Genomic DNA, 72,089 nt, shown 5'->3' on the forward strand with positions numbered 1-72,089 from the left:
ACATGGAGCTGAGAAAGGTTGAAGCAATTAGAACTTGGGGAATGGTGATTTCTGGTAGCAGACTGAGGAAGTGTGGGGCGCAGATGTGACAAGTAGCTATGCACAATATGGTAGATTACGGTATTTACATAAAACCTGAAGTAAAACCATCTTTAATTAAATGGGCAACTAAATTACTAAAAACCCTAGCCAAAATCCAACACAAGAAAAATGAAAAGGGAATTAGTAAAATATTATAAAACCCAATATTTCCCCATATTGTAATTTGCAAAAACACAAAAAATACTGTTTTATTTGGTGTAGTATTTTACATTTCATAAATAAAAACAATTCAATTTTTTAATACTTATGATTAAAATCTTTAAAAATCAATTCTTAAAATCACTTAAAATTTTTAAAATCTTTGTGATTTTAACAAAAAACAAAACAATTAACTTCAAAATAAACGTGCCCAAAACAACAAAACAAATGTGATTAAAGCAAAAACTGCTCACCAACATAAAAGTCAAATACATTGAAAATAACTGAAAATGCATTGGACAAAATAAAGAAACAATTAAAAAGGTAAAAATAAAAAACAAACAAAAAAGGTCCAATGCATTTAAAATTAAATCCAAAACGGTCAATGTATTTGACAAAAGAATATAACAAAACTAAACCAAAAAACCCCTAAACAATTAGTGATTTAAAAACAACTAAATCTTTAAAAACAATTAAGATTCATTTTTAAAATCTTTTTAAAAACAATCATCCATAAAATATTTAAAATATTTAAAAGATCTTGGACTCGGGCTCCAGCAGTAACCAGTTTCCTCTCCTTTCCAGGTACAGTGAACACAGTTTGCTCCCTCTCGAAGTACCTTGTTTTGTTTTGTCCTTTTCTAGGCAAACCAGACTAGCACTCCATGGGCCGAACAGGACACCAGCAGGCTGCAGGCAAGAACAATAATTATGAAAATGCTCTGGTTGTAAATTTGAACAATCCCTCCTTCATTACAATCCTTTATCGGATCTCTTCAGCCCAATGAGGGTTCCAACGGAACTGCAGGTAATAGGAAGACAATTAACTTTCATAGGATAGACTGCTATCCTTGTTAGATGCTTGTATGTATCTGAAATAATCCCTTTCTTTCTTTACAGGTGCAGCTCTGGCAGGGGGATACCAGAGGGGAGGCAGAACAGCAGCAGTAGCTCCAAACACAGTGGAGTGAAACACAATGTCCCACAAACCTAAACAAGCCAGTTCTATAAAGGGCCAGTGCCAATGGCTAGAAATGCCCTAATTAAGTCCCTTTAAATATACTGAGTGTGTCTCTTTTCCTACACCAGTATCACAGTATACAGGTTTTAGATTTTGTTTTAATTTAGCTGCTTTAAAGTCTGTGCTGTCAATTCTAAGCTGCTAACTCCAGTTACTGTTAGTTTCTGGTTTCAGGTTCTCTCTGTATTATTTGTAATCATCAATGTGGTAGAGTTTGCGTATCTTCGCAGCTGTGTCCACACTTCCCCTCTCTAGCCCTTTGTCAGGTGTGTGCTGTCAGGGGCATCGCAAGGAAAGATATGATGTCTGTCTGGGCCCCCTTACTTAATGTCGACATTGGTATTATAACAAGTTCAAAACAACCCCTACAATCCTCATTTGCTGCAATCATTTGCTATTATTGTATATACTTCGAAACCCACTCAAGGTTATTTCATAAGCTAAGCTAACCCAAACTAGTACTGCTAGCTCGTGTTGCTCACCTCTCAAATCCTCGGCTTGCCTATAACTAGTAGGTATGTGACAACATTTTTAAATGTCACTAATTAATTGAAACCAATTAATACTCAGATAATTATACTATTTTCTTCCATTGATTTACCATTGAACTTGAAAAAAAAAACTGTGATCAAATACATTAAAAAACGCTCATATCTCCATTACAATTCCGCAAAACCAGTAACCCTTTTGGTAGACAGTGGAATTAATTTGATTAATTAATTGAAACCATGTAAAAATGCTCTAAATTCTAAAATAATGAAGAACATGTCATATAAATGACAAAAGGATGATATTACTAGTATATTGTTCTTAATATCGGTTGGTAATGGACTTCATTAAGGTTAATTTGATGACACTAATAATAATACATTTAATTAAGTAGTAGGAAGGCATTACTAATAGTACGTATTGGAAAAATACAAAAACACAAAGACAAAAATAAATCCAAGCCATAAATGTCAAAAAGAAGAGTAAAAACATGCATTATATGACTTTCAGCAACAGTGAGCACAAGATATTTATTTAGACACAACACAGCTTCTTACTAGTCAATCAGATCACAACATTTATTGACATTTATTAAGGCAAAAGATGAAGTAAAATAATAATAATATAATTACTGACAAAATCAAATGAATATCACAACGAAAATGCAATTTAAATGTATATAAACATAAAAAAATTATCAGAGGTGAAAGAACTGAACTTCAATGTACTGGGATAGTTTAAGCGAGACAGAATGAACGGCCATTTTCACAGATTTGTCGGCTCGCTGGTTTGACCGGGCGATTCCAGGCATTAAATTAAAGTACTTTTGAACCATTTAATCATCATGAAGCTTTGTCAGTATTTAGATAAAACATAATATTAAACATCTATTTACCACTTTTTAGTGTCCAAAACCTCAATTTGTCACAGAGGAAGGTGGAAATTGACCGATGTTTTGAAACTAAGCACAAACTATTAAAGAGTGACAGAATACAAATAAATAAAATGAGAGGCGGTAGGGGAACACCAAGAAATACCACCAGAAAAGGCAACAGAAAACATATTTTCTAGGACAGCCCTCTGCGTGATGCCCAAGTAACAAACTAACTGCTGGAGAATCGCATTAATTTTGTCATACCTACTGTATATCTTGTGTTAAATTGTGTCAACAATTGTTTCCCATCATTCTGCCTACTTTCTTTCTTTCTTTCTTTCTTTATTGGACACCAGCCACCAGTTTCAGGGCAGTTTGCGACTTCACCTTTCAGCACTACAATTTAGTTTTCCCTTTGGCCTTAAAGTGCAATTGTGCAGGACCGCCGATTCGACTTGGGACGGGATGGGGTGGGTGGAGGTATGCACCAATTTATTTAGAGAAAGTGGGGAGAGTGCAGGTAAGTCCAGGTGTGCGCTTGGCAAACAATAATGAACCCAATCAGCAATAAATAAATAGTTTAAAGAAAATCATGTTAAAACCACACAAAAGGAAGTGAAAGAAACAACCACTTCGTATAATATAAATACAATCACTGATAATAAAATAATATGATTATTTATCTAAAATAAAAAGTGAAAAGAACCCATAATAGGTATATTAAATAATTAAGTGAAATAAATGCCCATCAGCTTTTTTATATTTCAAAATGGTATTTCACAAAGTCTTCCAGGACATGCAAATGCTGTCACGCCCGTATGCAAAAAACATATATCTACCCTACAGGCTTATCACTTCCTAATAACTGTTACATGTAGACAAGAACCAACTTGCAAAGTGCTTTTCACAGGAAGAATGCAACAGAAAGAACCTCTGAATTATGAGAAGACAGACTCAAATTGAGAGACAGGTTACTTCTTTTAAATTATATGCTATGTTAAACAATAGGTACATTGATATAATTCAATTAAATGTATGAACTGTTTCGAGATAAAATACTAAAATCAATGCAGCATTTCACAGATATGGAAACAATATTTGGTATGATCTTCTATCTCAAAGTATTTTACTGGTGAATGGGATTAAAACCTTGTTTTTTAAAAAAACTGTATATTTATGAAGCAGGCACAATAATGATTTCAGGATGTTTCTTAAAGCTTTTTCAAATGTTCTGTAATTAAACCAGGAAATCTTTCGAGTTCAATTCAAAGGTCAATGCAGAACAGAACCTTGTTCTGGAAGTCAACCCATCCACCATGCATATGTATACCCAAGTTGATTAAAGTGTATTTAGGCACTGATCACAAAAGTACGGAAGCCGAGGAGTGCAAAAGCAAAACAAACTCGTTAACAGGACGTTGCAGCGACCACAGAAGAGAAAGGGGTGCTAACATTTGAAACACGTCAGCAGCGTCAGAAAAAGGCGTTGCTGCAACCAGGAGAGAGAGAGGGTGTAGGCTCAAATTAGCGCCATAAGTATCGCATTCAAAAAAAAAGCTTGAGAAAAAACTGATGTTCAGATCAAAGATTTTTTTTTTCCGTTTACGAGTTTTGGCACTGTTTTGTCGTGAGGGCGGGATTTACAGGGAGGCGCACACAGCCGAGCGCTTCACTACAGACCGAGACCCTTGTCGTGGATCTGCGTCACAGCCTGCACCCCCACATCCCGCACAAACACGCAGATCCGCACAGAGAGAAGGGCAGCACCCACGGACGTGCACATTTACAGGACACGTTCGTAAAGTGCAGATGTCCGCAGTCATGCGCAGATCTGCGATGCTCCACCAATGGGATCAGTGGATTTCTGCAGATCTGTGCAAAACTGCGGAAATCTTTGCAACAAGAGCACGAGCACAAACTGCTGCTGCTGTCCGTGTTCATGTCGGACAAACACACAAAGCGCAGAGAGAAGAGGATGAGTGTGAAGACATGGCTGAGAGCTGCAGCTGAGCCCCAGTCACAGCTCATCCATCGCAGAGAGTGAGCAGCGCAGTGTAGGGTCGATATTTAGCGCAGAGCTGGTCAATTACAGATACTAATTGGTATTTGAAAATATTATTTTCCCTGTATTAGAGTATTTTAAATAACCTGCGCCGAAAAACCATTGGTAGTTGAAGTATTTAATAAATACCAGCTTAACATCGGATCGGAGGAGCGACGCATCAGCCCGTCTCTCACCCCGACCAGCTCCTTGTGACGATCAGGGCCGATTTGTCGTGAGGGCCAAATCGGGCTCAAATCGGGCTTAAAATCGTGTAGCATTAACCCAGCATTAATCGGAGGACGTGAGACCGAACGGGATTGGGCATAAATTGAACTACATTAATGTGTAAATTAACAATTTAAATAAATAAATAAATACATACATACTTATTTAAGAGTATTATTAAGCTAATAGCCCATTACCAGGATACAGCTCTGCAATTCAATACATCAGTAACTAGGGCTACCATATGGCTCCAGATAATTGTATAGAGATGCTTTGAGACAGAACAGGATTTCCAAATTCCACCTAAACTGAAAAGTATATTTACCTATAACTTGCATTAGCTAAACCTTTGCTTAGATTAATCCTGTGGTAGAATTGCTACAGAACACAGGGATGTTGCTTTGATCGTATTTACATACTGGCTAATTAAATATGAACAAAATAGAAAGTAAATACCAAACGGTTGCATTTAATTCTTAGTATAATACAATTAATTGCTGTTGGTGGTAATAGCACCATTATTCATTTTAGTTAAATGGTTAATTTACACATTATTGTAGTTCAATTTAGTCCCAATCCCGTTCGTCCTCCGATTTTTGGAGCCATGGTGACCCTAAACTTAGCAGAGATTGTCCACAAACACAGAGAGCGATGTGTCACAATGGCAGAAATGGAAACTAGGCGAGCTCTTGGAATGTGTCTTTGCCGCCACCGGAACCAGTTTCCGCCACGCGTTTTCTAAATGTGGCTGCTGTTTCTCTGGGATGTCGCTGTTGTTTTCAATGCCGCTGTCATGTTTCAGATGTTTCCACCCCTTTCTCTCCACTGGTTCAGTAAGAAGACAGAATAAGCGTTTATCTGAATATATATACACTCACCTAAAGGATTATTAGGAACACCATACTAATACGTGGCATTGATTCAACAAGGTGCTGAAAGCATTCTTTAGAAATGTTGGCCCATATTGATAGGATAGCATCTTGCAGTTGATGGAGATTTGTGGGATGCACATCCAGGTGTAGCGTAAGGTACACTTATAAATTTCAATTAAAGAAGTGAATTTATAGTATCACCTTATCACGAATCCTGGAATCTTGTAGAACTTAATTTCTGTAATAATTGGACACAGACACCAATTCCAAAGATATAAATTGTCAAATGTATTCACAACAAAGACTAAATGTAGCACTACACTAATTATACAAAAGGGAAAAACTAATTAAAATTAAACTCTAGATCAACAAATCAAAGACAAATCACTTCCGTGACCAAATCAAAGACCATGGGATCGCATAGGATAACACACAAATCGTTAAACAAAAAAGGTTATAAACACATTGACTACAATACCGGTTAGTAAGACGAAGGTGAGTCTCTCGTTAGTATAGTTAGTCAGACATTAAATAACTACGCAGGTTAGTATTTATGTCAGGTAACTTCTCGTTATATATATATATCATTTCTCTCATTTACGTTTAGGTGCCGAGAAAGATCCTATCATTACTTGTTACCACAATTTCCCTTAACTGATTATTATTGAATGATTAAGGATAGGCAGGGCCACAAATAATCTATTAACTTGTGTTAATTTCAGACTAAACAGTTAAACAGGAATGAGAAGATATTTCTCGGCGTTGACAGATTTGATTTCTAAAATTATCAACAAAACAGTTTAATGCAACACACATTTATATTTAAGAAAACTAAATGATATTACACATTCTAGAGTTATGAATCACAGATTAACATTTCTAATTGATTTCTCAAATGTCATGAATCATGAACTCCAAACTGTTAAACTTATGTGAACTTCGTCGCAGAGAGGCCTCTCTGGCTTCGGGCTCAGATAACAGCACATGGCACGAGGTCCGTGTGGTTTGGAACAAAGGCAGTCCGGTTCGGCTTTGTCCAAGAACTTCCACTCAGTCGATGCACCTGGAAGTTGGGGTTTCGCGAAACAGAGTCTTTTCCAAACAGATTTTCCACTGGTTTGAAGGCTCCATGGTTGTGCACAAAATCTTCTTTGCAAGCAGGGTTTTCCACCGTAGTTACTTGAAGACAAAGTCTTTGAGGAAAGCAGGGCCCTGTTTGTTCCAAGGGTCAAGTTTCTTAAGACTCAATAGCTATTTAAATGACTGACACTTTCGTATACAGTCGACTTAGTCAATTGTCCAGCTGTAAAACTCCACTGATCAGGTGGGCACAGGCGGGCAGCGCAGTCTGTAAAGTTCTTTATTTAATAAAGTCCTTTAAAAGAATTCTTCGTACGGCTCAATCTCCTTCTCCCAGTTTAACTCTTCTGTTGCCGGCAAAGACTTGGTTGGTTTCTGGTTCCGGTTCTGGCAACAGAGCTACAGGTTGAGCTGTGGCAGCGAGTTACTGGTTCAGGTGAGAGAGAGAGAGAAAGAAAGACCGTCCGCTGTTCCTTATAGTCTGTCAGATCAATAGGTGATTGGTTATATATCTATATATTTTGATTTAAGTTTACATACCCCAGTGTATGTTCCATACAGTATGCCATGTAAACGTTTTACTGCCACTTTTGTGCTACAATTGAGTTATTTTTGCCAGAGATAATCCTTCTGTAAATACTATTTTATTTTACTTCAGAATAATTCTGAGTTTCAAAAAGTGATTTAATGTAAATAAAGAATTTACTGTATCCAATTAGGTCTCTTTCTATTATTTGTATTATACACATTTAGCAGATGCCTTTATCCAAGGTTACTTTCATGGTTTAACAACATTAGAGGGAATAAGAATAAATGCACATTTCTGTGATGTCACCATTTGATCTTTGAATTGAGTTGAGCATCTCCACCATGCTGTTTTTTGATTTAATTACTTAACTGACATAAATGTATTAATTCAATTAAGGAATCAGCCAATTAAGCAATTTAGCGCTCAATTGGAATAAAAATCAGCAGGGCAGGGGGGGTCTCCAGGATGTTCAAAGGTTTGAGAACCACTGCCCTACATCAAGATAACAAGAGTCTAAAAAAAGGATATCAATGGATAAAATAACAATTGGGACAGCAAATCAGGGAGACATAAGTATCATTGAAATGGCCTCTATTGATGCACATCAAATGTTTTATATGTATTACTTTACATTGTATAGTTAAAGCTGCTTGTCTCTAGCTCCTGCTCCTGCTCTCTCAAACAAACACAACTGCTGCTTTAAAAAATAAAAAAAGTAGCAGAGTTAAAAGTTTTTAATAAAACTGTTGTAATGTTATGTGTAGCCTATTGATCAATTTACTAACCTCAACATAAAGTGTACTATAACAACATCACTAGAGCATAGTGATATGACATCATCATATCATGAAATAAAATATAATACAATTCAAGCATATGCAATATTTAACATTTAATAAGTACAGTTGGGGGTCCTGACTACTGTGTGGCATAATGCTGTGGTCCCCAATCCTGGTTCTGGATGTTCAGGTTCCTGCATGATTTCTTTGAATGGGAGTTCAGGGCAGCACACATTTCGCCAAGCCAGGATTCCTTCTTAGGACCACACCATTTTCTGTCCTTGTGGCCTTTCAATGTGTCAATCAGCAGAGATGTGCAACTATTGAAATTGATCTAATTAAACAAATGAATGTAATTATAATTCAGAGTTCAGCTGTAAAAAAGCAGTGAAGGCGCCAGGGTTGCCAAGCCCTGTTATTGTGTTAAAGTGTATTCCCCCATGTAGTGACCACCCACAACAACTTAACTTCTTTGGTAGGTTCATAATTATCCAATTATTCTAATTAAACAGTCACCTCTTAAATGCAATCATGCCTTTAATGTATTACTCCTTCTTGAATTGTTGTTGCCTGAAACAGTATAATATGTATATGAAGAAACCAAGCCTAACCATTCAGCTACATTGTTATTTTCTTAAATATATGTCTTACAGATGTATATACGTGTGTGTATATCTAGATAGTATAGTTCACATTTATAGAAATTAAGGAATTCAACTGAATATGCTGTTTTTTCTAAACAAAAATAAACATTTTAATAAACTAATGATGACTTTTTAAATTATCTAATTGTGTTATAACTGATATAGACTTAATGGAGATTTCACCAGGTCTGCTCCAGGCTTTTACTGATTTCCTAAGTATCTTTAGACATAAGACCGGACAAAAATGTAATGTTAGGAAAGTGCAAGTGTTTTTAGTGAAGGAAAAATACACGCCATATTTTAAATATTTTAATCTTTAAAAAATCTTTGTAATATTCTCAGTTATTTTATGATTTTCTATCAAATCCATTAGTTATGCCCTTAGCCAGTAGTGGCTTACAGATTGTTATCCAGTGCATTTCTCAGATGCATGTACAAATTTAAAGCTTCCAGTGGTTCATGATGGGGAAAACTAAGACTGAGTTCATCCATGATTATTGTGCAAATTTCAAAAACATCCTCATCACATGGAATGGGACTGCGAAACACACATTCATCCTTACATGTAACCAGCTCCTGTAAATTCAATGGATCAGTGTAGTCTTCTGAACCCCATAACTGTGGGACCAAGTACATAGCATTTGGTATTCCACTGGGTACATTCACATTTCTCGAGGGACGGATTTGGTGGGCATTCCAGATCTTCTTAATCTCATTTAATTCTTCCTAGAAAAGAGGACAGCAATTTTGATTTTTTAATTTTAATTCAACATTGAAAGATATGTCTAAGTAGGTTATGGAGTTAAAGTAATACAACATACACAGACTGCTACATTAATGCATTAAATAAACAAATAAAATATCCAATCCTTTCATCTAATTTAACTGAAAATGTATCCATATCCTGTTATTCAAGTATGATACAATTACACTCACAAGATCAAACTGCTTAAAAGTACAATGACATACAATATAGTTTAATTATTATTATTATTATTATTATTATTATTATTATTATTATTATTATTATTATTATTATTATTATTACACATACTTAGCACATAATAACATAAGAAAGTTTACAAACGAGAGGAGGCCATTCGACCTATCGTTCTCATTTGGTGTCCATTAATTCATAAATATACTTAAAGGGGTAATCATTTCACAGATTCTGATTAGACTATTTGTGTTTGCCTAAATTAAAATGGGGTAGTCCAACCATAGGAAAGGGTTATCATGCAATATAGACATCGACTATACATAGGTAAGAACTTCAGCATCACTATAAGAAATTCAGCTAGAAACAATGATTATCAAAGAAAAGTACAGTAAGAGTTAGGTTACAGTTAGGTCCATAAATATTTGGACAGTGACACAACTGCCATCATCTTGGCTCTGTACGCCACCACAATGGATTTGAAAGGAAACTATCAAGATGTGCTTTAAATGTAGACTTTCATCTTTAATGTGAGGGTAGTTACATCCATATTGGGTGAACGGTGTAGGAATTACGCCCATTTGTATATAACTGTATATGGAACATCAAATAAATAAATACAGTAAATAAATCTATACAACATACTTGAATATGCAATAAGTTAGCATACTGTTGTAGGAACAGTACTATTTATTATAACAACATCAAGGCAGAAAGTTAAGATACAAATCATAATACAAATTTTTTATGTAGCGCAATATGTCAAATACATACCTGAATCGTTCCCATGAAGCACAGCTGGACCAATGACTTTTCTAAGAAGCCTCCATCAAATTGTCCTTCATCCTTCAATTCTCCAAGCAGCTGGATCCAATATTACATGCCCTCTTTACGGAGAACACCGCACCAACTTTCTATGCGCCGGTTTGCTGTGCTCGCACCGGCAATGTAACTTCTGTCGCCAGATCGTTCATCTTGAGCATTACGTCTTAGGAATCGCTGTATATCTCGAACAAGTACATTTTCCGTGCCGAAATCAGATCGTACAATTCGTGGACAGCCAACAATCTGTTCTAACGTTTTCACAAAATAACCACCAATTATTTTAGGATTGCTACTGGCATTATAGGCATTTAACCACATTATTCTTCGCGAAAATCCATCAATGCACCCGTTAATGCAGATTCCATAATGTAATTTGGACCTTTTGAAAAATAGCCTCTCCTGTGAAGTCGCCTTCTTTGTCGAATTTCAACGCCAGCTGGATCTAGTTCTGCAAGTATCATCCTTACATCTTCTTTTCGTACGTTAAATCTATTCTCCTTACATTTACTAAACATCCATCTATAGCCATTCAATTTACCGGAGCCCTGCAGCTGATCCCATATGAAATCAATAACTTGATCTACATCGGTGCATCTCTTTCGACGATTTAGCCCATTTGATTTCAGAATTCGTTTGAGATGTCTGACACTTAAAATAATCCCATGTCTTGCAGCAAGTGCCGACGAAATATCATTATATGTCATTCCTAAATTAAAATACAATGCAATTAGATATGACCTGTCCATTGCTTCCTTCTCAATGCAATCCTCACATGTAAGGAAGACAGCTTGGGGCATCTGTGCAGTGGTGATGTAAACAGGAATTAAAAGAGAAAACTAAAAAAGTATGTAGTTCCACAAATTGTTCCCACGATATACTTAAATCATTCCAACATTATAATAAATCGTTCCCACGATATACTTAAATCGTTCCCAAATTATAATAAATCGTTCCAACATTATAATAAATCGTTCCCACGATTTATATATTTTATTTTTTCATGTCCCTTCCAGGGCTACGTACGTTTAAAATGTTACCAGCCCTTTCTTTTCTGTTGTTGCTGCAACGTCCTGTTAACGAGCTTGATTTGCTTTTGCACTCCCCGGTTCCGTACTAAAGGACGTACAATGCAGAAATTACACTGGATATGGCATTTAGAGATATCTCAAAATGATTTAAAGATATCTTCAAATGTACTTGAAGATATATATCTGCAATTAGTTTTATGATAACAAAATAGAAAGAGCAGTCAAACATATTCATATCACATGCAATTATTTTACTAGATGTAGCATCACATGGTTAGCTGAAGTGACAAGTGACATAGTAAGTGACAATCCCCAGCATGCACCAGCTTTTTGTACTGTATAACAGGGAGAGGCTGGTACATCCCCCCAGCATGTCATGCCTCTCATCACACAACGTCATTGACAAGTTACTTTTAGGGCAAATTAACCTCAACGGCTAAAGCCAAAGTAGTGGAAGAACAATACAGATTGTGCTGGGTGAAAGTACAGGAAAACAAAATGAAACCTAACTGCTTTTTGAGCCTTCTGGGGTCCTCTCTAATCTCTCAAATACAAACAAACAGAGTATTCACATAGTCTAAATCACCAATCTTAAATCAAAGTCCAAACGGTTGTCTTCTCTTTCTGGCTCTCTTTTGTGATATATTACTGTTTAGTACTTTTAGCATCAGCCACACTACTAGACAGGTACTGTTAGCTGTTGCATCCAAGACAGGAGCCTCACAATTTGTTATATAATTACTTAGCAATTTATGTACTCTATATCTGTGTGCCTGTTTGATTGCACAATTAGAAAAACTTGTTAAATGTTTCCAGTAATCAAGTGGTTTACATACTTCAACTTAATCAATTGAAATAGTGTTCGGGAAGGACATTCGGGAATGGAAGGACATTTTACTTTTCATTTCCAAGTGGAGTTTCCAAAGAGATTTCACAATTTCAATAGACGTTTATTAGATTATTGGTCCCCCAGTGAACTTTTCTTTCCATTTAGCATGTATGTGATTTTATCAGTATTAGTTCACACCTTAGGAAGTTAAAGTTAAAAATTCTAAGGTACCATTGCAAATTATAACTCAAATGTATTTTTGTACAAACAGTTGTTTTCCAAAAGGATAGAACAGTGAAGGACACTAAGGAATAAAGATCAAGTCACAAAGTCACAAATTAAGTTCCACACTTTAATTTATTTTCAATTGTATTAATTGTTTTGTATGTGTGAAAGTAAATTGAACTGACATTTTTTTTTTGTACTAAGCCAGTGTAATATTCAATATTCAGAAAGAAGCTGGAAACTAAGGTTTGGAACTAAGACGTCTGCTATCATTTGTTATATCTTTACCTCATAATAATACACTAATAAAGAAGTCAGAATAAGTTATGGTTTTAAGTTTTATCCATTTGCATGTATTTAAAATAGCCTCAATAATTATCGCTTGAGTTCATGCTTATTAGCAGATCAAATTAATCTGACATTATTATTTTTTATTATTATTTCATTGTAATTGAAGAATCCCCTTTAATTACTTTCAGAAATCAGACTGTCGAGTAGATTGAATCAAACAGAGTCTTTTTTCAGCAAGCGGCTTGTGTAAGGAAGTGACAGTCAGACGTGTAGGTCTTTGTCTCAACTTCCTTAAAGATGGTAGTGAGCATACATTTTTATACACAAAACAGTTTTCTGGTGACATCCAATTACAGGGGACTACACCCTAAAGCCGTTTCCTTATTTCTGTTAGTCTGAGATAAAACAACTCCATATATGGTTATGAACATAAGTATAGAGAATAACAGCAAATGTGATTGAAGTCACGTAGGCCACAGTCACTTTGCAGAACATGAACTGAGTTGCAACACAATTAGTGCAGATCACGCTGGGACATTATGTTCTAAAGCTAGTTTTGTTAAAATATATTTTTAACCCAGTAGAGAGACGAAAGGGGGGGGGCAGGAAAGGGGGAATTGGTGTTTCTCATTCGGACTGTAATAGAGAGGCCTCTACAGTAATGATAGTCCAATCAATAGATCGCAGACACTTGCTGCCCTTAGTTCCTGCTGCTCTGGAACAAATCAGAGGGGCTAGGTTTTTCACCAAACTAGACTTAAACAGTACTTATAACCTCATCTGCATTAGAGAAGGGGAAGAGTGGAAAACAGCTATTATCACCTCAAGTGGTCACTAATCTTCTAATGCCTTTTGGGTTAGTGAATTCTCCCTCTGTATTCCAGGCCTTTGTTAATGAAGTGCTGAGAGGCTTTCTGAATCATTGTGTCATCGTCAATATTAATGACATTGTCATCTACTCCTCAACCTTGTCTGAACATATATCCTATGTTCATCAGGTTCTCCAGTGTCTCCTGCAACACTCCTGGCCTATATTATTGAATCTACAACAAGCCAGCTGTCATCAGAAGACTCGGGCCGGTCGACCAACCCCCCAATACCAGCCCGGGCAAGTGTCTGGCTTTTTCCCAAGACATGCATCTCCAGCTTCCCTCCAGGAAACTCAGCCCCAGGTTTATTGAGCCTTTCAAGATCATCTGCCAGGTCACCCTGGACATTCCATTGCTCACCTACATGTGCAAATGTTCCAGCATCTCCCATTTCTCATTGGTCCAGCCCTACCATCCACTGACAACTGCCTTCCTCTGATCTACCTATATATATATCCCTTTTCTGCACTCACCCATTGTAATGTCTTGTTTGGCCTAGGGTGACTGGGTATCTCCCAGTGTTTTCCTCTTCATGTACCAGTCCCTTGTTTTCTTCTTTTACTACCGATTCTTGGATTCTCCTGAACAGCCTGTTCACCTAATCTCTTGACCACCCAAGAGATTAGGCGAACAGGTTCATATTTATCAGCTCTGGACTTCTCACCTGTTCTGATTCTTCCCTGCACCCTGCACTTGTGTCCACCACTCCTGGTGTCCCTTGCAGTAACAATTGTCTTTGATTTAATCATTTCATAATTGCATTTCTACAATTATTTTTCTTTAAGATTTTGTCAAGGCTTGAGAATGATACAAATTAATATGATTGAGGATAACATGGCTGGGCAAAATGGCTAAAAACATCAGGAGCATCTGTGTAGAGAGTCTTTGGAGACTTCAGGCAAAGAAAGGTCACAGAGTTTATTTTTGTTTAGATTAATAACCTGATTAATTACCTACACTAGGCCTTCCTTTTTAGTAGACTTGCATCAAATGCAATTAATTGATACTGTTTAAAAATGTAATACGTTTTCGACTATATTGATTATTGATTTTTCGTATCAAAATTATCCAGAGAAATTCATAGTTTACCACTACATCACTGGAAACCACCCACTAAAGTATTCAATAATACCTTGTCACGGAGACAGTAAATTGCTACATTTTTATTATTTCATAGATAAGTTCCCTTAATACATATAGAAAATTGTAATTGTAAGTGCAATTTAATGTTTCAATATTAATTGTTGTCTTCATGTGTCTTTTTTCACTGTATGCCAAGGGTAATTTTGGAAGAACTTGTAGGAGAGAAACACAGGTTTTGGACATTGTTCAGTAATAAGGTATACAATGGGTCTCAAAAGTATTCACCCACCCTTGGACTTTTCCACATTTCACTGTGTTACAAGATGAAATCAGGGTTTTTTGCCACTGATCAACACAGAAAAAGTGAAAAATATAATCTGCAAATTATTCTAAATTAATTAGAAATAAAAAACTGAAAATATTTGATAATCACCCCCTTTGCTATAACACATCTGCTTGAGGTGGTGAAACCAATGGTTTATGGAAGTCACATAATTAGTTGAATACAGTCCACCTCTGTGCAATGAAGATATTCTATGGTCTGATGAGACCAAATTAGAGCTTTTTGGCAACTCTAAGCATTACATTTGGCGCAAGTCTAACACTGCATATCATCCTGAGAACACCATCCCTACCATGAAGCATGGTGGTGCAGCATCATGCTATGGGGATGCTTCTCTGTGTCAGGACCTGGAAACCTTGTAAAGATAGAGGGCAAAATGGATGCAATAAAGCACAGAGAAATCCTGTAAGAAAACCTGCTGAAGTCTGCAAGAAACCTGGGACTTGGGAGAAGATTAATATTCAAGCAGAAAAATGACCCCAAGCATACCCAAATCTACACTGGAGTGACAGACAAAAAGGTCAATGTCCTGGAGTGTCTCAGTTAAATCCAATTGAGAATATGTGGAGTTGAAAATTACTGTTCACCAAAGGTCCCCATCCAAATTGTTGGAGCTTGAGCAATTTTGCAAATGAAGAATGGGCAAAAGTTACTGTGTCCAGATATGCAAAGCTGGTAGAGACTTACTTATCCACATAGATTCATGGCTGTAATTGCTGCCAAAGGTGCCTCCACCAAATATTGACTGAAAGGGGTGATTACTTATGCATTCAAGTATTTTCTGTTTTGTATTTGTAATTGATTTAGAACAATTTGCAGATTATATTGTTCACTGACATTATGGACATTTTCTGTGTTGATCAGTGGCAAAAACTCACTCCTGATTAAATCCTTCTTGATTTCATGTTGTAACAATGAAATGTGGAAAAGTCCAAGGGGGGTAAATGCCCAACCTTGGTTGTGTTAGTGCTTTTTTGTATTTATCTGAAAATGAAACATTGAGCTTCTGTTTTATGATTTTATGTATTTTAGCTGTACAAGCCCAGTTTGTTAAAACTATACATACAACCTTTAGCATTGTTTGACTAATAAATTCAAATGTAATGAGCTGTGTCCTTGTGTCATTTCTATTTTCTATTTTCTATCTTCAGTCAAACCTTTGCAGTGAAATAAATGTTAAATTAATTGTCTCTGGATTTTACTTTATTTTGAGTGGCAAAATCACTTGTATTGATTATCTATTGACCATAATTAAATATGTAATAACCTATTAGTTGAAGCTTTTAAATCTAACTTGTTGAATTTGTGGTAAGCTGTTGGACTGTATCCCACTAGGGTAAAATATAAATGGATCGATCATCCCCCTAGCACCTAAATGTGGTAAGTTTACCCATGAATTGAATGTTTGTGAGCCATTAATTAAGCATGAATAGTGTTCACTTTATTTAACATGGCAAATGCAAGGCCTTTCAATTTATATTAAAGTGTTATTACATCATCAACAAACTTGCAATTTTTCACTGTAGACTTTATAGGCAATACCCCTCAACAGAATATTAAAAAGTTTGGTATTAAAGATAGATTGTTATTTGACTTAAATGTCATGTCTGAGGGGTGACAACCTAGCCATGGAGGTGAAGACATGGGCTCCCTTCTGCTGGTGTGATGAAGATTTACAGAGGGATATCTGCAAGTGGATAATGGTCTTAAGAATGATAGGTGCTGGGGTAGGAGGGGGAAAAGACCAAGTATTTGTACCCTAGCTGTGACCTAAGTAAAGACTGACTTGAGGGCTGTCCTTCCAAAGTTATGCATTTGGTAAGGTGCAAATACAATAATTTAAATGAAGACCTTTCATATATGTAATAAGTGTAAGACTGCCCCTACCTTCATTAATAATGTGACACACTTCTTCATTCCTGGTTTTAAATAGATAACAATACTTGTGATATGTATTTTATTTGAAAGTCAATTGCTATTGCAGTTGCATACTAGTGCAGTGCCACAGTTTATATATGCTGGCTTTTAATTACAATTATATTGAAAGTAAATTCAAGTAGTTGAATGTTAATTGATTATCAATTAAATATCAATTCAATATTAAACTGGGCCACAAAATCAAAAGTGTTACAATTTTTTTTACTGTAAAGACATTTTTGTGTTGAATCCTTGTGTGTGTAATTTATAATAAGATGATAGGTTGTGTGAAGAGAGTCTCTTATTGTATAAGAAACCTCATGTCCTGCATTTTGTGCAGCCAGAACCACAAACCGACCAAACTGTGTGAGATTACATCTCTTATACAAGTGACATTCTTCACGTGATCTATTAACTTATTTCGGGGGTGATGATTTCCTACCCTATGTGCAGTCCACTTTCAGATACTGAACAAAAGTAATGACAGACAGTGTCTAATTCAGATTTAATCATTAGCCAAATGTCAAACAATATTGAGTCATTCACTTTCACAAAATATTTGTTGAGGACATCTAAAGGTTCTGATAAATACATATGTTGGGTCTTGTGGGTTGATTGGTTCAATTAATTCTTACACTTACAGAAAAGATCACTTGTGATCAAATTTCATGACTTAGGAATCAAACCAGCACTGTAATGCTCTTTTTGCTACACAGTCAATTAATTAATTAAATTAATCAACAAATTAAAACAACTATATGTTTTTCTGACTAGTTAATGTAAAACAATATGAACAGGTCTAAATCTATCAACTTTGCTGTAGTACACAATTAACATACAGACAATTCAAGAACAGAAAACTATTTATAATCTGGAATTCAGGCTAGAGGAAAACTACTAATGTATTCTTCACCTCCACACATAATTTCATTATTTTCAAAGATCTGACATTTTGTAGTCTCTATTCATGAGCAAATGTCCAATAAATTTGAATGTGATTTAACTGTTTTACAAAAAACATCCAGAAATGCTGTTGATGGCTGTAAACATGTTGTAAAGCCCAATGCACAAAATATGTTTTACAATGATACATGGAAATAAAATAGATACGACTATGATTTATTTTGATACAATTGTTTATTACAGTAGATAAGAAAATTATATCAGTGGACATCAGTATTTGTATTTTTTAAAACTCACAAATGATCATACAATTTGATTCACAAGGTACATCATTCCACTGTCCATTATGGTCTACTGTGGAACAGTCTTCTTTGTTTTTATAGTTGTTAGGTTCACCATTTTTCCAGTTGGTGAATCCAAGGGGTTTCTCTTCTAAATCTACAAATCGTCCTTCACTCTTCCTATCATTTGCTCCAATGTAAGCTGTCTGAGACTCTGCAAGGAACTTTGAAAGAACATCATTCTCCACTTTGTTTCTCGGTGTGGCAATCCTTGCACCAGCATCACCACAGATCTTTAAGCCTTTGTCAAAATTTCCAAGTTCTTTATTGGACACCAAGTATTTATTGCCAACTCTTTTCCAGTGTAGAAATTGTGAAGCTGAAACAAATAAAATAAAATAAATTACTGTACAATCTGTGTGTCAATGTAAACTTGAAATGTAATTGATCTCTTGTTTTCAAGTATGTATTGCAGCTTTTTATGTCTACTTTGCATGTGCATTTTTGAGATTTTTAAGTGATTATTTAAATATAAAGGTAAAAGATACATTTAAATCTGACTATATTCAGTTTCCAAATTTGGCCCATATTGAAAGTCATGTTTTTAATTTCTAACAACAGCCATATCATCATCTAATATTCATATTTCCTTACATAAAACAATAAGAGAAATTCATACCTTTTTCAAGTCTGGATAAACTGTTTTGAAGTGTCTGGACCTGTGACTGTAATTTAGCAATGAGGTTGGGATCAAATGCTGCACCTGAAATGAAATGTTGAAATGTTGAATTTATAAAGTTGACAAATGCATTCCTGTACACATATTTTCTGAAAAATGTCAAATAATAATATTAAATAATATAGTAGATGTAATTCTGAGGAGTGAGTGAGGGAAAAACTAGATCAAGAATTTGAACGTATGTGTATTATTTTGTTTGTTTGTCCATGCAGGTAAATCTGAGGTCTTCCCCCAACGCTTCCTCAGTTCCCCACCAGAGGTCATCATCCCCAGAATTGTAAACCCAGCTTCTGACATTCCACAGCAATTTGTGTAATCATCCAATTAGCATTCCTCATCACCATGTGCACTTGTTCCATCAATCCTCTTCCCCCATTGGTCCAAACTCCCTATCCTGTCTCCTGCCTCCCTTGGGTTCTCCTATATATATACCTTTGCAGCACTCAACCTGTATAAAGTCTTATTAATTCTTAATGTATTTTCTGAGCATCACTGGTTCGCTAGCCTTATTGACCAGTGCCTCTTTGTACCAACCATTGATTTCTGGATTGCCCTCTCTGAACTGTTTGCCCGATCGCTGACCCTTAGCCTGTCTCATTGACAACTCATTGACATGCCTTCTCTCCATTATACCCATTGCTGGCTCTTGATCCCTTCTTTGCTTGACCACTCTCTATAGCTCTGCGCCTGGATTCACCTCTCCTGTGCAACACGTCATCACAGAAGACTTTACTCTGAACCATAGATCCAGTGATGCTGCCAGGTTAAAAGCCACAGTGTCGACTCAAGGCATCCTCCTTGGAGCTTGATACCATCCTGAAACAAATCGCTGACACTGTAAATCAATTTGTGTTCTGACTTTCTATGGATGCCCCATGCTGCAGCTGCAGCTGTTGATGCCAATCTGTCTCCTGCAGTTGAAGCTAAACGCATCCGTCTTGCCATGCCTGACAAATTTGATGGCACTCCAGACTGGTGTGAGGGGTTCCTTGCTCCAGTGTTCTCTATACTTCACTCACCTGCCCATTGCTTTCCCCAACAATGCAACTAATCTCAAAGGATTGAAATCTGAAGACTGCGCAGGCCATTAAACTAAAGTGACTGTCATGTTCGTGGAACCAACTTGAGATGATGGGTGCTTTGTGACATGGCACATTATCCTGTTGGAAATATCCATCTGAAAATGGGTAGACTGGCCACAAAGGGTTGCACATGGTCAGCAACAATGGTTAGGTATGCTGTGGCATTCAAATGATGGTCAATTGGTATTAAGGGGCCTAATGTGTGCCAAGAAAACATTCCCCACACCATTACATCACCACCACCAGGCACTATGGATTCATACGGTTTATGCCAAATTCTGACCCTATCATCTGCATGTTGTGTACAGTTTTGGGGATGACGTGCCCACTATAGCCTCATCTTCCTGGTCTTTGCTAACAGGAGTGCAACCCAGTGTTGTCTTCCACTGCTGTAGCCCATCAACTTCAAGGTTTGACATGTTGTGCATTCAGGGATGTCCTTCTGCACACCACTGTTTGCAAAGAGTGGTCATTTCAGTATTTGTGTCATTTCTGTCCTCTCACATTTACAAGGTGTTTTTGTCCACAGAACTGCTGCTCACTAGATGTTTTTTGTTTACATAAGAAAGAATAGAAGAACTTACAAGTTTACAAATGGGAGGAGGCCATTCAACCGTGCTCGTTTGGTGTACATTAAAAAAAGTGATCCGAGGATCATGTCCAGTCTGTTTTTGAATGTTCCCATAGTGTAATAATAGTGGATATTTTTTACCCGCATGTAGTACCTTGCACTTGTCCATACTGAATTTCATCTGCCAAGTGTCAGTACACAACTGAATATTATCTAAGTCCCTTTGAATAACCTGTGCTGCTGAGATTGTATCTGCTGAGCCACCTATTTTAGTATCATCTGCAAATTTGACAAGTTTGCTAACTATCCCAGAGTCCAGATCATTTATATATTTCGAAACTGCAAAGGCCCTAGTACTGATCCATGTGGAACTCCACTAACAACCTCACTCCAGTTAGAAGCAACACCTCTTATCAAGACCCCCTGTTTCCTATACATCAACCAGTTCATAATCTATCTACTTACATTACCCTGAATGCCTACAGCTTCCAATTTGAGGGTCAGTCTTTTGCGTTGAACCTTATCAAAAGCTTTCTAAAAATCTAATTAGATCATATCATATGCTTTCACGTGATCTACAGCTGCAGTTGTATGATCAAAAAACTGTTGCAAATTAGTAAGACATGATTTGCCTCATCTGAACCCATGTTGACAATCACCAAGAATATGTTTTTCATTAAAATGCTCCTCTATTTTCTGTCTAATAATTGTTTCCAAAGTAATGCAGGTGAGACTGATTGGTCTGTAAGTTTTGTCCCCTTTCTTGTGGATAGCTATACAGTACTGTGCAAAAGTTTTAGGCAGGTGTGAAAAATGCTGTAAAGTAAGAATGCTTTCAAAAATAGACATGTTAATAGATTATATTTATCTAAATGCTAAATGCAAACTGAGTGAATGAAGGAAAAATCTAAATCAAATCCATATTTGCTGTGACCACCCTTTGCCTTCAAAACCACATCACTTGCCAAAAAATTTTGCACAGTACTGTATATACACTGATCAGCCATAATATTATGACCACTGAGTGGACCACTTCAGGTGAAGTGAATAACATTGATAATCTCGTTATCATGGCACCTGTCAGTGGGTGGGATATATTAGACAGAAAGTGAAAATTTTGACCTCAAATTTGATGTGTTATAAGCAGGAAAAATGGGCAAGCGTAAGGATCTGAGTGACTTTGACAAGAGCCAAATTGTGACGGCTAGACAACTGGGTCAGAGCATCTCCAAAACTGCAGCTCTTGTGGGGTGTTCCCAGTCTGCAGTGGTCAGTACCTATCAAAAGTGGTCCAAGGAAGGAAAAGCGGTGAACCGGCGACAGGGTCATGGGCGGCCAAGGCTCATTGATGCACGTGGGGAGCGAAGCCTGGCCCGTGTGGTCCGATCCAACAGACGAGCTACTGTAGCTCAAATTGCTGAAAAAGTGAATGCTGGTTCTGATAGAAAGGTGTCAGAACACACAGTGCATCGCAGTTTGTTGCGTATGGGGCTGCGTAGCCGCAGAGCAGTCAGGGTGCCCATGCTGACCCCTGTCCACTGCTGAAAGCACCTACTATGGTCACGTGAGCATCAGAACTGGACCACGGAGCAATGGAAGAAGGTGGCCTGGTCTGATGAATCACGAGCTCAAGGTGTTGACTTGGCCTCCGAATTTCCCAGATCTCAATCCAATCGAGCATCTGTGGGATGTGCTGGACAAACAAGTCCGATCCATTGAGACCCCACCTCGCACCTTACAGGACTTAAAGGATCTGCTGCTAATGTCTTGGTGCCAGATACCACAGCACACCTTCAGCACACCAGCACACCTTCAGAGGTCTAGTGGAGTCCATGCTCGACAGGTCAGGGCTGTTTTGGTGGCAAAAGGGGGACCTACACAATAGTAGGCAGTTCCACAGGTCAGGCAGGTCATAATGTTATGGCTGATCGGTGTATATATATAATTTAGTGAACATCAACTGTGGTATTTATCTTACCATTCTCTGTAAACTCTAGAGACTGAAGTGTGTGAAACTCCCAGGAGGTCAGTTGTTTCTGAGATGCTGGAACCACCACGTCTGGCACCAACCATGGTCAAAGTCACTCAGATCATGCATCTTCCCCATTCTAATGTTTGGTCGAAGAACAACTAAACATTTACTCTTCATGCTTTATATCATGCAGCCACATGATTCGCTGTTTGGCTATTTGCATTAATGAGCCTAAAAAAGTGGCCATTGTGTGTATATATATATAGATACAGGGTGTCCCATAAGTCTGTAATCTTAGAGGAAATTATGAATTCATATTTAACACCATTATTCCTGACATCATTCACCGTGTGCTTGCTGACTGGGTATCTCACCTGTATTTGTGTATCAGGAACAATGGTGGACACATTGAATACATTCTGTGAATAAAGGCATTTGTATTGCCATTTAAAAAACTATATATTTGATTCCAGATTTATGGGACACCCTTTATATGAAGTATATATATACACTCACCTAAAGGATTATTAGGAACACCTGTTCAATTTCTCATTAATGCAATTATCTAACCAACCAATCACATGGCAGTTGCTTCAATGCATTTAGGGGTGTGGTCCTGGTCAAGACAATCTCCTGAACTCCAAACTGAATGTCTGAATGGGAAAGAAAGGTGATTTAAGCAATTTTGAGCGTGGCATGGTTGTTGGTGTCTGAGTATTTCACAATCTGCTCAGTTACTGGGATTTTCACGCACAACCATTTCTAGGGTTTACAAAGAATGGTGTGAAAAGGGAAAAACATCCAGTATGCGGCAGTCCTGTGGGCGAAAATGCCTTGTTGATGCTAGAGGTCAGAGGAGAATGGGCCGACTGATTCAAGCTGATAGAAGAGCAACTTTGACTGAAATAACCAGTTCACTGTACTAAACTGGCCCCCACAATCACCAGATCTCAACCCAATAGAGCATCTTTGGGATGTGGTGGAACGGGAGCTTCGTGCCCTGGATGTGCATCCCACAAATCTCCATCAACTGCAAGATGCTATCCTATCAATATGGGCCAACATTTCTAAAGAATGCTTTCAGCACCTTGTTGAATCAATGCCACGTAGAATTAAGGCAGTTCTGAAGGCGAAAGGGGGTCAAACACAGTATTAGTATGGTGTTCCTAATAATCCTTTAGGTGAGTGTATATATATATATATATACATATACATATATATATATATATATATACACATATATATATAATGTATATATGTGTGTGTGTGTGTGTGTGTGTAATTTTAATATACTTCTAGTATTATTATTACTATACGGGTCTCACTGACCGCATCCAGGCGTTCCAGCTGCACCTCAGATGATGTTCATTAAATATACAGTATATATATATATATATATATATATATATATATATATATATATATATATATATACAGTGAGGGAAAAAAGTATTTGATCCCCTGCTGATTTTGTACGTTTGACCACTGACAATGAAATGATCAGTCTATAATTGTAATGGTAGGTGTATTTTAACAGTGAGAGACAGAATAACAACAAAAAAATCCAGAAAAACGCATATCAAAAAAGTTATAATTGATTTGCATGTTAATGAGTGAAATAAGTATTTGATCCCTTCGACTTAGTACTTGGTGGCAAAACCCTTGTTGGCAATCACAGAGGTCAGACGTTTCTTGTAGTTGGCCACCAGGTTTGCACACATCTTAGGAGGGATTTTGTCCCACTCCTCTTTGCAGATCCTCTCCAAGTCGTTAGGATTCCGAGGCTGACGTTTGGCAACTCAAACCTTCAGCTCCCTCCACAGATTTTCTATGGGATTAAGGTCTGGAGACTGGCTAGGCCACTCCAGGACCTTAATGTGCTTCTTGTTGAGCCACTCCTTTGTTGCCTTGGCTGTGTGTTTTGGGTCATTGTCATGCTGGAATACCCATCCACGACCCATTTTCAATGCCCTGGCTGAGGGAAGGAGGTTCTCACCCAAGATTTGACAGTACATGGCCACGTCCATCGTCCCTTTGATGCGGTGCAGTTGTCCTGTCCCCTTAGCAGAAAAACACCCCCAAAGCATAATGTTTCCACCTCCATGTTTGACGGTGGGGATGGTGTTCTTGGGATCATTCCTCCTCCTCCAAACACGGCGAGTTGAGTTGATGCCAAAGAGCTCGATTTTGGTCTCATCTGACCACAACACTTTCACCCAGTTCTCCTCTGAATCATTCAGATGTTCATTGGCAAACTTCAGACGGGCCTGTACATGTGCTTTCTTGAGCAGGGGGACCTTGCGGGCGCTGCAGGATTTCAGTCCTTCACGGCGTAGTGTGTTACCAATTGTTTTCTTGGTGACTATGGTCCCAGCTGCCTTGAGATCATTAACAAGATCCTCCCATGTAGTTCTGGGCTGATTCCTCACCGTTCTCATGATCATTGAAACTCCACGAGGTGAGATCTTGAATGGAGCCCCAGAGCGAGGGAGACTGACAGTCATTTTGTGTTTGTTCCATTTGCGAATAATCACACCAACTGTTGTCACCTGCTCACCAAGCTGCTTGGCGATGGTCTTGTAGCCCATTCCAGCCTTGCGTAGGTCTACAATCTTGTCCCTGACATCCTTGGACAGCTCTTTGGTCTTGGCCATGGTGGAGAGTTTGGAATCTGATTGATTGATTGCTTCTGTGGACAGGTGTGTTTTATACAGGTAACGAGCTGAGATTAGGAGCACTCCCTTTAAGAGAGTGCTCCTAATCTCAGCTCGTTACCTGTATAAAAGACACCTGGGAGCCAGAAATCTTGCTAATTGATAGGAGATCAAATACTTATTTCACTCATTAACATGGAAATCAATTTTTAACTTTTTTGAAATGCGTTTTTTTCTGAATTTTTTTGTTGTTCTTCTGTCTCTCACTGTTAAAATACACCTACCATTAAAATTATAGACTGAACATTTCTTTGTCAGTGAGCAAACGTACAAAATCAGCAGGGGATCAAATACTTTTTCCCTCACTGTATATTAAGATTATATATTCTATAATTATATATCTTGTTGTGTGCTGTGGTTTTTCCCTTTGTTGCAGTGTTTTCTTTCCACAGCATGGGGCAAATGTGGCGGTCAGAGCAGTCCATCTCCCCGGCCTGTCCAATGCAGCCCGGGCTTCAGAATGGCACCTCCATATGCATGGGCAGGGCAGAGGTAGACCTCTTCGCCACAAGACAGTCCACCTATTGTCCACTATGGTTCTGTGTCCGTGACAGCTCCAGAACCCTAGTGATCGACGCACTAGCCCCTACGTGTTCTCAACATTTCCCCTTCTCCCCATTGTCCTGCAGAAGATCAGGCGAGCATGCACCCAGGTGGTCCAGAAGACTGTGGTTTGTGGATCTCATCTCCCTCCTGGCACCGTCCCCTTCAAGTGGATCTGCTGTCTCAGGCTCAAGGAACACAGTTTTTGAAAGGAGCTTGCTTGCTTCGGCCTCCTTGTGCCCTTTCTTTGCCTGCATGGCGCCTTGATATACTGCTGGATGCACTTTCCAAGGCCCCATTTCAACCACTGCAATCAGCTGACCTCAAACTATTGTCACTGAATACCACGTTTCACCAGGCAATCACATCAGCCCTCAGGTGCTACATGGACTGAACTAAGAACTGTCAGCACTCTGACCAACTATTGGTGTCCTATGGAGCTCAGTCACAGGCACTCTCCAAACAGCGCATCTCACATTGGATTGTGCATACTATTGTCATGGCCTATGAGTCAGCTGGTGCCCTAGTGCCTGAGCACCTGGTGGCCCACTCAATTGAGGCATAGCCACATCGTGGGCCCTTTTTCAAGGTGCCCCCTTGGCACACATTTGTGCTCCTGTGAGTTCGGCTTCGCTGCACACATGCAAGTTGGATGTGACAGGACCAGCCCCCCTCTATTGGGAATCCAGTGTTGGCTTCAGTCGAGCCTTCCTGGCCTTGTGAGGCACCTGTATTACCTACCTGTCTGCCTTATGACAGCGCATCCTAGTATATTCAGCTTCGGATTCAGATGGATAGAACCCTTTTTTCCCTTCCACCGGAATATGCCCTCCAGTCAAGCACCCACGGGAGCTGCTCCTTGTTTTTGTGAATAGTGCCCTGTAAAGCATTGTCTCTGAGGGTTGTTCACACAGCCACACAGGTGATGTTGCCTTGCTGGGCTGTCCTGTTTATAGTTTGTTTATTGTTCAGCAGTGGCTGAACATACTTTCATTACAGTAGAGCACGCTGTGCCCCACTCCCAGCTGTGCTAGTGAGCAGTTGGCCCTTCCACTCCTATGTTAATGAGTTGAGCACAGGTTGATGTCCTGTTGCCCCACTTATATATGGTCTAAGAGCTGGCAGTAGAGTAGACTTGCTGTCTTATTCCTGCAGAGTTACTGGATGGGCTCCTATGTTGCTGTTCTCTATTGTTGTCAAGCAAGTGTTATTGATAGTCAAGAGCCAGTAGAGAACATATGTGCCGCTCCTGATGGAAGTCAGTAGAGCAGGCTATGGCAGCTCCTGTTGCTTCATGGATGTGCCTGGGTACTGTTGCCTCAGACATCCGGCTGTTGTGTTGTATACTCCTACCAGACAAGCTGGGCTCCTCATCTGGTAGTGTTGGACTTAAGTGTGCAGGAGCTGTGCTGTGCCCCAGTCATTGTTAGTTATTATTGTACCAGTTGAGAGTGACTGTTTGGCCCTGAGGGGACCTGGCTGGCTCTGTCCAAAGTTGGTTAAGTTGAGGCCCCCCTAGTTGGTTCAGCCTTGGAACAGGCTTCCTTACCAGTCTGCTGCCCTCCTCCACTTGCAACGGATTGGTTATTCAGTAACCCCTCCCCCTTTGGGCAGTGCTTTCGACTTGAAAGATAACGATAGGTTGTGTATGCAACCCTAGTTATCTGAAAAATAAAGCATTGCCCAACAGGGGAGGGGTTAAGCCTGTTTCCTCATATAAAACAATTTTATATCCAAGCTGCCTACAGGCCAATGTGAGTCAGACAAGCATTCCTTTCCTGTTTCCTGCTTGTATATGAGGTGAGGCACACACAGGCCTTCCTCATTGCCAGGAGACAATATATAAAATGTCATGTTTATATATTTGCATGGGAGTTGCAATATCACTAACTTGCACATATAACAATTTAAGAATTAACAAATTCAGTTTATTTGATCAGCATCAGGATGTTGAGCACTTTGTATTGCATATGTTTGGACTGCGTACCTTGAAGTCCTTGTTCACCTTTATCACCTTTCGGTCCTAATCGACCAATGGGACCAGCATTCCCTGGAGGACCCTGGACTCCCCTCTCACCTGAAGAGAAACCCATATATAGTGATAGATAATAAGTGAAAACGTTCAACTTCCACTAAGCATTTTATGAAAATGTATGTAGTAGCCAAAGTTCTTCTGGGTTGTAGGATACACACAGTTAAATGGACCCAACTTTCAACAACAATCTGGTCCAAAATGGCATAACAAATATACAACATGACAGTGCATATTAATGTTTCAAAATGTTAGGCAGTCTTAATTACACAAACATCAAACTGTATAACACAGCATGCCAGTGAATGCAGACAATATTTGTAACCATTTTTACATGTGATTTATTGTTTTGACATTTTTGTTTTTTTAAGTGATCTTATTTTGAGGTTTTAGTGTGGAGCTGATTTCAGAAAGCAGTTAATGAGGCCTTACTATTACCAGCATTATGCAGCCATTTGATTTACAAATAAGAGCTTGACTCTCTGGACTGTCTCTAACCTTTATCTAAGTTTAAAATATCCCTTCAAGGATGAATGTTATTAAGGCTTAAATATACCTCTCACTAGTCATTCATAAATGATAATTGCTGATAAATTTGCTTTTTGGACTGAAATCTGATAATTTACTCCTGCTTTTGTATATTTACAGGGATTAATACTTTATAAATACCAAGGAAATGTTAGAAGTGTTTATCATATTATGGTCTTTGCCCTTAGATATAGCAAAATGTTAACAGCATGTCAGATAGGTCAGACATGGGCTCCCACGGCCTCTATCCAGAGCTGGTTAAGGCAAGGCCCCCCTAGCAGGTTAAGCCTCAGGGTAGGCTTCTTTACTAGTCCACTGCCCTCCTCCCTGGTGACGGATTGGTTATACAGTAACTCCTCCCCTTTGGGTAATCGCCCCGTCTGTAATCAGAAGCGTTACACTGTAGGCTGTGATTATTTAGCATTTGTTTAACATTACTACGAGTTATTGTTCAGTGTAACTGCGTGTGTCTGGCACTGTCTTCACTCACTCTCACCGAGACATGGATCTCCCCGGACAACTCTACCACCCCTGCTGCCTTATCCTCCCTGTTTGTCCTGTCCCACTCTCCTCGTCTTACCGGGCGGGGAGGAGGAACAGGGCTCCTGCTCTCCCCTTCTCTCCTCTTCTCTGTCCCCCCCTCTCTGTCCTCTATCACGACCCACTGCTTTGAATTCCATGCAGTGGAACTCACCTCTCCCTCTCACCTCTTCCTTCTAGTTCTCTACCGTCCACCTAGTCACTCACCTCCTTCCTGGATGAAATTGACTTTCTTCTCTCCTCCCTCCCCTCGCTGTCCTCACCTACCATCCTCCTGGGAGACTTCAACATCCACCTCTCCAACCCATCCCACTGTGCCGGACTTCTTCCTCTCCTTCACTCCTTTAACTTCTCTCTCTCCCTGTCTCCCCCCACTCACAGGGCTGGCAGCCAGCTAGACCTCATCTTCTCTAAAGGCTGCTCCCCTTCAACACTCTCCGTGACACCCATGGACATCTCGGACCACCACTTCATCTCCTTCTCCCTTTCCCTCATCTCCCTCCCCTCTCCACCCACTCCCTCTGTCACCTTCCGCCGTAATCTCCACTCTGTCTCCCCCTCCACCCTTGCCTCCACTGCCCTCACTCTCTTACCTTCCATTGACTGTTTTTCCAATCTATCGGTCAACTGTGCTACCTCCTCTTTGTTCTCCTCCCTCACCTCCTCCCTTGACTCTCTCTGTCCTCTCACATCTCGTTCTGTCTGTCCCTCCCCTCCTCAGCCTTGGCTCTCTGCTCTTCTCCCCTCAACCCAAACTAGTCTGTGTGCCGCCGAAAAGGACCAAACTCCCAGCTGCTCTGGAAGTCTACCGCTCTCTAATGTCTACATTCTCCTCCTCACTCACCTCAGCCAAGAAGTCTTACTTCCAATCACTCTTCAAATTCACTGTCAACAACCCCCCCAAACTCTTCTCCACCTTCTCCTCCTTCCTTGCCCCCCCCTCCTCCTCCTTCATCTCTCACTGCTGATGATTTCACCTCCTTCTTCTCCTCCAAGATTGCAGACATCCGCAGGCTCTTCAATACCCCCCCTCCTCTCCCATCACACCCAAACCTCCCACCGATCAAGCTTCCTTTTCTTCATTCTCGCGTCTCTCAGATGCTGAAATTTCCGCTCTCCTCCTACGTCACAAACCTACAATGTGTGCCCTGGACCCTCTCCCTTCTCGCCTCCTCCAAGCGACCGCTCCTGATCCTCTCCCCTTCATCTCCTCCCTCGTCAACTCCTCACTCCTCTCTGGCTGTTTCCCCTCTGCATTTAAACAAGCTGCTGTCTTCCCACTCCTCAAGAAACCAACCCTTGACGCCACCTCTCCTCAGAACTACCGCCCTGTCTCCCTACTGCCCTTCCTCTAAAAGACTCTCAAGCGGGCGGTCCACCGTCAGCTCTCTGACTTTCTGTCCCAACACTCACTCCTTGATCCTCTGCAATCCGGCTCACTCCACTGAGACGGCTCTCCTGGTAGTCACTGACTCCCTCAGCTGTGCTCAAGCGGCTTCCCTCTCCTCAGTCCTCATCCTCCTTGACCTCTCCGCAGCATTTGACACCGTTGATCACTCCATCCTCCTCTCCTACTTCACTGACCTTGAAATCTCTGGGTCTGCTCTCATCTGGTTCTCCTCCTACCTCAGCAACCGGACCTACCAAGTGACATGGCGAGGCTCCTCATCCACCCCCCAACCTCTCCTCACAGACGTTCCCCAAGGCTCCGTCCTGGGCCCCCTCCTGTTCTCTCTCTACACTCGCTCCCTGGGCCCCCTCATCGCATCCCATGGTTTCTCTTACCACTTCTACACAGATGATGCCCAGATCTTCCTGTCTTTTCCCTCTTCAGACCGTCTCATCCCCTCTCGCATCTTTTCCTGCTTGTCTGCTATCTCCACCTGGATGCACTCGCACCACCTCAAACTCAACCTCTTCAAATCAGATCTCCTGTTTTTCCCCCACTCTTCCTCACCTTCTGCTGATCTCTCCATCTCAATCCCCTTGGAATCCACTACACTCTCTCCTTCCTCTTCCGCTAAAAATCTAGGCGTCACCCTCGATCTTGCGCTCTCCTACACCCAGCATATCACCACGCTCACACGCACCTGTAGATTCTTTCAGAGAAACATACGCCGCATCCATCCCTTCCTCACCGACTACTCGACTCAGCTGCTCGTCCAGTCCCTGGTCCTCTCCCGCCTGGACTACTGCAACTCCCTCCTGGCCGGCCTGCCTGCAACTACTACCCGCCACTCCAGCTCATCCAGAACTCTGCGGCTCGTCTAGTATTCTCTCTGCCCCAAGTCACACACGCTACTCCACAGCTCTGCTCCCTCCACTGGCTCCCGATACCGGCACGCATTCAGTTCAAGACATTGACCCTCACCTACCGCTGTCTCGACCACACTGCACCAAGCTACCTTCAGTCCCTCATCTCTCCATACATCCCCTCCAGACCACTGCGGTTTTCCAGTGCCCAAAGACTAACTCTGCCTCCTCTCCACTCTCCTTCCTCCAGATCCTGCTCCTTCTCATCCCTGGCCCCTAAATAGTGGAACGACCTTCCCACCAAAGTCAAAACAGTCCTTGACCTCATTCCAGCGCTTAATCAAGACACATCTTTTCCGACAGTACTTATAATATTAGTCCTTTTAACCCCCGTTAGATAGCACTTCACAGAGTTATATTATGCTTCTTGCGTTTTTGATTTTTTCCTCGGTTGTTAAACCCGGTTATCTGAAAAAGAAAGCATTGACCAAAGGGGGAAAGGGGGAGGGGTTAAGCCTGTTTCCATGGAACCTCATACAACACATTTTTATATCCAAGCTGCCTGTAGGCCCATCTGTGTGTCACTCAAACAGCCCCTTCCTGTTTCCTGCTTGTATACAGGGCCGGCCCATGGCATAGGCGAGATGCGAGGTGCTAGGGGCACCATCCGTCCATAGGGGCACCCAAATGAGTGAAGAATTTTATTTTTACGATTGCCGTCAACAACACCCCCTCCACCCCACGCTAGCGTGCATGGAAGAAAGACCAACCGCCACCCATCATGCTAGCGTGAAGGAAACACCGTAAGCACCCCCCATCCCCCCCGCCCGCTAGCACTGCGGACAAAACACTGCCAGCACCCGTTGGGGGGGTGGGGGGCGGCATTTTTTTTTTCTTGTCTAGGGCGGCAGAATGTCCAGGGCCGGCCCTGCTTGTATATGAGGTGATGCACACACACGCCTTCCTCTTCGCTGGGAGACTGGGCTCCCGAGCAAGCTTGCACCTTTGGGCAATTACAAAAGTACTACAATGTTAATATGATAGGTCATACTGTTGACAGCTATATATTCAATGTCATTTTTATATATTTGCCTGGGAGTTGCAAGATCACTAACTTGCACATTTAAAAACTTAAGGATGAATACATTCCGTTTATTTGATCAGCAACAGGATTTTGAGCACTTTGTATTGCATGTGTTTGGACTGCGTACCTTGAAATCCTCGTTCACCTTTTTCACCTTTTGGTCCTAATAGACCGTTGGGACCAGCTTTCCCTGGAGGACCCTGGACTCTCTCACCTGAAGAGAAACCAATAAATATTGAGAAATATTCACTGAAAACAGACGACTGCCACTAAGCATTTTATGAATATGTATATGGTTGCCACAGTTCTTCTGGGTTGTAAGACACACACCGTTAAATGGAAACAACTTTCAACAACAATCTGGTTCAAGATGGTGTAACAAAGATACAACATTACAGTGCATATTCATTTTTCAAAATGTTAGGCAGTCTTAATCACATACAGCATGCATAACACAGCATGCCAGTGAATGCAGACAATATTTGTAACCATTTTTTCATGTGGTTTATTTTTTTGAATACTTTTATCTAATTTTGAGTCTGTCTTTAGTTTGGAGCTGATTTCAGAAAGCAGTTAATGGGATTAATGCTTTATAAATACCAAGGGCACATTTGAAGTGTTTTTCATATTATGGTCTTTCTATGGTCTTTGGTCTTTGCAAACTGTTAACAGCATGCCAGATAGATGGAAGCTAGGCTCAGTAGAGTATTGGCTGGAAAACTTTGTCTATAGAAAAAGGTCTAACAGTATATTAATAGAGACCATGATTCCCTGACTGCTTATTATTGAATGGAAGACAATTTTCTTATGTATTGTGAATTCCAAGCATAATTTCTAATCAATCTGTAAAATATTTTAAGGTACAGTATATTTATCTAGCCTGCAGGATTTCTCTGTGGAGGCTGTATGTCATAACAGCCTGCAGTTTAGCCTAATCTAGTGCATTCTTGTGTTTACCTTTTTACCTTAAGCATCAGCAGAGGAGATGGGGCCATAGTATAGCATGGTTTCATCATGCATTGAGCTCATGGTTTGGAGCTGTTCCACTATGATTGGTTAAGAGGAACACTATACACTTGCAAAGTGAACAATGCTAGAGAAGAAGAACAAAGGAGAAGGAGGAAGAAGAGAGAGAGAGAGAGACCAGACTGACCACAATTGCTCTCTGTGAGGAGCAGTGAGAGAAATCAGGTACTCTCTGTTTCTTTCCTGTAATTCAGATTAAAATGATTTTAGTTTTACATGAACTCTGTCACAAATATATTATTATTGCACACCTGTGACTTGACTGCATCTTCCATCTGAAAAGAGTCTTATTGAGGTAATAATTGTTTCAGTTAATCTGAAAACTAAGCTTAAACAAATCATTTTACAAATCCATTTTCAATATCCACTTCATCCAGTACAGGGTCATGGTGCTCTGGAGCCTAACCTAGTGTGCACGGATCGCAAGACAGGGACACTGGACAGGACCATGGTCCATCACAGGGCAACAATTTCTAATTGAAATAATACAAAGAAAAGCAGAATGACAACGACACATAGCAGGATATATTCTTTATTTTACCCTCTGTTATTATTATTATTATTATTTTTATTTTTATTTTTATTTTTATTTTATTTTTCTTGGCAGACGGCCTTATCCAGGGCAAATGTTATGTCCCAATGTGTTCTTTAAGGAATGTATCAGTAGCCTTGTGTGAAAATGTGTCTATTTTAAAACAGGTCCTGCTCACATCTTAGACATGAACACTTCTTATTCTAATTGGAAATATATGAAATTCACTTTTCAAACCTTTCTCTCCTTTTTCTCCTTTCTGTCCAGGGCCTCCATCTCTGCCATCTTTCGCATCTCTCCCATCCCTCCCTGGTGCTCCAATGTTGCCAGGAGACCCTGGGATTCCTGGGTATCCAGAGCAGGTGTTTGTCTGGAGATCTGCACTCAGACCCACACCGAGCTCCACCGCCAGCAGAGCCACTGCAATGAGCAGCGCTGCACACTGCCTGGACACGGGCATGCTGGGACTGGCCAATAAAGTACTCTGAAACAATATCAGGGGTTTTAATATATTAATTAATATACTGGTTAAAATGACAGATTTAGATTGCATTAAAATGTTTTATTTTTCAACACATTGAAAGTCTGTGAGACCTTTTTGACCTTTTGAGACCTTCATTGATAATAAATTGAAATATCTTAGAGAACCAGCAAACAGTAAATAAATAGGGACACATGTTAATTGAAAACTGTCTGCAATCTTTTGATTCGGTCTATAATTACTATCATTTTAATTATAAAAACTAATAAGCCATTTTTCATATCAGATTAATTTGCTCTACTAATCTGCTTATTATTGAGACTATTTTAAATACATGCAAATTGATAAATCATTAAACCATCACCTATTCTGACTTCCTTCTAAGTATTATACTGTGAGTAAATTATATAAACAAATGATAGCAGATGCCAAGTTCCAAACCTGACAGGTAATGTTCAATGTCTTTCCAGCTTTGTTCTGAATATCAAAATTACACTAGCTTAAAACAAAAAAATATTGTTTGTCTTTTGCCAGTTTAGGTATACTATCACACATATAATACAATTAATACAATTTAAAGAAATTAAATTGTGGCACTTACTTTGTGAGTTGATCTTTATTCAGTCTTCTTCCCTATCCTTTTGGAAAACAACTGTATAAGAACAAATCGAGTTGTTTCTGTTTGGAGAGCAGCCTTGGAATTACTTTTCAGGGTTTGAACTGATACTGATAAAATCCCACATATGTGAAATGGAAAGGGAAGTTCACTGGGGGACCAATCTCTGATAAACGTCTAAGGAAATTGTGAAACCACCCCACTGGTATTCCTCCACCACTGTCCTCCCTCAGTCCTCCCCCGAGTCAGCACTGCTTGTATCCTCTGCAAGAACATAGGCACATATACACCTTCCGTCAGCACAGATCAATGTCCATGATCTGTTTGCAAAGTCCTTGTTTGTCAGGAGAGGTGAATGTCCAGTATTGATCCTGTGTTCCATCCAGTAGGTGGTTTCCCATCACGCAAACCATGCAAATTGTGTGGGGCCCAGAGGGGCTAGGGGGGCCCCTGATGCCTAGTAGCAGTGTTACATTACAAGCAGAATTATAACTTATTATTTATTTTTTCAGATTAAAAATAATGTATTGTTAATACCAGCTTTTATTTTTAATGTAGTGATTCTGATGCCTCTTTGTTTAGTGATGTGGTAAGGTCTCTGCACTGTGGCGCGAGAGACTTGGGTGCGAATCCCGATGTGGCCTTTCAGTGAGCAGTGTTGTAAGAATTAAGTTTCATTTTAAGTTAGAATCCTCATAGCCTATTCAACCAGAAAATCATTTTCTTTATCATTGTGGGCTATTTCAGTATTTAGTATTGTTAAGCTAAGAAGTGTGTGATTGTATACATAGCTCTGTCACATGAATCAGACGAAAGTCTGAGCATTGACTAAATGGTCAGATTTCTTGCAGAATGACAAAAGTCTGCACGACGTGAACCGCACCCCATAGAAACAAGCCAACAGAGTGATGCTCGTAGTTGTATAGTTTCTATTGGAAGCCTGCTTAGTTACCACCATGTAGCCGGAGTTATTGATAAAAAGGGCTGAGATTAAAGAGCCACTATCGTGGCTAACTGTAGGATTTAATTAAAGGCTGTTTTGGAATCGTAAGACATTAAGAAGTATTCGATCTAAATCAAACGAGACAATACGTGATCAGGTTTTATTTATGCAGCTACTGAATTGAGTACATACTGATTTATTATAGCGCTAGGTGTGTTTTTAGCACAGCTTAAGTAGTGATTTCCAAAAGAGAACTTGTTGATGACAGTCTTTTGTCAGTGACCTTATTGTTTGTGATTAAAAGCTCGTGATGTAAAGTGTGTGGCAATTTGACAAGTACCTTAGGCTCCATTTAAGAATAGATTTAAAAATGAATAATGTAAGGGAGACCGGGGATGATTCTAACACATTTTGTCTCAGCACCCATAACTCGCTGAGGTTTTGTGTTAGATCTCTACAATTTTGACATAAAGTACCCACATCTGTCTACTACAAATAGCAGTGATTCAAACTTCTGCATTAATATCACAGACTTCATGAATTGATGTGAAATACAAGGAGTTCCGTTGTTACAACCTTCCCCACTACTGGGGTCAGTTGTAACACATGCTGGGGTAAGTTGTAACAATAAGGGGGGAAAAGGAAAAGTTGAGACCACACCATACAATGTGCATTGGAAGAGGTTTATTAAACATATGAAATTAAAGAACAATGTCAGTGTGTGTGTGTGTGTGTGTGTATGTGTGTGTGTGTGTGTGTATTTGGGTAGGTTTTTAACATATTTTAATATATAGTGAATCCATATGTGGATTAATATAATGGGTAAAGTCTTAAACATAAATGTCATAACGTAACTGACTTTACACCATACAACATGCATTAGAAGAACTTTCTTGAAGAATATATGAAAGAACAGTTTAATTGTGTGTGTGTGTGTGTGTGTGTGTGTGTGTGTGTGTACAGGTTTTTGTGATATATTGAGACTTTTTTTTAGGTTACAAACTGGTAATTACTGGTAATTACAAGGTTATTATGCTATAACTGTTAAATGTGGGGACTTTGTCTAGAGTACCCATAAGTCAAATCGCTTAAAAATCATACTATGATGTTTTATTGAAAATGTAAAACATTTTGTGAGGGTTAGGTTTAGGATTAGGGTTAGGGGATAGAATCTATAGTTTGTACAGTATAAAAATCATTATGTCTATGGAAAGTCCCCACAAGGATAGCAAAAGAAACATGTTTGTGTGTGTGGGTGCACGTGTGTATGTGTGCATGCATGTGAATGTGTGTGTGTGCGTATGTGCGTGTGTATGTGTGTTTTTGTCTGTCCTTGACTATGTGTGCTGTTTCATCAGTTTAATTGGAGTCACAGTGGTGACAGGTGAACGTAGGTGTAATAGGGGTGCAGGCATAGTGGGCCCAGAACTTACAAGACACACATTTGACCAACACCTCTTTGGGTCTTGAATTTTCAAAGGGTTCCATGCACACAATGCAAAAATCTTCATCTTCTGAAGTTTCCCAATCCTCAGCCTCATTTGTCTTGGACCTTTTCTTGGCTGGCTTTCTCTCTGTATTGTTTTGCTTGCTTTGCCTCTTTCCAAAGATTTTCTTTTTCACATTTTTGCAAGCATTTCTCTTCTTCTTTCTCTAAGGCTTGCTTTACAGGTGTATCTGTAAGAATTTCTGACTCTCTTATTCCTTGTCCTAGCAGTAGTCTTCCTTGGTCCTGCTTTTGAAAATGGTCATACAGCAGAAAGATTGAACACTTGTTGAGGTAAGGGCTCATGTATTTGGGTCTGGTGGAACAGCTGACCTGAAGAGGAGGCTACAGTGTCTAGCTGAGCAGGAGAGGTGGCTGAGGTGGCTAAGCTGAGCAGGTGAGGTGGCTAGCTGATCTGGAGCAGAGGCTATGGTGACTACTTGAGTTGGAAAGGAAGCTGCAGTTGCTAGTTGAGTTGGAGAGGAGTCCTGCTGGAAAGCAGCAGATGCCACTAAAGTAGCTGGGTCTGGACGGTCAGTGACTTGTGAAGGTATGAATTCACACTCACTCAGTCTGGGCTGAATGGTCAAATGCCCGTGCATCTGAATCTAGCCTGAATGCTGTTGGGTGTTGCAATGTGGGCAGAGCGGTCCTCACAAGACTTTGAATATCATAAGCTGTCATTGTCTTGGCGGGATTCATCCTCATCCAGGCATCACTTGTAGAGTTCACCATTTTCTTAAATGGACTATAGACGCTTCAGTCTAGTGGTTGCTATTTATGTGAGCAATGGGGACAAAGGAGAGTAGGAAAATCCCCTTTGCCTTGCAGAACTGCTTTCACTGAAATATGTGAGTTGTGGTTGTCAAGCAGGAGTAACACCTTCGTGTCTGGACTGACCTTGGTATGCTTGGCGAAGTGCTCAAGGAACAAGAGAAAATCACCCTCTTCCATCCAGCCAGAGGCGTTACCACTCCCAGCACTCCCAGGTGGTCCATCATGCAAGAAGAGCTCCTTGTATCTCTTATGTGGGAAAACCAAGAAGGGTGGGATGGCATTTCCCAGTGCTTGCACTGCACATGGTACTGAGACGTCTCTCTGCAGAGGTCATTGAGCCAATCTTCTTCACTCCACAACGCGCAACTACACAGTTAGGTTTCTGGATAGTGGTAATGCCAGTCTTGTCCATATTACATACACTCACCTAAAGGATTATTAGGAACACCTGTTCAATTTCTCATTAATGCAATTATCTAACCAACCAATCACATGGCAGTTGCTTCAATGCATTTAGGGGTGTGGTCCTGATCAAGACAATCTCCTGAACTCCAAACTGAATGTCTGAATGGGAAAGAAAGGTGATTTAAGCAATTTTGAGCGTGGCATGGTTGTTGCTGCCAGACGGGCCGGTCTGAGTATTTCACAATCTGCTCAGTTACTGGGATTTTCACGCACAACCATTTCTAGGGTTTACAAAGAATGGTGTGAAAAGGGAAAAACATCCAGTATGCGGCAGTCCTGTGGGCGAAAATGCCTTGTTGATGCTAGAGGTCAGAGGAGAATGGGCCGACTGATTCAAGCTGATAGAAGAGCAACTTTGACTGAAATAACCACTCGTTACAACCGAGGTATGCAGCAAAGCATTTGTGAAGCCACAACACGTACAACCTTGAGGCGGATGGGCTACAACAGCAGAAGACCCCACCGGGTACCACTCATCTCCACTACAAATAGGAAAAAGAGGCTACAATTTGCACAAGCTCACCAAAATTGGACAGTTGAAGACTGGAAAAATGTTGCCTGGTCTGATGAGTCTGGATTTCTGTTGAGACATTCAGATGGTAGAGTCAGAATTTGGCGTAAACAGAATGAGAACATGGATCCATCATGCCTTGTTACCACTGTGCAGGCTGGTGGTGGTGGTGTAATGGTGTGGGGGATGTTTTCTTGGCACACTTTAGGCCCCTTAGTGCCAATTGGGCATCGTTTAAATGCCACGGCCTACCTGAGCATTGTTTCTGACCATGTCCATCCCTTTATGACCACCATGTACCCATCCTCTGATGGCTACTTCCAGCAGGATAATGCACCATGTCACAAAGGTCGAATCATTTCAAATTGGTTTCTTGAACATGACAATGAGTTCACTGTACTAAACTGGCCCCCACAGTCACCAGATCTCAACCCAATAGACCATCTTTGGGATGTGGTGGAACGGGAGCTTCGTGCCCTGGATGTGCATCCCACAAATCTCCATCAACTGCAAGATTCTATCCTATCAATATGGGCCAACATTTCTAAAGAATGCTTTCAGCACCTTGTAGAATCAATGCCACGTAGAATTAAGGCAGTTCTGAAGGCGAAAGGGGGTCAAACACAGTATTAGTATGGTGTTCCTAATAATCCTTTAGGTGAGTGTATATCACTACCATCAAAGTGATGCTTCTCAATAACCCCTCCAAGGATCTTGAAAAATCTCTCCACATTTGTACAGTTAAAGCTTGTAGCTCGAGCCTAGCTAGTTGCCTCCGCACTTCTCATGGACAAGTTGAGATGTCATTTCATGAAGCCTGAGAACCAATTCTCACCCCTTGATTGGGGGTGTTTGATGTTACACCCCATTGCCAGCTGATATGCAAACTTTCTGACCTAAAAGAAAGTAAAACATAAAACCTGAATACATACACACACAAAAAACTGATACATACACTATCCAATTTCTACTTTGGTCTAACTGGCTAACCTGTACTTGCCATATGCTTACCTCACATGGAGTCAGTCCATAATATAGGTCTACTGCCTGAGTCAAGTAGCCATTCAAGACTTCCTCTTGTTCCTCACTGAAGACCTTCTGACTGCTATGATAGCCTCAGGGGGCAGCTCCCTTGAGCCTTTCTCTTTGAGCTTCTATAAAGCTTTACAGTATCTGCTCAAAGTAGCATGGCAGACAGAATGAGCCTTGGTGACAGATCTGACTGAATTCCCCCATCTGACCTCATGGGCAGCCTTTCTTAGGATGTTTGCAGGCACACCCCTGTCTGTCTTTCTGTTCCACTGTCTAGGCATCCTGAAAAATAAATAAAATAGAGAAAACATTCTTAGTTGTAATTAAGGGGTTTGTTTTAACACTTTTTCAAAAGTGTTACAATTATCCCTGTCAGCCATTGTTTAGCAAGCTGTAGTAGCATGGTGGTTTGAAATTAGCATGGATGAAATGCACCATATTTTACCCGAGAAACTACTGTTTAATCTAATACAAGTTATATAATTTTAACTTCAAACAGTATCAGAGGTAATCAAAATATAGACTTGGTCCAAAAAGTTACTTTCTTACCTCAAAATCAGATTTTTGGCTGTAAAATCTGCACCTTTCTTCACACAGCCATGGCAATGCGCATGTGTGATCAGGAAGAAAGTGTTCATAAATAGAATTGACTCTTTGCTTATCACTGATTGGTGGAAATGGTGCTGTTACAAGTATCCCATTGTTTCAACCATCCCCAGTCTCCCTTACATTGTGGCTCCGATGTGATCATTGTTAAAGACAGACAGTCATGTTGGTATTTTTGGCACAGACCTTCCACACACAACATCACTGAAATCACATGTTTGTAAAACTTAAAAACAATAACAACAATTAAACAGATCATCTATATATAGTTCTTTATTTGAATAAAAAAAAGTGTATTTCAAATGTACCTTTTAAAGTTGGGATTTTAAATCAAAAACTTAATAACAATTAAACAATTTGCAATTTAATTTGCACACCTGTCTTTTAAGTATTTATTTTATTCAGTTTGTGTTGTGTATTTATTAATATTTATTAATACTACCTTTATTTTCTATTTGTGTAGTAACTAGTTCTACGACTTGGTTGAACAATAAAACAGAATGGTGGAACAAAGCACCCTGAATTCCGCAATTCTGCCAATGTTCTCTGCAATGCGGATTTCATACAATGCTCTACACACGTGTCAGCACGTCTATCCATTTACAAAACGTCTTTTCATTCAGCATCATGACACATTTGAGCCACTGTAACTCTGCAGGCTTCAGTCAATGAAAGACAGCAAAGTGAAGAAGTTCTTGAAGAAAATGTCCTTCACAATCCCATTTTACTTTAGTTCGAGTGCACTGACAATACTCTTATAATGACACAGGATTGTGGCAGACACTGATGTGTGTGGTAATGCTAAAATAGTCATGACAGAAGGTGGAAGGGCCCCCATCACTGAGCTTTGATTGGGGCCCCAAAATTGACAAACACGCCTCTGGTTCCATCTGTCTGAGCAATAGTAGAAGAAGCCAAGAGAAGTTAGCATATTTTTAGCTCAAGGTTTCTTTAATTGATTTGACACTTATTTTCCACACCCTTCAAGTGGTTCATGGGACTTCAATCTTCCCCATTAGAGCATACAGGCAGCACTATGGCACAGGACAACAATAAACATCTAAATATGTTAAAATACCTATAAGAGTTCACATAGCTTAGTACAACTGCAGTCACCTGCAAATAGCTACAACAGTTAACACCAGGGCAAGGGTATTTCTAATAAAGACATTCTTGAGACGGTTGATTAAGCAGCAAGCTATTACATTGATACTATACTTGCAAGTTTACAGTATGAAACGCATGAGAAACCAGCCAATAACAGAGCAGCATTTTCCAAAATTTCTATACCTCTAAACGTGTGTATGAATGTCATCCTGTACAGAGAACTATCGGTTTTCAAAATAAAGCTAACATGCAGTTTGTAACGGCTTAAATTATGTAAATCCTATGATGTCACACAAAAATCTGCATGACAGACCCACTGTCACAGACAGAAAATTGTCCTGTAAAAAAAGATTAAAAGTTTTGTTTTCGAACTTCACCCAAGAACAGCCAAGACGTTTTCAACTCGCACAAAAAACTAGATCGGATGAAAACTGGTATGGGTAGCATCCCTTTGGTGAATGTTTTATTGCCAGTTGATGAAAAAACATCTCTGTAGAAGCTGCTTCTCCACAATGCGCACCAATCACTGTGTTTGTGCCACTTGTTCCAAGTTTTAAGTGATGCTGGAGACAGCCACATTATTTCGGTTGCTGCACACAAGAGAGCGAACTCCGTATCAAGCATCATGCAACAAATTGGGATGAGTTCAATTAATTTCTTCATGATAGTTTTGATACCAAGTAATACCAGCATTACACCACATCGGTGAAACTGTTATGTCTTCATTTACCAACGACGTTTCAGGAAAGTTAAATGCTAGTGGTGAAAGTTTTACAGGATGTAGGTTTTTTTTTTAAAAGTGATACATTTACACTGCTTGGTAACATAAACTGGATTCTAACACCAAATATTCTTGGAGATAGTCAACATGGGTTTAGATGAGGCAGATCATGTCTTACTAATTTATTGTAGTTTTTTGAACATGCAACTGCAGCTGTAGGTCATGTGAAAGCATATGATATGATATACTTTGATTTTCAGAAATCTTTTGATAAGGTTCCACACAAAAGACTGATCCTCAAATTGGAAGCCGTAGGGATTCAGGGTAATGTAAGTAGATGGATTATGAACTGGTTGATGTACAGGAAACAGAGGGTGTCGATTAGAGGAGTCGCTTCTAACTGGAGTGAGGTTGTTAGTGGAGTTCTACAGGGATCAGTACTAGGGCCTTTGCTTTTTCTAATCTATATTAATGATCTGGACTCTGGGATAGTTAGCAAACTTGATGATACTAAAATAGGTGGCTCAGCAGATACAATCTTGGCAGCACAGGTTATTCAAAGGGACTTAGATAATATTCAGTTGCGGGCCGACACCTGGCAGATGAAATTCAATGTGAGACAAGTGCAAGGTAATACATGCAGGTAACAAAAATGTCCACTATAATTACACTAAGGGAGGAATAGAACTGGAATAAGTAACGCATGAGAAAGACCTAGGAGTCTACGTGGACTCCTCACTTTCTCCATCCAAACAGTGTGGGGAAGCAATAAAAAAGGCAAACAGAATGTTAGGGTATATTGTCAAAAGTGTAGAATTGAGAACAAGGGCAGTGATGTTCAGACTGTACAATGCACTAGTTAGACCTCATCTGGATACTGTGTGCAGTTCTGGGCTCCACACTTCAAGAAAGATATTGCTGCTCTAGAGGCAGTTCAGAGGAGAGCAACCAGACTTATTCCAGGTCTGAAGGGAATGTCCTACTGAGAGACTGAGGGAACTGAACCTTTTCACCCTGGAACAGAGGAGACTATGTGGGGACTTGATTCAAGTCTTCAAAATCATGAAGGCATTGACCACATCAAACCAGAGAAGCTTTTCCAGATCAGCAGGGACACACGCACCCGGGGACACAAATGGAAATTTGGCTTCAAGGCATTCAAAACGGAAAACAGGAGACACTTCTTCACAAACTCCACAGCGATGTGGTAGAAGCTGAAAATTTGGGAACATTTAAAGTCAGACTGGATAGGATCCTTGGATCACTCAGATATTAGTGGACACCAAACGAGCAAGATGGGTCGAATGTTTGTAAATTTTCTTATGTTCTTATGCTCTTTTAAGGGTTGCTGTTGAAATAAAAGCAAAAGAAGCAGAAGTCTTCTAAAACAAAACTGGTGTTTATTGCTCTCTTCAAAGAGGTACATCCACTTTCCTCCTTTCACTCTAAGATTCACATAAACTCCCCACAGATCTGTCTTTCCCATTTCCCAACTCGACCGGTGCATCACCACGCCTTTATATATCCCCCTATCTGGTTACTCCCTCCCCCAATCACCGCTCTCCGACTGTACCACTCAGAGATGGGGGAAACCACACAGACACAAACACCCACAAACATCCCTCCCTAACCCAACACAATAACACCCCACATGTAACACACATGCACACTCATGCACACATACAGACAGACAGACAGACAGGGTCCCCAAACTTACCCACCCACCCTGCACACACCTTTACATCCTCCGCCCACCTTTGGGCTGCCTACTGGCACATACACACAGACACCTGCCAGGATCGCTACATTATCATCATCATCATTATAACAGTAGGGCTAAAAAGAATAATCATAGTAATATTATATGTTTATGATTATTATGATTGTAGTTTGGATATGTGCAAGAAAACAAAACAAAACAAAAACCCACTAGGTTTTAATTTGATACAAACTGATTATTTGTTAATTACAGTAGATGCAATTGCCAGAACAAAATTATATCAGTGGATAACAGGATTTATATTAAACTATCATAAAGCTTGATTCACATGATACATCATTTCACTGTCCACTACTCACTACTACAGTCTTCTTTATCTTTATAGTTGTCAGGTTCACCATTTTGCCAGTCAGTAAATCCAAGGGGTTTCTCTTGTAAATCTACAAATCATCCTTCACTCTTCCTATCATTTGGTCCAATGTAAGCATGAGATTATGCAAGGAACTTTCAAAGAACATCATTCTCCACTTTGTTTTTTGGTGTGACCGTTTTTGCACCAGCATCACCACAGATCTTTAAGCTTTGGTCAAAAGTTCCAACTTCGTTATTACTGTACAATTTGTGTGTCAATGAAAACTCTAAATGTAATTGAAATTAAATTGAATCTCTTTTTTTCTTGCATGTATTGCAGCTTTTTATGTCTACTTTGCATGCAAAGTGATTTAAATCAAAACATCAAAATGTGAAACATAAATTTGAAACTGGCTATGTTCTGTTTCCATATTTGGCCAATATTGTAATGATATAGCTGCACACACTCACATCCATTGTACTAGAACCCCCTTTTATTATGTCACATCCTTTACATTAGGTCTCAGTACAGTGTATGCTGCCTCTAGTGACATCTATCAATACAAATATTGCCATGCTTACCATTTCTGACAACAATCATATCAACATCTCATATTCATGTTTAATTATAAGAAACATTATTTTCAAAATGGAATACATACCTTTTTCAAGCCTGGTAAAACTGTCTTGACGTGTCTGAACCTGTGACTGTAATTTAGTAATGAGGCTGGGGTCAAATCCTACACCTGAAATGAAGAATATGTTTTTTAAATGACAAACTTACTGTAAAGACACCACACTATGCCAAGTTGAAATTAAGAATTTATAAAGTCAACAATACATTCCTGATCAAATGTTTTCTGACAAATTTCAAATACTAATATTAAATAGTGTAGTAAATATAATCTGAGGACTGAGGGAGGGATAGACTAGAATTAGAATTTCAACTGATGTGTATTATTTTGTTTGTCCATGCAGGTAAATGCACTGCAGCTTCTACTGCAGCTGTACTGAAACCTCATTGAAACATTTTTCTATCCAAGCTGCTATGTGTGTCACTCAAACAGCCCCTTCCAGTTTCCCGTTTCCATGGGATTGAGCACACCCGTGTTCACTTCCTTTAGAGCAGCCTGGGTGCTTAAGCTTCTGCTCCCTCCCCTGCCAGCAGCAGGAAGAAGCAGAAATTCCCACGCTCTTTCTTTTTGAACAGGGTCAGCAGTCACAGCATCCTCAGAGAGTCCTCCCACTGCCATGGTGGCACTTATCTCCACAGGGTTCACTTGGCCCATCAGTAGAGGAAATGCTGAACCACTCCATCCAGCAGAGGGAGCACTCCAGGCAGTTGGCACAGGTCACCTCTGTGCTGTCTAGTCACTGGCAGATCACACCCGCCAAGTGACGATCACTCAGGCATGCTGGAAGGCAGGCACTCCATTGGTGGTGGGCCCCTGCAAACCTAGCCCTTAATTTATCACAGAATGGTAATGACTGCAGATGCCTCTAACCAGGGTTGGGGCACAGTCTGCAATGGCCATGGAGTCCGAGGCTGCTGGATGGTACCCATCCGGGCCCTCCACATCAGCATGCTGGAACTCCAAGCAGTGTTCCTCATACTCCAGCACTTCATACCAGTCATTTGAGACAGTCATGCACTAGTCAGGATGGACAACACTACATGCCTACATCAGCAGGCAAGAGGGTCTCCGGTCATCCAGACTATATCGTCTGGCACGCTGCTTGCTTCTGTGGGTACAGCCTCAGCTCCAGTCCCTCAGAGCAGTACATCTTCCTGGCCTGTCCAAAAGGGCAGCGGACCTCCTCTCATGAGGGGGTCCCATGGCTTTAGAATGGTGCTTCCACCCACTGGTGGTACAACAGGTGTGGAACTGCTTCGGCAGGGCAGAGTTCTCCGTCCCAGGTGGCCCAGCAGACTGTGGTTCACATCCATCCTGACCAGAGAACCTTGGCAGCTTTCCATATGGACGGATCTGTTGAACATATTGTGCCTTAGCAAAGCATAATATAATTTATGAGAGTACATATTTCCATAGACGAGTTCCGAAAGTGGGAGAAACTATTGAATCCTTTGTGAGAAATGTTTACGAGCTGGCGGCATACTGTGAGTTTGGCAAAACAAAAGAAACAGATACGGGACACTATAGTAATCGGCATTGTGGACAGTGAAGTTTCACAAAAGCTGCAGTTGGAGCCGACTTGATCTTGCGTCAAAATTGGCCTAGTCATCACTCTAGTTGGAAGGTTTTGTTTCTGTTGTCTTCCTTTCAAGATTACATCAGCTCCTGAGATATTTCAGAGGGAGATGAGCACACTTCTGAAAGATTACGAAGGGACAGTTGTTGTGATGAACGATGTCCTGGTCTTCAGGTCTGACAAGAAAACTCACGACCAACATTTGAGTGTCGCGCTACAGACAATCAAAGAATTAGGAATAAGCTGAATAAAGAAAAGTGCCAATTTGTGAAGTTAGAGATTCTGTATTTTGGACACAGCATCAGAAAAGATGGAATCCGGAAAATAATAAAGTGAAAGTGATCATTGAGCTGCCAAATCCAACAAGCATTTCTGAGGTTTGCATGGAATGGTGAATTACTTGGGTACATTTTTACCTGGCCCGTCATCTGTGCTCCACCCCATCACTGGACTGTTGAAAAATGAGACATAGATATGGGGAGACCCCCAGGATCAAACTTTCAACAAAGTCAAGTTCATGCTAGTGTTAACACCAACATTAGCATATTATGATGCCAGCAAACCTACTGTGGTTAGTGCAGGCGCAAGCAGCTTTGGTTTAGGAGCTACACTGCTGCAGGGAAAGGAAGGTGAGCTCCAACCTGTTGTCACGAGTGGCAGTGACCACTGGATCCCAATATAGTCACTCTATGCCACCCCAGTTTTAATAACTGACGAAGAAATGATCAGTCTATCATTTTAATGGTAGGTGTATTTTAACAGTGAGAGACAGAATAACAACAAAAAAATCCAGAAAAACGCATTTCAATAAAGTTAAAAATTGATTTGCATGTTAATGAGGGAAATAAGTATTTGATCCCCTATCAATCAGCAAGATTTCTGGCTCCCAGGTGTCTTTTATACAGGTAACGAGCTGAGATTAGGAGCACTCTCTTAAAGGGAGTGCTCCTAATCTCAGCTCGTTACCTGTATAAAAGACACCTGTCCACAGAAGCAATCAATCAATCAGATTCCAAACTCTCCACCATGGGCAAGACCAAAGAGCTGTCCAAGGATGTCAGGGACAAGATTGTAGACCTACACAAGGCTGGAATGGGCTACAAGACCATCGCCAAGCAGCTTGGTGAGAAAGTGACAATAGTTGGTGCGATTATTCGCAAATGGAAGAAACACAAAATAACTGTCAGTCTCCCTCGGTCTGGAGCTCCATGCAAGATCTCACCTCGTGGAGTTTCAATGATCATGAGAACGGTGAGGAATCAGCCCAGAACTACACGGGAGGATCTTGTTAATGATCTCAAGGCAGCTGGGACCATAGTCACCAAGAAACAATTGGTAACACACTATGCCGTGAAGGACTGAAATCCTGCAGCGCCCGCAAGGTCCCCCTGCTCAAGAAAGCACATGTACAGGCCCGTCTGAAGTTTGCCAATGAACATCTGAATGATTCAGAATAGAACTGGGTGAAAGTGTTGTGGTCAGATGAGACCAAAATTGAGCTCTTTGGCATCAACTCAACTCGCTGTGTTTGGAGGAGGAGGAATGCTGCCTATGCCTATAAGAACACAATCCCCACCTTCAAACATGGAGGTGGAAACATTATGCTTTGGGGGTGTTTTTCTGCTAAGGGGACAGGACAACTGCACCGCATCAAAGGGACGATGGACGGGGCCATGTACCGTCAAATCTTGGGTGAGAACCTCCTTCCCTCAGCCAGGGCATTGAAAATGGGTCGTGGATGGGTATTCCAGCTTGACAATGACCCAAAACACACAGCCAAGGCAACAAAGGAGTGGCTCAAGAAGAAGCACATTAAGGTCCTGGAGTGGCCTAGCCAGTCTCCAGACCTTAATCCCATAGAAAATCTGTGGAGGGAGCTGAAGGTTCGAGTTGCCAAACGTCAGCCTCGAAACCTTAATGACTTGGAGAGGATCTGCAAAGAGGAGTGGGACACAATCCCTCCTGAGATGTGTGCAAACCTGGTGGCTAACTACAAGAAACGTCTGACCTCTGTGATCGCCAACAAGGGTTTTGCCACCAAGTACTAAGTCGAAGGGGTCAAATACTTATTTCCCTCATTAACATGCAAATCAATTTATAACTTTTTTGAAATGCGTTCTGGATTGTTAAAATACACCTACCATTAAAATTATAGACTGATCATTTCTTTGTCAGTGGGCAAACGTACAAAATCAGCAGGGGATCAAATACTTTTTTCCCCCCTCACTGTACACCACAGATACCAGTCAGTCAATAAAAATGTTATTCTAACAATAAAACATTATTCAACACAGTCACAGTAGGGGCAACTAGCAGGGCACGAAGTCTGTTAGTTCCAGGTTAAATGCAAAATAATAATTAAAATTACTTTTAATAATCTGGGCAATAAAACTACAAAAACCAATATAAAAGCTAAAAAGCAGAAATATAACTATACTAGTAAAACCCTTATCTAAAACTAAGCCCAGAACCCAAACCCCCCAATAGCCAAGTCCAAATAGCAGCAATATCAAACGGAGAGAAATGAAAGAAATAGTCCCGATGCACAATCCAGTGTAGGATGTTTGCGATCAGTTCCCGAACACGGCTCCCATCCTGGGCGGGGGATGGCACTCCTCCCCAAGCGGACCCGCTCATCCATGCAGCCTTTACTGCGCCTCTCTCCCTCTGTGCTGCTTGATCCGGAGCCCAAGGTGCTGTCTACCACGGTGAAACTTTAGATCGTCAATCCGGCAAGGTAAGTCAACTAGTACATACAACTGCAGGTACACTATCAGTTCGATCGTCCTCTGTTCGTAATAATCCAATTTAGATCTCTTAACCACACTAGGCATGCAGAATGCAGCCTACAACACCTTCTAACTAGCAGTTCTCCGCAAGGACCTGCCGCAACCCGCAAAGACTCGACTCCCACTGGCTGGCACCCTCACAGCCTGTGTGCTGCATTCTACAGCCTGTCGTCTGCCCAACCTGCGGCCCTGCAGTCACTATTACTGCTGGTCCTTCCTGCTGGTGATCACTGCTGCCTTTTCCTGTCCGCCTCTCCGCTGCTCTGCTTTGTTCTGGGCAGTCCAGCCTTTATCTCGTGCTGAGTGTCGACAGGTGTAGTGGCTGTGAGTGAAGGGTGGGGCATTGCTCAGTGAAGCAGGTGCGCCGCATTTGTTGTCAATGTCCCGTGCGTTAATCCAAGTGAAAACAAGTGCAAACAATCAATACAATCAGTGAAAAATAAAGGTAAAATCAATACAAAAAATTAATACATATAAATACAATTAAGAAATTAAGGAACCACATGGAGCCTTGGCACCCTCTGTGACACTGTAGCTTTCTGTTCACTCACTCTAAAAGAGACTGAGAAAAGACACTCACAATTGAGTGTGGGCTTGTGAACGGTTTTCTTGCTACATGCAAGACATGGATAGCTTCTGTCTACAGACAGATCGATCATAAGACACTTGTTCCATTGATAAACACCTATGACCTGGACAAAGCTCCACTTAGGTAGCGACTGATGATGAGATGATCAGACACAGAGGAAGATGTCAAGTATGTGTGCCAGCTGTGGAGATCAGCAGACCTGTGTATGCACGCAGGCTTGATGACATCAGAGAGGCATCTCAGAATGACGTAGACCTACAGATAAGGTGTTGGTCTTTGTTATATCTCTATTGTGTGTTAATGTGCTGCTTCTGATTATATTACTAATGTATTCCTTTCTGTGAAATAAAATACTTGAACTGTGTATGCAGGTTGCTGGTGCCTCTTTGGTCTAGATCACAGTTTTTTTTAAGCTCTATGAAAACAAACTGGTGGGCTAGCTACTAGAAACTGACTGAATAGCTGTCTGAACAGCATAGCCTGACTGGCGTAGTCAGAAAAAGGTGTTTATGAATTGATTGAACTGGTGGTAGGTGTGTCTGGTCAGCCAAGGGCCTACAGATGCGTCAAATATGACTCTTTAAATTAATGAATTAGTAATTGTTCTCATCCCTATACTGCAATTTCATCGTTATCATCTTCATCATCATAAAAAATTTAATCGATTTAATATTTGTCATAATTTTAGTAGACGAAAATACTAGTGTTCAGTTCATGTTCTTTTAAGTGCAATCGAGTAGACAATAAATACTAGCAATAAAAGAGCTTGTTATTATCCAAGCCAGAGTGCTCGTGTGCTTTCTAACCCACAATGCTTAAAAGTGCTACAATATGTAATTTGCTTTAGGGTTTTACTCAAATACAGCATCAGTCTTCTTGTGAGTGGTTACAAGGAAAAAAATATTAATGTTTCTGTGGTTGAACGCACAGGAAAAAACACTAGATCTAGTGATTACCCCTATCATAGTAAACAAATTCTCAGAAACTTTGCAAATATAATTTCCCCTGTTTAATTAAATTACATCCAACACTTCTTTGCATTGGGATTTAGATGTTTGAAACAATCCATAATGTTATATCCACACTTTTATGTTAAATATTTTCAGGCTTTTAGAGATGAATGCATATCTTGACTGTTTAAATAACAGTAATACTGTGTTAAATGTCAGGATTGTGTTTTTATAGTGTAGTATTAGTGTAGTATAGAGGAGACAGTGAGTATGTAGGCTACTTTGGGAGAAGGGGTTGTAGCATTTTGTGGTCCGAGGTCAGGACCACAGCAACTGCATTTGCTTGGTTTGTTTTTTTGGACACAGCTCCTAAAACTGTCAGATCTAAAGCGGCCATTAAATTAGGCTATTAGCATTCCTGACTGGGAGGGACTTACGCCATCCTGACATATTTAAGAACATAAGAAGAACATAAGAAAGTTTGCAAACATTTCCTGTTTCCATTTTAAATGCCTTGAAGCCCAATTTCCATTTGTGTCCCCAGGTGCGTGTGTCCCTGCTGATCTGGAAAAGCTCCTCTGGTTTGATGTGGTAGATGCCTTCATGATTTTGAAGACTTGGATCAAGTCCCCACGTAGTCTCAGGTTCCAGGGTGAAAAGGTTCAGTTCCCTCAGTCTCTCAGTAGGACATTCCCTTCAGACCTGGAATAAGTCTGGTTGCTCTCCTCTGAACTGCCTCTAGAGCAGCGATATCCTTCTTGAAGTGTGGAGCCCAGAACTGCACACAGTATCCAGATGAGCTCTAACTAGTGCATTGTACCGTCTGAACATCACTGCCCTTGTTCTCAATTCTACACTTTTGACAATATACCCTGGCATTGTGTTTGCCTTTTTTATTGCTTCCCCACACTGTTTGGATGGAGAAAGTGAGGAGTCCACATAGACTCCTAGGTCTTTCTCATGCGTTACTTCATCTAGTTCTATTCCTCCCACAGTGTAATTATAGTGGACATTTTTGTTACCTGCATGTATTACCTTGCACTTGTCCACATTGAATTTCATCTGCCAGGTGTCAGCCCACAAATGAATATTATCTAAATCCCTTTGAATAACCTGTGCTGCCGAGATTGTATCTGCTGAGCCACCTATTTCAGTATCATCTTGCAAATTGCTGGCCATAATGGATAATGTTTCACAACCCCTACATGATGCTCTGGTCAGGCAGAGGAGCACTTTCAATCATATAATAAGGGTGTTTTCACACTTGGTTCATTTCAGCCATTTTAAGTGAACTTCTAAGTGCGGTTTGCAAAAATGTTCACGCATACGTGAATGCTCCAAACGATCTCAGACCCCTCTGAAGCAAACCGAACTCAAATCATCTCGGGAGGTGGTCTCAGTATGGTTCGTTTCAGGTCCACGATGCGGTTCACTTAACACAAAATGCTCCAGGTTCGCTTGCTTTCAAAATCACTTTTCCAATTACTTTCTTGGCTCTCGCAATATTCCATGCACAACAAAACAACACTACCATTGGGCCCTGGCAAGTATTTTGAAGGCAGGGTGAGTGACAAAAATGAATTAGTAGCCCACATGCCGAGTAGCATTTAGTCAATAAAAAAGAAATACAAAATTCTTCCCTGTTGTTTATCAAAATGAATTTTGCTAGATTGTTGCATCTTTGATATTTTGTTTAATGTTGAACTACCTTCAACGATGTGAGTCCACCTTAAGATTTCTATATCTGCCATTTGCCACAACTTGGTGCAGAATCAATGTGCAAGTTTGATAAGCAGATTGTTTGCAGAATATATGATCTGATCACACGCCAGGGTTTTGGCACTGAGAATCATTTGTGCATCACTTGATCTGTGCATACTACTTGACTGAAGAGCTCGCCAACTGGGGATTCCCGGTTTATGAGCTGAGGTAACTGTAGTGTTAGTCAAATCGTTAATAATAATATAATTTTCATTAAGTATAACTCTCAAGCATTGAGGCCCCATCTCAAACTCTCAATCATTGTTGCTAAAATCTCATGCATTGGGGGGCTGCTAAATAATCTGTGCGCCCCCCACCATCACGCATTCTCGATAAAATCTCACTAATATGATTTTCTTTTTAATAATATACATTTCTATTTTATTTTTGTTACCATTGCGTCAAGCATTGTTATAGGCTACTGTAATATCAATGTCTAGTATTTATTAAAGTATTACTGTGTAGAAAAACCACTTAAAAACCATTACACTTATTATAATCAGTGCATGATCAATCTACCGATTAATCAACTAATGGCCATTGATTAACAAATCAATTTTTTTAATCGAGCTGTTTTTGTTATTATTCTCATTATTATAGGCTACTGATTGGTTTTAATTAAGCCAATTAATTTTTAATTCAATATACATAATACTGTACATATGCATACACATATTTAATGTTAACATATTTATACACTGATGGCCTGGCTCTTAAAGAACAATAATGTGAATGGTAAGTGGACTGAGACCCCATCACAGCAGAGATTAGGGTCCTCTTTCAAGCCTAGGGACAGTGTGAAATTAAAGAGAACTGGATTCTTTTTCTCTTGGTCCACTTTTTGGTCCACTTAAAGAGGACTGAGTTTGGTTCTTTTAAAAAGGGTGATATGTGAAAACACCCTTATTCTGCCTTGAAGGTACCATTATCCAGTGTTGATGTTTAAATTTAGAAAATAGTTAACACTTTACAAGTACCCCTTATCAGACATTAACTAATATGTTAGTTAACATAAACAAACCAGTAACTAATGCATCAACAAGTAATAAAAAGTTATTCAGTAATGGTAACTAATGAATTAACGACTGCATGAATAAATGTACTGGTTTGTCTTTATTCAGGTCTGAATATTTTGGAGGCAGTAACTAATGTGAACAAATTACTTAGTTAACATGAATAAACATGACTAATTTCAAGGATGACATATTTAGAGTTGTCAACAGTCACCAGATTTTCCACAACAAATGTAATGATCTTATGAAATAACATGAAATACCTTTGTTAACATATTTATATTTTTACTAACTATGATCAGTGCTTATTCATGTTAACTAATTAATCAGCAAATGGTATTAGATATTAGATGTTTTCTGGGACATTTGTGCATGGTTAATGAGATCATTATTAATTTGTGAGGCAATGACTCAGCCCAAATATTTAACAGGAATTATTATATTCTCACAACAAAGTTGTAGTAGTAAGTGTTGAGATGAATGAACAGGGCTTTAATGGATGTATGACTTACTTGCTGAACTCCATGCTGCCTTCTTCCTCTGCAAAACAGGTTGAGAAGTATGGGTACCAACCATGTGGTGTGCTTTACATTTATTATTTAGGCATTATTAATGGCTTATGTAAGCTAATTAGTGAATTAGTTAACCCTTTTGGAAGTGCCTGATGCAGTGGAAACTATTATTACTAGTGCTCCTTATGCATTAGTTAACATCAATAGGGTCCAAATTACTAAATTACTTTTCACGACTTGTTGATGCATTAGTTACTGATTTGTTCAGGTTAACTAACATATTAGGTAATGTCTGATGAGGTGTACTTATTTTTAAAGTGTTACCAGAAAATATTTAAATACACATGAAAGCAATATTTATTTTGCTTGGAAATTAGGCATAAATGAGAATAATAATGGCTTCTCTTTGGATGAGTCACCCACCCTGCACTTCAGTACTAATTTGTGTTTCTAATTAGATTATCATTTTCATTGTCATTATCTAACATGCTGTGCAGATTATCAAACACAGGAAACATTTTCTCAACCAGTTGCAGGTCTGCTACCAAACCAGCAGGAGCTCAACATTAAACTTGAAGCTTAAAGATTAACTCAACAAGCCTGTTCCTAGCAGCTTTGCTAAGGGCTTCACTCTGCCAACTGATACTCTGTGAATGTAAGTGTTTAAATATTATATTTACTAATTTATCCAAGACACATGCATAGCAAAGGGTTATACAATCACATGTACAAATAGCCTAATATAACAGTGTATAGTGTACTCCTGTTTACCTTGAACTGCCACAAGTTGTCACATTGATGACATAAAAAATTAATTAATTTTTCTTACACGGCATAGTTGGGGGGTGGGTTGCTGATGAATTGCCGAGTTAGGGGGGTGGGGGAGCCAAAAAGCTCACCATACTGGGCGGCCAATCCAGGCCTGATTGCAAGCATCAACACTTTTATTATTTACCATAGGCTACTGATCAAACACACATCAGGATTTTATTATTTTCAATAAATGAAATAATAACCTATAGCAAAAAGCCAAATAATTTCTCTAGAAGCATTCAGTGCAGAAGTGAGCTGCATATACTGTATTGGGTTTTCTGATCTGTAAAGGCATTTATTTAGTATAATGCATTTAATTAGTCTGGTGTTACTTTATAAAAATTGGTCAAATAGTATAGAAATTCACCTGAGATATTTTATACAATTGAAAACATTAAAGCGATGCACTAATTAGTTAGCTGTGCCCAAATCGTAAATACATGCAGGTATGTGAACATGTTGGTTTCTTCAACAACCTGTTGTACAGTTGCGATTGTATACACAATTAGATAGGATTCCAATTTATTTATGTTACTGTCAACAGGATTCCATTTCAATTGTGTATGAATGCAGTATTGTCCAAATGTTTTTTTTTTTGTTTTGTTGTACATGGCTGGTTTGCATAGTCTATAGCCTATAGCTATACATACAGTACATCCGGAAAGTGTTCACAACGCTTCACTTTTTCCACATTTTGTTATGTTACAGCCTTATACCAAAATTGATTAAATTAATTATTTTCCTCAAAATTCTACAAACAATACCCCATAATGACAACATGAAACAAGTTTGTTTGAATCTTTGCAAATGTATTACAAATAAAAAATGAAAAAAAGAACATGTACATAAGTATTCACGGCCTTTGCCATGACACTCAAAATTGAGCTCAGGTGCATCCTGTTTCCACTGATCATCCTTGAGATGTTTCTACAACTTGATTGGAGTCCACCTGTGGTACATTCAGTTGATTGGACATGATTTGGAAAAGCACACTCCTGTCTATATAAGGCCATGAAGTCCAAGGAATTGTCTGTAGACCTCCGAGATAGGATTGTATCAAGGCACAGATCTGGGGAAGGATACAGAAATAATTCTGCAGCATTGAAGGTCCCAATGAGCACAGTGGCCTCCATCATCCGTAAATGGAAGACGTTTGGAACCACCAGGACTCTTCCTATAGCTGGCCACCCAGCCAAACTGAGCGATCGGGGGAGAAGGGCCTTAGTCAGGGAGGTGACCAAGAACCCGATGGTCACTCTGGCAGAGCTCCAGCGTGTCTCTGTGGAGAGAGAAGAACAACCATCTCTGCAGCACTCCACCAATCAGGCCTGTATGGTAGAGTGGCCAGACGGAAGCCACTCCTCAGTAAAAGGCACATGACAGCCCGCCTGGAGTTTGCCAAAAGGCACCTGAAGGATTCTCTGGTCTGAAGAAACAAAGATTGAACTCTTTGGCCTGAATGGCAAGCGTCATGTCTGGAGGAAACCAGGCACCGCTCATCACCTGGCCAATACCATCCCTACAGTGAAGCATGGTGGTGGCAGCATCATGCTGTGGGGATGTTTTTCAGCGGCAGGAACTGGGAGACTAGTCAGGATCGAGGGAAAGATGAATGCAGCAATGTACAGAGACATCCTTGATGAAAACCTGCTCCATAGCGCTCTGCATCTCAGACTGGGGCGAAGGTTAATCTTCCAACAGGACAACGACCCTAAGCACACGGCCTAGATAACAAAGGAGTGGCTACAGGACAACTCTGTGAATGTCCTTGAGTGGTCCAGCCAGAGCCCAGACTTGAACCCGATTGAACATCTCTGGAGAGATCTGGAAATGGCTGTGCACCGATGCTCCCCATCCAACCTGAAGGAGCTTGAGAGGTCCTGCAAAGAAGAATGGGAGAAACTGCCAAAAATAGGTGTGTCAAGCTTGTAGCATCATACTCAAAAAGACTTGAAGCTGTAATTGGTGCCAAAGGTGCTTCAACAAAGTATTGAGCAAAGGCTATGAATACTTATGTACATGTGTTTTTTTTGTTTTTTATTTTTTATAAATTCGCAAAGATTTCAAACAAACTTCTTTCACATTGTCGTTATGGGGTATTGTTCGTAGAATTTTGAGGAAAATAATGAATTTAATCCGTTTTGGAATAAGGCTGTAAAATAACAAAATGTGGAAAAAGTGAAGCGCTGTGAACACTTTCCGGATGCACTGTATGCATCATTTACAAAAACACATTTATTTTCAGGCTTTTGATTATTATGATGTTTGAATAGTTTTGTATAATCAGAATATACCCAAATAGCTGAATAAATGCATTTGTGTTGTTGTTTTATTGTTGTTTTAGTTTTATATTATTATTATAGGCTCCTGGCTGCACCTATCATATGCTCTTTTTAGTTCCATTGCTTTATAAACCACTTTATTTTAAGTTTTGTGTTACTTAATTTTAGTGTTTCAGTTTAATAGTAGCATATATACCTTTTTCATATGTTCAGATTTGATTTATTCTTTTTTTTGTGATATGTGTATGCACACTAATTTCTGCATAAATGCCATTTATTTACATTTTCTGCTAGCACAGATACTTTACGTCAGGTAACTGGATAATTATGCGATTTAAATTGGATTGTTTGACTTTTCAATATAATATGTATGTTGTTTTTAATACAGTGCCAAATTCATGCCAGGTGGCGGTTGCAGTTATGCCTAAAAGTAGAGCGGTTCTGCTATTCAAAACTGGGGTTAAACAAGAAGCAATAAATACTAACTTACAACGATAAAAACAAATATACAAAGTTTACAAAGCCATGAATAATATAAGAACATAAGAACATTAGAACGTTTAGAAATGAGAGGAGGCCATTCAACCCATTGTGCTCGTTTGGACCATTAATAACTAATGTATTTTTGAATGTTCCCAAATTGTCGGCTTTAATCACATCGCCAATTTCTATTTGTGTCTGAAAAAGCTCCTCTGGTTTGATGTGGTCAATGCCCTCATGATTTTGAAGACTTGAACTAAGTCCCCATGTAGTCTTCTCTGTTCCAGGGTGAAAAGGTTCAGGTACCTCAGTCTCTCAGATATTCCCTTCAGACCTGGAATAAGTCTGGTTGCTCTCCTCTGAACTGCCTCTAGAGCCGCGATATCTTTCTTGAAGTGTGGAGCCCAGAACTGTACACAGTATCCAGATGATCTCTAACTAGTGCATTGTACAGTCTGAACATCACTGCCCTTGTTCTCAGTTCTACACTTTTGACAATATACCCTAACATTATGTTTGCCTTTTTTATTGGTTCCCCACATTGTTTGGATGGAGAAAGTGAGGAGTCCACATAGACTCCTGGATCTTTCTCATGCATTACTTCATCTAGTTCTATTCCTCCCATAGTGTAATTATAGTGGACATTTTTGTTACCTGCATGTAATACCTTGCACTTGTCCACATTGAATTTCATCTGCCAGGTGTCAACCCACAACTGAATATTATCTAAGTCCCTTTGAATAGTCTGTTCTGCCAAGATTGTATCTGCTGAGCCACCTATTTTAGTATCTTCTGCAAATAGAATTCAAACTTTTTAGCCAGAAACAAATAATGTTTATAAAATGTTCAAGATTGTAAAATCATCCCCAAACCTTTTATTCAAATTTAAACAGGCATCAGGTTTAGGGTGCACTACCACTGTACAGTTAATTAAGTGCTTTTAAACACTGTACTGGGAACACGGGGCACAAAGGGTTATTGGTGTTTAAGCTTTTTCTTTTACAGTTTACATGTGCACAACTGTCATGTCCCCATCCTGAGTTCACCATCAGAGGTCACCCTCTCTCCAGTTATCCTCTGGCTTGTTGCTTCCTTCAGCCAGGTTAATTATAACCAATTATTCTATCAATCAGCACACCTGTTCCCAGTTTCCCCAGTTAATCATCTCATTATAAAAACCCCTTTGTTCTCCCAAGTCACTGCTAAGTCTTGTTCTCTGCCTAGCAACAGTCTGAACCGAACCGAACACTATTTCTTGATCTTATCTGGCTTTTTGACCCATGATTGTCTCCCTGTTTTCTGATCCTGGTATTCCCTGCTCTATCCTGTTCGCCTGATCCCACAACCTTATGCCTGTTTCACTGACCTTGATCTTTGCCTCGTTTCATTTGTTCCAGTCATCGGTTCTTGACCTCTTGCTCGTTTGACCATCCTTTAACTGCCCGCACTGGGGTCCTATACCTTTGACCACAGATCCTTGTTACAGAAGACTTACTCTTACCATTTTCTACTCTGCAAACAGCCATGATACCTCAGGCTGCCCTCCTTGGGGAACACAAAACGTTACTGCACCAGATTGCGGACACCCTCAATAAACTCACACACCAGCTCCCATCAAGTCCGCAGCCAGCTACCCCTCCAACAGTGGCAACTGGCACAGCTGTCACCCCTGCAGTAGAAGCAAAACCTGTCAGACTCACTGTGCCAGACAAGTATGATGGCTCCCCGGACAGATGCCAAGGATTCCTGCAACAGTGTTCATTGTATTTTTCGCATCAGCCCATGTCCTTCCACAACAATTGCCTTGGTCATAACCCTGCTCACAGGTAAAGCTCTGCAGTGGGCATCGGCTATTTGGGCACAACAGGGAGAGATTACTCAGTCCCTGCCAGTTTTTCTTGATCACTTCAGAGAGGTGTTTGATCACCCGGCAGAAGGGAAGGATGCAGGGGAGCAATTACTTTCCCTTCGGCATGGCAGTTCTTACGCAGCAGGCATGTTGGGCTCTATGTTTCACTCAGTTTCACTTCACCATCACATTCCAACCTGGCTCCAAGAATACAAAGGCAGATGCCCTATCTAGCCAATATGAATCTCACTCAACACCCCTCTCTACAGAACCCATACTTATTGGCACCAACTTGCATTGTAGCATCATGGACCTCATCCAGCAAGCCCTTGTCTGCAACCCAGCACCTCCTGGCTGCCCCGTGACCCGGTCTTATGTTCCATCCTCTGTGCGATCACAGCTTCTCCATTGGCTTCACTCTTCACCTGTTTCAGGACACCCTGGAATCCAGCATACTCTATCCCTGGTCCAGAGAAAATCCTGGTGGCCAACTCTGATCCCGGATGTGAATCGTTTTGTTGCTGCTTGTTCCACTTGTGCTCAGGCAAAGTCATCCCATTAACTCCCTGCTGGTCTCTTGGAACCACTGCCCGTACCCCAAAGACCTTGGTCTCATGGGACCATTGACTTCATTACTGACCTCCCTAACTCCCACAGTTTCACCACAATCTTGGTAGCAGTCAACGGGTTCTCTAAGTCGAGCAGAGTTCACCCCCAGAGGTCACACTCTCTCCAGTTTTGCTCCATTATCCTCTGGCCTGTTGCTTCCTTCAGCCAGCTTATTATAGCCAATTATTCTATAAATCTGCACACCTGTCACCGGTTCCCCCAGTTAATCATCTCATTATATAAACCCCTTTGTTCGCCCAGGTCACTGCTAAGTCTTGTTCTCTGCATAGCAGCAGTCTGAGCTTTAAACACTATTACTTGATCTTATCTGGCTTTTTGACCTGTGATTGTCTCCTCATTTTCTGATCCTGGTATTCCCTGTTCTATCCTGTTCGCCTGATCCAACTGTTTCACTGACCTTGATCTTTGCCTAGCCGCCTTGGTTCCAGTCACCAGCTCTTGACCTCTTGCTTGTTTGACCATCATTTAACTGCCCGCACTGGGGTCCTATACCTTTGATTACAGATCCCTGTTACAAGAACATTTGAAAGAGCAAGGCATTTTTCTTAATTCAACGAATTACAAAACAATGCTTATTTTTAGTATTTTGTCTTTGTATTTGTTATTGTGTTGTTGTTGTTTTTTTGTGCTCAAACTAGCAAATGTAATAAAATAAAAAAGCAAAGTTTGAGAAGCAAGAGCGCACTCAGTGGATCACTTGTATATCAGATACATTTTTCCTTCATAATGACTTGGCGTATTAGTGCAAGAATATTACCGTTGGCCTTTTAACTGTTGAAGAAGAAGAAAAAAAAACCTATCAGTATTTCAATTGTTACACAGCCATTTTTCTTTTTAAATCTCAGTAATGACAATGTAAAAACTTTAATCAGCAATGTTAGTCATAGTAGTAGTAGTACCAATAGAAACATTATTTTTATTTCAAGTTGTCGATATCTTTAGGATAAACCGTGTGTGCTATGATGTATTCAATATTAACGTTAGTGTTTATTCCTCTTAAGTGTCAAATATATCAAAGTTATGTTAAATCTCAGATAAAGCCCATTAAGACCACAAACTCAAATCGAAAATAGTTCTCCATAGGGAGGAGGGGAGTTTCTATGATTTCTCCTAAATGCATTTTACATTACATGGAATGGTTTTCCTCAACACCAGATGTGTATTACTTGCAAAAACTGAAAACTATGACAACACATTTCTCCTATATTTATGTATCAAACCTGCTTCCTTGTTTACATTTACAAGTCAGGGAAATAATTTAGTCCTCCAGATTCAAACAACCTCATTCATAATAAAACAATTGGAGGGGTTAATTAAATATTATGGAACGTGCTGAAAAGAAATGCTGTGCTCTCAAAGATATCATTCAGATAACGAACAGGAGTTTACATGGGCGGTTACAATGGACAGAGATGATGAAAACCGCCCCTGTAGCTTTCTGAAACAAAGGTATATGCATTGAGACTTCACGATACAGACCCACATTGTATTGTGTGGGACTACCGCAACTCCCCGCTAGTCCCAGATGGCATACAAACTCTGCTTTAGCCTACGCTTTCCTGGCCCCCCAGAAGCTGGCATTAATTTGCTTCAGCCTTACATCTCGCATGATTCAGCCCACCTGCTCCACGTCTCCAGAAACCTCTGTGAAGTTGATTCCTAATTCCTTATACCTTATTTTTTTTAAAATAAGTAATGGTTCCTTATTACTTATTTCTGATTTCTAAAAATAAGTAATGATTACATATTTGAATTTTGTTTCTCAATAAATGTATTGTTACTGTTTCAGTTTTTTCTGCAAAATAAGTAGTTTACTTATTAATTTATTTTCTGATTCGTGGTTTTAGAAAAATAAGGAATGGTTACTCATTCCTTATTCCTTATTTCTGTTTTTGGTAACACTTTATAATAAGTACCCCTTATCAAGACATTAACTAATATGTTAGTTAACATGAACAAACCAGTAACTGATGCATCAACAAGTCATTCGGTAATGGTAACTAATTAATGACTGCATGAATTAATTTACTGGTTTGTCTTTCTTCATGTCTGAATATTCAGAGGAGGTAACCAATGTGAACAAATTACTTAGTTAACATGAATAAACATGACTAATTTCAAAGACAACATATTTACATGTTTGCTACTGCACTCCAGAATCCAGAATGGATAACGATGTTATGCCAAAGTAAAGAGGATGTCATGGAGATGCACATGGCCTGTTTGTAACATGGAAGCATGCAAGTTTACAGATGCTAGTTACCTGGTTCAATATGATTATTAATACAGTGCATACATATTTTTCATTAGATTATTTATCTAATTACTGTTATTTCAGAATTAATTTAAACTTTCCTTATATATGTAACATTCCTATTAATTTTCATAGGTCAGATGTCAAAACTGGGCTGAGAAATTCCTAGTTTTATCTATTTGCAGGGTTCGTGCGGGTGCTTGAAATCCTTGAAAATGCTTGAATTTTAAGGTGGTATTTTCAAGGTTGTGAAAGTGCTTGAATTTTGAATAAAGTGCTTGAAAGTGCTGGAAATTTTGTGAATATATATAAATCGGCAATCTGATTAAATGAATTAACTTCGGGGTATAACTCCAGTGGTTGGAGAGCCAGCTGATTGCTTTATGCCGCGGCCAGTGCGATCCTGTTTGATGTGCCGCTGTGTTTGATGGGTTGCGAGTGTGAGCCGCTGAGACAGCGCGCATCAGCGCCCAGTGAGGGAAATGTGCCACAAAGCTGCCGTTTAAAGAGAGGGGGCTCCATACAATTGAATATACACTGGTTAAAACAAGGGCCACATTTGCGGACGGCATTGTAAGGTTTGCAAGAAAAAGATTCAAGTTTTCACTATGGGAGTCTGTGCTGTCAAGTTATGCCAAAGGTAAACGGCAGGGAATTGTCCATAATTTCTAGACGTGAATGGCCACTGTAGTCATGTGTTTGATGGTATGATGACAATCCTTCCTTCTGTGCGCATCATTAACTTTTCTTTGTGTATTATTAAAACTTAAAAAATAGTGTATAGGTTTTCTACAAGTATATAATATAATAATTGTGCTTGTGTATTTAAATAATCAATGTAAATTAGACAAAATAAACATACTGTAACACTTTCAAGTGTTAGTAGGTTCAGAGTAGGCGCAGACTCCGGGTTGAGAACCGAACAGCTCTTTATTAAATACTGTTTTATTGGATTTAGTATTTTACATTTTCAATATAAAAACCATTCAAAATTGTAATACTTATGATTAAAAAAAAATTTAAACAATTTCTAAAATCACTTAATTTTTTTTTTTAAAAACTCAAATAAACATGTGCTTAAATCAATAAAACAATAAACTTGTGATTTAAAGCAAACTGCAAACCAACAAAAAATACATTGAAATTAACTGAAAATGCATCAGATAAATAAAAAAATAAATAAAACAATAAAATAAAAACAAAAACAAAACAATCTGATGCATTTAAAATTAAATCCAGACGGACAATGTATTTGACAAAATAACAGAACAAAACAACCAAAAAAAAACAAACAAAAAAGAAGTGCATTCTAAAGTAAAATCATTCTTTAAAAACAATCATTCATTAAAAGGTTAAAAAGATCTTGGACTCGGGCTCCAGCAGGGGGAGATGGCCGTCCCCGGAGGTGGGTCCCATCACGGGATCCTGAGCTCCCCCAGATCTTGTATTTGCCAGTTCTTAAAGGCTTCCTCCTTACCCCTCTGATGGACCTCCAGATTGACATAATCCCTCACTAGTTCCATGCCCCTCCGCGCAATGACGACTGGGTCCAGCTCCTGCTTATTGAATAGACAGATGTTCCGTCCCTCCCACAGAGCCTGTTTCACTGCGCAGATGACATGCCATCAGCACCTCAGGGTTGGAGATGTGATTCCCCTGGCTGGACCATAAAGGCAAACCTGTGGAGGAACGGAGAAAACAGGAGCCAGACCCTCCAGGCGGAGGGGCAATCCCTAAAGATATGAGCCTCCATCTCCTTCCCCAGGCAACCCTTGTAGGAGCAGATGTCAAAAGGGGCCAGGCGCCTTCTGTGCATGAACACTCGGGTGGGGAGACACCGACTCACAGCCATCCAGGAGACATCTTTCTGCGTGTTAGTGAGGCAAACGTGCGTAGCGTTAGCCCAGATAAACCGGCAGGTAGATCTGGGTAGATCTCATCTGGCTACAGATGGTCTTATAATTCCAGGAGGCCAGCACGACTTTATGGAGGCCTACTTCGAGCGCAAAGGCTCGGAGCGCCCTGTAGAACGGCAGGGGATCCCACGAGTGCGGCATGGTGTTATCCATGGTGCAGAGGCCGATTGGTCTCAGGCTGCTGGCAAAATAAAAGCGGTTCATAAAACTCACTTTCTTGCCAGCAGCTTGAATGTTCTTGACCACATATGCCAGCCCCTGCACCTTTATAAGCCGCACAACGTCCAGGACCCCCCTGCCACCATCCAGGGTACCCTTCACCATCTGCACTCTTTTCAGCCTCTCCATTTTGCTCCCCCAGACAAACCGAAATATAATTCTGGTCACTAGTTTTGGGATGACCTTGTCTGGGGGGAAGATCATGCCTATGTAGAGAAGTATCGGGAAGAGGATGGCCTTTACGACCAGCACCTTACCAGCCATCGTCAAGGTCCTTGTGCTCCAGCCGTGGATCTTCCTTTGGACTTTAGATAAGGCTTCCTCCCAGCTCCGGGTGCCCGTGTTGGTCCCGTCGATCGTGATCCCCAGAACCTTGATGAACGGCTTCACAGGGAACACGGTCGGCGGGCCCAGGCCGACAGGCCATGCCCTGGAGAGGTAGACCTCGCTCTTGGCCTTATTGACAGCGGCCCCCGTCGCCCTGCAGAAGCCGTCCAGCAGTTCCTCAACCCTGGCCACGGACAGCGCGTCTGTGCAGACCACGGCCACATTGTCCATAAAGGCTAGGGCTTTCAGTTGCTCTCCGCCGGAACCCGGGAGATGGAAACCTGTCACCCGGACGTCCCGGCGGATCGTCTGCATGAACGGCTCCAAACAGAGGACGTACAGCAGGGCCGACAGGGGGCAACCCTGTCGGACCCCCGACCTGACCGGAAATGGTTCGGTCAGGTGGCGGTTCACAAGGACCCTGCTGCTTAGGCCGCTGTAGATGATCTTCACCCACTTCCTCAGGCCAAGAGCGAGACCCATCCTCTCCATGACGAGCTGCAGGTATTCGTGGCCCACTCTATCGAAGGCTTTCTCCTGGTCCAAACTGATTAGGACCAGGGGAAGCCCTCTCTCGTTCGAGTAGGCCACGACATCCCTGAGCAGCATGGCGTTGTCGGCCGCCGATCTCCCCCGGGCACTGCAGACCTGGTCGGGACCCATGACTTGAGGGAGTGGCCACTGCAGCCGGAGTGTCAGTGCTTTGGCCAGTATCTTGTAGTCGGTGCACAGGAGGCTGACCGGCCGCCAGTTCCTCAGATCCTTTGGATCTCCCTTCTTATGAAGAAGAGAGAGGATACTCCTCTTCATAGAAGGGGCCAGTCTACTCTCTCTGTACATCGACCCCAAGACCTGTGCCAGATCTTCCTTAAGCACCTCCCAATAGATCTTATAGAATTCATCAGGGATCCCATCGGGACCCGGTGTCCTTCCAGAGTTAAGACTCTTTATCACCTGGGAGAGTTCAGTGGTGGTGATCTCTGGATCCTCCTCCGCCTCCTCGTCCCCCTCATTGCGGGACTCCAACAGGGTCAGAAAGTGATGGATCAGATTTTGATCCACCACCTTCTGATCATACAACTCCCTGTAGAAGTCCCACACCACTGTCTCAACAGCCTCTCTGCCCTCCACCTCCTGCCCCGAGGAGTCGATCATGGAGGACATTGCAGGCTGCCTCTCCTTCGTTTTCTTGAAGAAGAAGTGGCTGCACTTCTCATCGTCCTCCATGATGTGGACCCTGGAAAGGACCTTAATCTTTTCTTGCTCCTCCCGATAGAGGGCGGAGAGACTCAGTTTGACCCGGGCCACCTCCTCAGCTAAGTCAAAGCCTCTGAGCTGTAAAAGACTCATGTGCTGGATGCGGGCATTTAGATGGGAATATCTCGCCCGCCTCTCACGAGCTTTCCGTTTCCCTAGCTGAATGAAGTAGCCCTTGGTCCTTTTCTTCACCATCTCCCACCACTCTATGGGAGAATCAGAAAGGTCCCTCAGGGTCCTCCACTCCTCGAGGCGTCTCCTAAAGGTCTTAATAACACGAGGGTCATCGAGCAGAGAGGTGTTGAGCTTCCAGACCCCAGGCCCCAACTCCCGTGTGCTCGGAATGAGCACCTCTGTCGTCAGGAGCCTGTGGTTTGAAAAGAAGACCGCCTCCGAAGACATGGCGGTCCTCTCCAGTGGCTTACTGAGGAGGACGAGATCTATGCTGGAGGAGGAAGAGCCAGAAGAACTCACCCAGGTGAACAAGGGGACCAGGTCCCGACCTGCGTCGCAGAGTTCAAAGTCCTCCATGAACGCAGCGAGGTCCCTGCTGGATCTATCGTTGCGGGACTTACTCCGGTCTACATCCCTCAGAGCACAGTTGAAGTCAGCTGAAATGATAACTGGTAAGGTGCCGATCAGGAGCGGGCGTAGCTGAGGGAGAAAGAGGACTCTCTCTCTCTGGCTGGTGGGGGCATAGACATTGACCAGCCTCAATACAGCCCCCTTGTATTTAACGGCCAACCTGCCCGCCTCTATCACCCTAAATTTTTGCACCGCTATAAATGGGTTCTTCAGGAGTACGGCAATCCCGTCCGCTCGGGACACATTGGACCCCGACCAAAAAGATTCGCCTAGGGTCCAAGTGTCCCGGAGATCTTTGTATTCTTTTTAGAATGGGATGCTGCACTCCTGCAAACAGATATTATCTACTTTCATTCCAGCCAGAGAGTTTAAAACATCGGCCCTCTTTTTCACCTCAGCAATGCTCCTCACATTTATAGATATAATAACTAAAGCCATAATGGTGGTGAGGGCAATTACCCGCTCTGTAACAATCATGTAAAGAAACCCTCCTCTTCCCCACTTCTCTCTTCTCCCTCACCTAGCTTAGCGCTCGCACCCATCATTTCAACCATTTGCCTCACCGCTTGATCCTCTAGGAAGACTATGGGGGGGGCTCGGCTCCCGCCACCCGGTAAGCCGGCGAAACTCCACTGGGCTCAGGGCCCGTGGTGCTGGAGGTTCTCCCTGGTTCCCTTGCAGCCAAGGCCCGACGAGCAAGTGGCAGAGCAGAGGCCTTGTGTGTAACAGAGGAGAGAACTGGATAGACCCCGCTAGATGTCTTTTTAACTAATGGTGGGGGGGGTGGTCTCTCCCTTCCCGGCTGTCTGTTGCCACAGGCCTCCCCCCCCAGCACCAGTGACTCTGCCATTGCGGCCCTGAGGTCTTCTTGGCAGAAGACACTGGCGCTGACTCTCCTATCCTGAGGACCTGCGGCTCTCCCACTACTGCCAGGAGGGCATACCTGTCCCCTCCCCTGAGAGAGTCTCGGGCGTGGGACAGGAGGGATATTACTATTAGGGGGCCGGTCCTCAACCAGGCTACCCACTGGGGGGAGTGGAGAAGGCCCACAACTCTCCACTCGGAGAGATCATTAACAAGATCCTCCCGTGTAGTTCTGGGCTGATTCCTCACCATTCTCATGATCATTGAAACCCATGATCTCATGACTCGGAGTGGGGCGTGTAGAACTGAGAGGGAGAGGTCTCTGCAGCGGGGGGGAGCTGGCGGGGGGGGGGAGAGCCTGCAGAATGAATCCTCTTGCTCTTCGCACCCGCTCTACCCATGCTCTTCTTCTCTGTCCTTCGCCTCTTCCGCAATTGTGGCACCTCACACCGGCGGTTCGCTGGGCCATGCTGCACTCTCCTGGGAAAGGGTCCAGAGGCTCTCAATCCGGAGGTCGGGGCAAGTCCACCTGGCTGGGGAGCAGCTTCCACCTCCGGGGCTCTTGCAGGGAGCGGGCCTTGCAGGGAGAAGTCCGGGCCCTGGATGCAGGAGGCCTCCCTCAGGGCCATTCGCCGTTCGGCCTGGTCGGTCCCTGGGATCCGAGGCCTCTCCTGGATCCTGGCTGGTGACGTCAGCGGGGAGCAGTCCTGGTCAGGCCAGGCCCTGGGTAGATGGTCGACAGGGCTTCTGGTTGGGACCCACTCCGTGAGGAGTCCGCCGACTCCTCGGGCTAGGTCCCTTGTCGCTCCCGGTCCGTCCCAATCTCCACTTGCCTCGGCCTCCGGACCGCTCCAAGGACCCAGGACTCTGCAGCTCTGTCAACCAGAATCTCCCCGTCTCGCCTGGTCTGGTGGAACAGCTCCCTGCAAGCAGAAGAAAAAAGACTGTCAAATACAGTACGAAGCCCCCTGCTGGACAAAGGTTTCTCTCACAATTGGAGGGAAACCCGAGTCCACAGCTCTTTATTAAAATGTTTGCTCAAGCGCTCTTAAAAGAACAGCAGTGAACTGACACTAAGAGAGACGCAGACAGGGCGGAAAACAAGAGGGGCGGTAGTGGACTCCTACCTCCAGAACCAGGGTGGACAGACAAGGGTGAACACAGAAGGGTCAGGGCTCACAGGACAATGCCACACTTATTACCACAGTGGTCAACTATTTACATTCTACCACTCTCCCCCCAGTCCTGTCCATCTCCTGCGAACATGCCTCGGTCCCCCATGCAAATGCTGGAGCAGCCCCCCCCCCCACCCCTTGACTCAGCGCCGTCTCCCGGCAGGACAGCGTTACAGTATAAAAGTACTAGAATACGACAGAATAAGCCTTGATTATTCAGACAGCAATGAGCACAACCGCAACCAAGAGACAGAATAATAGTAGTAACTGTTGTCTGTGTATTCAATTGATCATGGTACACAAAATACAATCAATAAACATTGATTTAATTAGAATTAAATTACTAGAACAATTGATCGATAGAATATGCTTTTTCAGAGTAGCAAAGCAATAAGCATACTGGTAGAATAACTGCAACACAATGAGAAAGAGAGACTGATACTTTCGCAGGGGAGGAGTGTCATTCAGCACTGGCACAGGGCAAAAACAAACTAAACAGTAAAATAAGGTAATCACTTAACCCTAGCAAAACCAAAATAATTTCTCCAGTACAAGCTATTTACTATATATATATATATATATATATATATATATATATATATATATATATATATATATATATATACAGTAAGGGAAAAAAGTATTTGATCCCCTGCTGATTTTGTATGTTTGCCCACTGACAAAGAAATGATCAGTCTATAATTTTAATGGTAGGTGTATTTTAACAGTGAGAGACAGAATAACAGCAAAAAAATCAGAAAAACGCATTTCAAAAAAATTATAAATTGATGTTAATGTTGGAAATTAGTATTTGATCCCCTATCAATCTGCAAGATTTCTGGCTCCCAGGTGTCTTTTATACAGGTAGCGAGCTGAGATTAGGAGCACTCTCTTAAAGGGAGTGCTCCTAATCTCAGCTCGTTACCTGTATAAAAGACACCTGTCCACAGAAGCAATCAAACAATCAGATTCCAAACTCTCCACCATGGCCAAGACCAAAGAGCTGTCCAAGGATGTCAGGGACAAGATTGTAGACCTACACAAGGCTGGAATGGGCTACAAGACCATCGCCAAGCAGCTTGGTGAGAAGGTGACAACAGTTGGTGCGATTATTCGCAAATGGAAGAAACACAAAATAACTGTCAGTCTCCCTCGGTCTGGGGCTCCATGCAAGATCTCACCTCGTGGAGTTTCAATGATCATGAGAACGGTGAGGAATCAGCCCAGAACTACATGGGAGGATCTTGTTAATGATCTCAAGGCAGCTGGGACCATAGTCACCAAGAAAACAATTGGTAACACACTACGCCGTGAAGGACTGAAATCCTGCAGCGCCCGCAAGGTCCCCCTGCTCAAGAAAGCACATGTACAGGCCCGTCTGAAGTTTGCCAATGAACATCTGAATGATTCAGAGGAGAACTGGGTGAAAGTGTTGTGGTCAGATGAGACCAAAATCAACTCTATGGCATCAACTCAACTCGCCGTGTTGGAGGAGGAGGAATGGTGCCTATGACCCCAAGAACACCATCCCCACCGTCAAACATGGAGGTGGAAACATTATGCTTTGGGGGTATTTTTCTACTAAGGGGACAGGACAACTGCACCGCATCAAAGGGACGATGGACGGGGCCATGTACCGTCAAATCTTGGGTGAGAACCTCCTTCCCTCAGCCAGGGCATTGAAAATGGGTCGTGGATGGGTATTCCAGCATGACAATGACCCAAAACACACAGTCAAGGCAACAAAGGAGTGGCTCAACAAGAAGCACATTAAGGTCCTGGAGTGGCCTAGCCAGTCTCCAGACCTTAATCCCATAGAAAATCTGTGGAGGGAGCTGAAGGTTCGAGTTGCCAAACGTCAGCCTCGAAACCTTAATGACTTGGAGAGGATCTGCAAAGAGGAGTGGGACAAAATCCCTCCTGAGATGTGTGCAAACCTGGTGGCCAACTACAAGAAACGTCTGACTGTGATTGCCAACAAGGGTTTTGCCACCAAGTACTAAGTCGAAGGGGTCAAATACTTATTTCCCTCATTAACATGCAAATCAATGTATAACTTTTTTGAAATGCGTTTTTCTGGATTTTTTTTGCTGTTATTCTGTCTCTCACTGTTAAAATACACCTACCATTACAATTATAGACTGATCATTTCTTTGTCAGTGGGCAAACGTACAAAATCAGCAGGGGATCAAATACTTTTTTCCCTCACTGTATGTTTTGCCAGTGTGTGGACATGTTAATGGTTTAGTATTCGTATTCAATTATCATAATGGGTAATTCCATTTAAAAAATGAAAAATCAGAGAACAGCAGTTACTAATGAAAAGTATTAAAGTACTAGGTTAAGGATATAGGAACTTATAGTTATGAAGAGAATAAACATGATGCTGTTTTGACAGTAAGTGAGCATATACAATGAATATACATGGATTGACTCGTAGAACTTTGTGCTCTATTTTACATTTGCTCGTTGAATGTACATGGAAGTTCAATAAAGAAAAGTATTGATGTAGTTTTTTATGTTTTGCATGTTTAAAACAACTGTCACTAAAGCTTTAATTCAAATTGAAGTTACTGTGTACAGGTGTTCACTAATTTTGACTGATTGCAAGATTGATTTATATTGATTTAATATCAACCTGATTTAAGCCAGGTAACAACACAATGCCAAGTGTACATGAAGGCTCTTATGAAACATTTTTGGTGTTACAGCATAATAACATCTAATAGTGTGGTGAAATGATAATTTCATGTGCTTAGTTCAGTGCAGAAAAGTGTGCATTTTAGATGAGAAGGTTTAGTTTAACAAGGCTGCAAGATGCTGGAAAAGCTTTGACCATGCACCTTGAAAGTA

General features: G+C 41.0%; 1 protein-coding gene across 1 annotated transcript; it reads right to left on the reverse strand.

Annotated features, from left to right (window-relative positions):
- Window positions 1-18,262: 18,262 nt before the first annotated feature.
- On the reverse strand, window positions 18,263-35,307 carry LOC136753046 (mannose-binding protein). Its single transcript, XM_066708885.1, has 6 exons — window positions 35,027-35,307; window positions 34,182-34,428; window positions 32,514-32,600; window positions 27,937-28,026; window positions 19,008-19,091; window positions 18,263-18,707 (listed from the first exon to the last, which is right to left on the reverse strand). Exons 2-6 carry the CDS (start codon window positions 34,402-34,404, stop codon window positions 18,334-18,336), a joined length of 858 nt encoding a protein of 285 aa, XP_066564982.1. The 5' UTR covers window positions 34,405-34,428; window positions 35,027-35,307; the 3' UTR covers window positions 18,263-18,333.
- Window positions 35,308-72,089: the final 36,782 nt, after the last annotated feature.

The sequence above is a fragment of the Amia ocellicauda genome, chromosome 1, assembly GCF_036373705.1.
Source record: "Amia ocellicauda isolate fAmiCal2 chromosome 1, fAmiCal2.hap1, whole genome shotgun sequence".
Classification (NCBI taxonomy): Eukaryota; Metazoa; Chordata; class Actinopteri; order Amiiformes; family Amiidae; genus Amia; species Amia ocellicauda.

What these genes read in the sequence shown, in the direction of transcription:
- LOC136753046 (XM_066708885.1), bottom strand. Translation starts at nt 34,404, where the DNA reads ATGCCCGTGTCCAGGCAGTGTGCAGCGCTGCTCATTGCAGTGGCTCTG. An exon ending in AGGTGAACGAGGATTTCAAG is followed by an intron (nt 28,027 to 32,513) that starts GTACGCAGTCCA and finishes GTTTCTCTTCAG; the next exon opens with GTGAGAGGGGAGTCCAGGGT. An exon ending in AGGTGAACAAGGACTTCAAG is followed by an intron (nt 19,092 to 27,936) that starts GTACGCAGTCCA and finishes ATTTCATTTCAG; the next exon opens with GTGCAGCATTTGATCCCAAC.